Genomic DNA, 67,030 nt, shown 5'->3' with positions numbered 1-67,030 from the left:
GATATAGTCACAAAATAATTTCAAGGAGACAACAAGGCCAACCGTTTGAACATGTGACAACCATACAGGTATTACATAATCCCCAATGAAGATTGAAACTAAATAATTATGAAACAAGGGTCACTTAAAATCATTTAACTAACCCAATGCCCCTGCTCCTCTGTGCACAAACTCAGACAGACCCCATGGGAAAATAGATATGTCGACCACAAAAAAGAAGATTGAGAAATACATTTTTGTCATCCGTTTGTTTGTTTTCAGAAGAGAATGGAAATCGCACTCACCAGCATTTTATTTTTAACGCTGAAAAATCCATCTTTATCAGCCAACACGGTTGGATTTGATGCTCCAACAGCCATAATAGCCCCCTGAACATTGTTTCCAATTTTTTAGCATATCTCTAAAAAAATCAGGAGGGAGTTCCCCAACTAACAGAAATAAAAAGCCTATCCATCACCACTCACGTGGCCTGGAGGAAGGATGGCATCAAATCTGTCTACTCCAAACATTCCTAAATCGGATACAGTGAAAGTACCTGCGTACATACAGAGTTAGAATTATTGCTCCAAAAAGATTTTTAACCCGGGTTCAAGCCCTTGATAGGGTAAGGAGAGACACAGACACGGAGAAATAACTCATATAATAAAAACCTGAATTATACTCGCGGGGCTGAAGTTGTTTTGCTCGGGCCTTCTCCACCAACTCTTTCCATTTTTTAGATAACAAGTACAGATCCAACTAAAACAACAAAGCATTTTACCCGTTTGAACTGAAAATAGTCATGTGCCAGAAACCGATACAAAATCAATCATCCATGAATAAAAAGAAAATCATAATATCATATTATGCATTTAATAATCAGACTAACTTATCAGCGTCCTGAAGAAGAGGGGTTATTAACCCACCATTGATTGCGACTGCCACTGCAATGTTAATGTTACTGTTGAACGTAAAGCTCTTGCCATCTTTACAGCTTGCGTTGACAACTGGATGCTGAGCAAGTGCCATCGCTGCAGCTTTTGCAAACAATGCAGTCATTGTCACTCCCTTGGGTTTAACCTGAAAATAACCATAAACTCACACATTTCAAATCATCAATAGCCAAATTCAGTAAAGTTATCGTTCCAGACAAAATTAACAAAATCATTTTACCTTGTCGTGAAATGCATCAAGAGCATCAGTTACCACTGGATAACCAACCCTAAAAGCCGCAATGGAAAGACTCTCCACCATATTTTTTGAAACAGCCTTTGACATTAATCAAGTTGAAGGATACTGGAGCCAGGAAATTCTTAGGTATTTGACCATTCCTCCTTCAAATTATCTGGCAAATGCCCAGCATCCATTCAATGGCTCGAGAGGGGAAGGAAATGATAATGATACTAGTAGGATGAGGAATGATGCTAGTAGGATGAGGCCTAAGAAGATGCTTCGCCGATCAAAAGACAATGATGGTGTTTGCACTGGCAGCAAAGAATTGTTGACCTTAAGGTATATAAACATGCAAAGCTTTCATACTAGTAGGGTTGCTGGCAAAACTGGATATGCCTTTTTGTCCACAGCAGAGGTTATGCAAAATCCTCCTCAAAGTCTACATGTTAGTTCTGAAGTTGAAGTGCTATCTCAGGACAGTGGGATTAGAGGTTGTTGGTTCAGAGCTTCAATAATTAAGAAGCACAAAGATAAGGTGAAGGTGAGATATCAAGATATTAGCGATGCAGCTAATGAAGCCCAGAAATTAGAGTTATGCATTCTTTGTCTATGTTTGCAACATTTTTGCTTTCCATTATTGAAAATGAGGGGATTGGAAGAATTCATACACTTGTAGTTATGATCTTTTAAGTTCATATTTTTACAAGTCAAGTCCTACATATGGTTTTAAACTTTTATGTTGTAGGAATGGGTTTTGGTTTCTAGGGTCGCTGCTCCTGACCAATTGGCCATCCGGATTAGTGGAAGGACTGTTGTCCGGCCCACTCCCCAGTTCAATAAAGGCCAAATGGCATCAGTTGCTGATGTTGGGACTGCTGTAGATGCTTGGTGGAACGATGCTTGGTGGGAAGGCATTGTTGTCCATAAAGAAACTGAAGATAGAATTCATGTTTTTTTCCCAGGTTTGAAAATTCTTTCCTTGAAATTAAATTGTGAAACTGTGTTAAGTCCTGTGTCATAGCAATATTTTGTTGTAAACTTTGACTTTTCAACTTCAATGTCTTTACTTATTTTTATTTTTCAGGTGAAAGGAGGGAATCAGTTTTTTGCTGTTCTGACCTGAGACTGTCCCTAGAATGGTTGGGAAATAGGTGGAAACATATCAAGGAAAGGCCAGATATTCTGTCACACTTATCATCCTGCTTGGCAAGAAAGCAACTAACTTTCGTATCTGATGAGAGCAAATTGGCCCAAGTTGCCATTCCTGGTTCCAGGCATTCAGGAAAGGCCAACCCTGAATGTGGCGATTATCCTTCGGAAAGTAGACTTGATATGAGAAAAGAGTTGAAGGTGCTTCCAGATCTTTCGAAGGATAATTTGCTTGCCCAATTGAGGTGGAGCTCAGTAAAGAAGAGAAGACGTGGTAATGGGAGTTCTGGCCATAAGATGCATCACAATAATAATGGTGGTCTATGGTTATCAGAAGTTGTTGCATCCAATGCAGGTGAAAGATTTCTGATTCCAACTTCCTTGAAAGTTGATCACGAGAACTGCAAGTACATGGGCGATTCTCTGTTTACTTGTGCTGTTGTGCAGCCAACAAGCTTGGTTATGTCTAGATGATCGATTCTTTGTTATTAGGACATCTCAAGCAGATGTTATGTTTCAGTCTTTTGCAGAGTTATATGTCTAGATAATAGGGTTTTATGCTTATGATAGATTTCCAATGTTGATGACCTTGAAAGTGGATTAAGAGAGCTGCTATACATCTGGGGTTTTTCTCTGTTGAGAGCCTCTAAACAATCCTGGTTATAAATCTATAGGATAGGCTTCGTATTGTTGGGATGTAGAAGAGTTGACATCCATCTCTGGAAGTGGAACATATTTCCATGGTGCTTCCTTCTTGAGAAGAGATGGCATGCAAGCTCATCTTCACCGGAGCTTTGTATTTGTATCTAACAGTATCCGCTGGGACCGTGAATATCAGGCAGCAATTTTGAATGACCTTACAGGGTTATAACCCCTGCATGCAATTGTACCTTTCAAAGACTTGCATGATGATTTCTGCTTTTGATCTGTAATCTGTATATTATCTCTGGTAATAAAATTATCCCATTTCACCTTTTCTTCATGCTAAAGTTTTTTAGACTTTGATCAATTTCCAGTTTTATGCATGGTTCAAGTTGAATGGATTGCTTGTGCTGCCTCTTCAGAATTTGTAAGAGCACCAGTTCCCTTTCGCGTGATCATAGGCAATCTGTTGTTTAATGATATCCTCCGTATTAGGTTTGATCTCTCTGTTAATTTCATCATCAATACTTTTTGATGGGGCAACATCTGTTAAAGAGTGCAAGGCTGCAAGCTGTTAAGCCCAGAGGCGGTAAATTCTGGGCAATTGGAGTGTATTTGCTTGGTAGATCTATGGAAAACCACAAGCCACTTGCTTGATTTGGCCAATCCAGTTATTCAGCATCAAAGTTGCCGAACAATCGAATCAAGTCGGTAAAAACTTTCAGATGTTTAGCCGTTAAATGTTCGATTGTTTGGGTTAAGAACATAAACTTCAGTGGCTTTACAACCGGAGCAGTGACAGGCTCGAGCAGGAGACCCATCGAACCTTATATTAGGTCTCACTCTGTCTAAAAACTCAGCTTCTAATGGCTCGCTGCAGCTTGCCAAGTTCTTCATTGACACAACTCTTTAACTGAGCTTGATAAAAGATTATAGTACTAATGCAGGTGTTTGGTCTCATAAGCAAGCTACAAAGAATAATTCAAGAGGAGAAAGTTTAGAAACAGTGTTTTGTGTGGGCCTGCCTCAGTGAATGAAGCATCTTTGTCAACTAAGCCCTCAAGGCCCCCCTTTACTTCACTAGGCTTTGCCATCTGTTCCATCTTCATTCCTTGTTCTCCGACAATTGAAGCATCTTACAAGTCGAGCTCGCTCTATCAGTACAGCAGAAGCTGTTACTAGATCTTTTTAAGATCATTTTCTTTCACCATCTTTCTTTCTTTCTCGGTGCAATATGGGATTGAATTTGTTACCTTACTTTCCTATATGAGTATCTTTGCTGCACGGCCTCAGAAGGAGATGCCCGGAATTGGAGTCAAGAAGTCAAATAACATGCTATATTCTGGAACTAGCCTTGCCTCTGTTGAATCCTTAACGTTGCCTCTTGTTTGTAGTCTCTCTCTCTCTCTCCACTTTCATATGCTGATCTTATATTTTTTTACTTATTCTATTTACAATCAAACACTTATGCAAGTTCTTATGATTTGTGGTGGGTGGCTATTGAAGGTTCTGGAAATTGATCTTTCAGCAGATATTCGATGTGCAGAATGTCAAAGGAGACTGGCTGACATCATGTCAAGAACGAACGGTAAGTAAGATTTCTTGAAACTTGGCCATTGAGATGTTGAGCACCCAAAGAAATGTAACAAATTCTTAGGGATCTTCCTGCCTGCTACATAATTGCTTTGGATGTCCTTGCTTCTTTGGGAGCGCTTTCAAGGAATTTTCTTGGAGTTACAGCGATGGCTGAAATGTTCGGACATTGATATTGCTTTGTAAAAGTTGCTTCCGAATATATTGTAATCAGATAGATAATTGGGCCTCTCTAGCTGCAATGCATGAGTTCCATCCAATGTTCATTGACTTAAAATGTTCATAAAAGCTGGTACAAAATTGTCGAGGAATTAAAACATGAAACATCATCTTTTGAAAGGGCACAAAAAAATTTTCCTGCCACTGTCAAGAAATAAATATCTTTCTTGTTAATCCAGCACCTGTTGCTTTGTGAGGTGGAACATCAAACTCTGTTCATAATTTTGATACAGCAATGGTCAAATTATCAATTAAAACATACACTTTCACTTATCTTGTTACCACATTTAATTTTAGGTTTTTGATGACCGTGATTGTTGGAATATCCAACTAGGGTATCTTCCCTGCATATTTTTTGTCTCCTTTTGCAGTGATGGGTCCCTTCCCTGCATATTGTTTGTCTCCTTTTGCAGTGATGGGTCCCTATCCATTTGTGCTCCAATTTACTGGGTCATTTGCCCGTTGGAGTTTGCCATTTGCCCGTTGGAATACAATGACAATGTCTTCTTATTCTCTATAAGCACAATAGGCATCTTTACTTCACTCTTTAATTTTTTATGCAGAGACAGAATCTGTATTGATCAACGCATTGGAAAAGAAGGTAACTCTCACTTGTAGGTATCCTGGTATGATAGTATCCACAGGACAAGTCGCCGCTGTGTACAGAAATCCTCTAGGCAAAATGGCAACGATCAAGCGAATTTTTCGTTCTTACTCCCGTTGATGACATGTAAATGTTTCGACAGTGCACGCAATTCTGTCATCAAAAGATCGTGACCGCGTGAATTAGCCATGTATATAATTGCAATATTTAGTTGAGAAACTGAAATAGAATATCAGATACTTCGTACAAGCACGCTTGAAGCTGTAAGGGAAACAGATAGGAAAGGCAGATCATTTTGAAGAACATTAAAATTCTGAGTTTTCGTTAGATATGTGCAGAGCTTGATTCCCAATTTGAAGGAAAAGAGTACTTTTCTAGGAGAGAGTTAAACAATTAGTTAGTGCTTTTCTAGGAGGGAGTTGAACAATTAGTTAACGTGAATGTATAATCTTCTATTGTCACCTTCCCTATCTTCAGGGAAGTGAAGTCAGGGCAGGCTAACTTGAAGGTGGCTTAAATTTTGCGTAACATGAACCTTTGCAAACAAGAAAGAGATGCTTCGTATATTGTTTCATGGAGTCAAACGAAGCATGGGACGAGAGGGAAAGATACGATTCCTCTTGTACTTGTGAGGTAGATAAACAAAGCACAAAAGTAAAGTTAGGGATAACAAGCCAGGCGTGCCAAACAAAACCCCCTTTCTCAGCTCAGGTAGATTCAGATTCCAAAATGAACGCAAATAATTCCCAGCAGACAATCCAAAAGCCGAAATAACTGGTGGTCTTTTATTCTTCAAATTCTCAAAATCAAACATTCCTTGTTTTCTCTGGATGTTCCAAGCCATCAGATCAACCCATCATTGATTTCGTACCATGTCTTTTAGCAGCTACGTACCTGCAAAGGTAAATTGCAAACAGCGTCTTCAAAAGGATTCGTGTTCGTGTTTTCTTTTCCTTTTCAAACTGATTGAAAATTAAATAGGCCTCTTCTTTTGACGTATGATTGTAGACTTGCTGCATGGTGCTAAGAATCAACCTTGATTGTAATGCTTGTTGCAAAAAAGCTAGGAGGATCATTCTCAACATGAAAGGTAAAACAGTCATTTAATTTAGTAGTCATTGCATAACAAAATAACCTGTTCTTTTCTTTTTCCTTTATACATATTGAAGAGGTAGAGACACACATGATCGAAAAGCAGCAATGCAGGATTAGTGTGTGTGGAATATTTCGACCATCTGATGTGGCCATAAAGCTAAGGAAAAAGATGAACCGTAGAGTTGAAATATTGGAAATTCAGGAATTCGGCGGCGGCAATGAGCAGGAAGAACCGTCGTCAAACGTGGATTGCTAACATATGCTCCTACTCCTTGTGATGTTGCCATACAAAATTCCCCGTGCCATCATAATACGCATGACCAAACCACACGTCTTGACACTTGGCATCTGGAGTGTTATCATTAAAGCATAACCAGCGTAGATACTGCTGAAATAGAAAGGAAACTCAAAATTCAAGCATGGGTAGATTGAAGGAAAAAGGAGTATGTTTGTGTAGAGATGTAAAAATGTAATTCACACAATTTTTAGTATGTACTTAGAAAAAGCATGGGTAGCGGAAACTGCAAAACACTTCATTTGTATTTATTTAGTAAAAAACAGAAATTAATCGCCTTCTAGTTCATGTGGGACTGTGCTGCCTCCATTCAAATGGCATGTGTTGGGATTTACATTTTCATAGTGACGAGGTGGACTAGCCCCTGCAGACATGTAGGCTTCCCCTCAGAGCTTATTTGGATTGATCTTTAGTGGAAGTTGAGCTTCAAATGCTGATGATCCTGCAAGGCAAGTCCAGTTTAAAAGTTACGATTCTTCTTCGATAATTAAGTTAGTGACAAAAACGATAATGAACAGTCTGAAAAGGTTGCATACGCGTTGCAAAGTGTGCGCAGAAAAAGAGGAAGAAAAGGTTGGTAAAGATGAAATAGATTGAAATCCTTTATCTAGGGTTCATGGATGTATAAAGAGCCATGAACTTTACCAGCTTGTATGAAGCGTCGGTAAAATGTTCCATCTCCTTGCTCTCTACAGTTAGAAATCATCATTTGAAACGATAGTTAGCCCACGTAAATTGGTGGATCACTGTTTGAGATTAAAGACTGGGGTCGTGGAGATTTTTCACCTCATAAAATCAAATCTTGACTTCATTCAATGAATGCCACATGCTTCAGAAACGTGCATGTATTTAATTCATGTAAATCTTTCTTTATATGTGACGAGATTCCTTGGCCGGCTAGGACCTAACTGGGTCTCCGTCGCTTACCCGGAGCTGGAGGACATTTACCTAGCCAGAGTTTTTTTCTCCAGCAGCGTCAATTAAGATTCCCTGTCTACTGGATTTGGAAACGAGGTTAAAATTAGAAGAAGAAGAAAAATAAATTTTATTTTTATATATTTTTAGATGGTTTTAACTTGTTAATATTAAAAGTAATTTTTTTAAAATAAAAAATATTTTTAAAAATAATTATTATTATATTATCAAATATCCTTGTAATCAATTTCAGATGTCGAGATGCCAACTATAAACCATTTGATAACTAATTTTTAAAAATGGATCGAATTAATTTTTTTAATCTTAAAAAATGCAATTGTTTTAGAAAATCAAAACTTCAATACATATCAATTAAAATTCTTTTAAAGTACTTCTACAGGGAGATATTTTGATGATATAGTTTTTTAAAAACCCCTATTAAAACTAATCAATTTATGTCAATTATGATTAACATGTGAGATTTGTGATATAGTTTTTTTCAAAGCGTATTTGGTAATGCAATGTATATCGATTGAAATTTTATTAAAATTATTATTTTTATAATTTTTTATATTAATACATCAAAACTAATAGAAAAGCATGGAAACATCTGATGGTAGATTTTATTTTCAAAGTATTTTTATTTGGAAATATATTAAAATAATATTTTTTTATTTTTTAGATTTATTTTAAATATTAATATATCAAAAATATTTTGAAATATCAAAAAATTATTTTTACAACATAATAATTTAAAACTTATTTTTTTAATAAAAAACAAGTTGAGTTACGTTAGCAAGACCTATCACTTGTATTGAATTTCCTTCAGGTGGTCTGTCCTTAGGGTGTGTGGATCCCATTATGATACACGTGTACCCCTATCATGCCGTTTAGATAATAAAACTGATTTTTTTATGAAAAATATCACAACTGTTAAAAAGTAACAAAATAACATACTTGAAAATCTATCCGTGAAAAGAACACAGTTTGATAAAATATGCTGGTCTCCCACAGGTGACTTGAGATCTGCATGCCTCACACGAGCCGCCATATAATGTCTAATTTTTATTTTTTAATATAAATATTTGACTAGTTTTAATGTATTTTAATTAATTTTATAAATTTTTATTAATTCTGAAATTTATAAAATAATATTTAGAGAACAAATTTAGTAATTAAATTATACCTCTCAAAATTATCTAATATTTATTTGTTTATGACACAAGTAACGCTCGTACTAATAAATAAGAATGATGTAATGTGGAGAGGTATTTAAAAATATAATTATGATTGTTTTTTAAAAAATTAATGTTGATATTAGCCAATTAAAATTATCATAAAATATTAATAAATATTAATTTAAAAAATAAATAAATAATTCTATTTTTTTAAAAAAGCACTTACAAAGCCTCAAAACAAGGTGCTGGACAATACGCGGTAGCGGCTTCGAAGCTCATCTTTCTTTCATTTTCTTTTTTATCTTCCCTCTCCTGCTTGGGCTACTGTGTCAGCCCATTTATTTTCCTTTCTTGTTTACCGATAGATCTTTCTCCAATTCTTTCGGCTGTTAGATCTAATTACCAGCCTCCTCGTTGAATCTTTTTGCTTCTTCCTTGGCTGTGGGGTTTATCTAATATATATTTTTTGACCATTCAAAGATCTTCATTACTCTGGGAGGAGAATCACATTTGCAGAGTGCTTCTTGTTAAAATTGAATTGGACATGCATGGGAGACATGCCCCTCCTTCGAAGTGGATTAGACAAATGACACACGCTTGTCTTTACAAATTATACTATTTTCTAAAATAAATTCGGTTAAATTCTCTAGCCACTGTTCTATTTTTCAAAAACTCTAAAAAAATATTATCCTGCTGGGCACTTGGTATATATGGGTGGGAATTTATATAATATGCACGCTTGCTTTTATGTATGTGTTTTAAAAATTGTGTCACATAATGCTTTTTAAAATATATTTTTTATTTAAAAATACATTGAAATTATTTTTTTATTTTTTACATTAACACATCAAAACCATGAAAAAAATTAAAAAAAATTAATTTAATATTTTTTCATCCCAGATATATTTTTTAAAAACAATTCTAAACACACTCTCAAACACCATTGTAATTTACTAGACATATGCATATCACATTAAAAAAAAAAAACCTGTGTTTTCTGAAAAATCCAGTAATGCTTAATTGGTTATGCTCTAGCAATACTCTCCACAAATTGTCCATTCACATCTCACAGATTTTTGTAGATTGCTGTTTTGATTTCAATATTCTGGGCTATGAAATAATGCGAACTCGGTTTTACTCTCATAAAGAAAATCGGGATAGACGTAAAAAATCTTTTAGGTTAGTGTCGGTTTTACCTCCACATAAATTTTTGTACCAGTATTATCTCAGAAATAACTTTGATTTCTCAACTGGAACATCATGTTAGAATTTTATTAGTCAAAAATGTTATTTTTTTAATAAAATAAGGTTGTTTATTGCAAAAAAAATAATAATATTTGAATAGATCTACAACCAGATATGAATGGAAAAATTAATTGGAAATTTTGAAATTTAAGACACAGATTTAATACAAATTTTACTTGGATTCAAAATTAACACTACACAGTGTAGACATATAAACATAAAACACGTAAATAGATAAATAAATAAAAGACGATGACTACTTTGTTTCATTTATGTGCTAATTAAACTATTTTATCATAGTCGACGTCGTAGTTATTAACTGTAATAACAGTAAAGTTAAATCAGAAAAGTATTGTAATTTTTTTAATAAAATATTGTGATGTTTTTTTACATTATTTTTTTAATTTTTTGTTGTTTTTTTTTCAGAATTATATTTGTTGATTTTATTTTTTTATATTGATTTGGTTGAGAATTTAATTTTATAATTTTTTTAAAAATTATCTTTATTGATTTTTTTAATATTAAGATTGTTGAAAATTTAGTTTTATATTTTATTTACAAGTAAAACTAAATTATATAGGTTGCTATATTGTTTTCTCGTGTATTTGTTTTGTTGTTATTTTTTTTAGAATCATTTCTATCAATTTTATTAGAAAAAATACTTTAACTTTTATCACAAAACACTATGAAATGTAGAGTGCTACATTATTTCCTGACACAAGTTTTTTTTGTTATGGTTTTTTTAAAAATTATTATTTTTTATTTTATTCTTTTAGTATTACAATTACACGTAAAGCTAAATTATATAGGAGAAATACTATAGCTTTCATTACAAAAATATTGTTGATTGTTATAATATTTTTTCATGTGTTTTTTTTTATATAATTTTTTAAAATTGTTTGTCTTTACTATTTTTTTTTAATATTAAATTAATTTTAAAAAAACTTTATATATTTTTCTTTTTATTAACATGCATACTAAATAATATGAAAAAAATATTATTATTTTTGTCATAAAACATAATGAATTGCTAGATTTTACTATACTTAATCTCTAAATTTTTAATAGTTAATATAATTTTTTTTCTTGTAAAATACTAACTTTATTACACCTTTAATTTCTATTATTTATCTATCATTAGTATATAATTATAGCATCTTTAAATATATTTGCTACATAATTAGCATACAATCTAGTATATGAAAATAAGTTAAGTGGGTTAGTTGGAGCATGGGGACATGTGCTTATTTTGTTATTAGTGTAAGAATATTGAAGTACATGTATGTTATGTTGGGAATTAATTTTTTTTTAAAAAATAAATTTTATAAAAATAAATTATTTTTAATATTTGTTGGTGCAATGAAAAATAAATTAGAAAATACTTTTATGTGTTTGATTATGTTATAAAAAATAATTTATTTTTAAATTTATTAAAATAACGAAGAATTTGTTGGGAATTAATTTTTTTTAAAAAATAAATTTTATAAAAATAAATTATTTTTAATATTTGTTGGTGCAATGAAAAATAAATTAGAAAATACTTTTATGTGTTTGATTATGTTATAAAAAATAATTTATTTTTAAATTTATTAAAATAACGAAGAACAATTTTACAGATTAAAAAGTTAAATGATAATGAAATTAAAAAAAATATAATTTTATAAATTATCTCAAATAAAATAAATAATAATCAAAATAATAGAGATCAAATCTAACAAATAAAAAAACTATAAGATAAAAAAAATAAAATAATAATAATTATCATTTTATTAATTATTTCAAATAAAGTAAGTAATAGTTAAAATAATGAGGATCAAATTTGATAAATAAAAAATTTCAATTAAAAAGTAACAAGAAAAAAACAAATAACAACTATAAAAATGAGTACCAAAGTTAATATAAAAATCAAATTATAAGGGATAAAATTAAAAAATATTCAAAACAAAATATATATAATAATTAAAAGTTTAAAGATCAAATTTCATATAATTAACAAATAATATGATATTTTTATTTCTTTTTTATATTTCTTGAAAAATATTTTTCATCCAAAATAAAAGGAAAATACTTTCTTGAAAAGCAACTTAAATTTTTTCTTAACTGAAAAATATTTTTTTATTAATTAATTTTTATAATAACAAATAAATATAAAAAAATTTTAATTTTGTTTTTTAAAATCACTTTTTATTAAACAAACACCCCCATGATATTGTTCCATAATATTGTTTAGGAGTTAGTTGCATGGAAAATTTTCAAATTTTCTAAATTTTAAATTAATAGTTTAATATTCTACTACTAAAAACAAAAGAAAAAAATATCATTTAAATATATTTTAAAATAAAAATTACTTAGAAAACCAAAAAGTTTTTGTTTTTTAAAAATATATTTTTTAAAAATTTAAATTTTTTTATTTTAAATTAATAGTTTTTATAATTTTAAATTTTTTAATATACTTATAGTAAAAATAAAAAAAATATTATTATAACAATTTAATTTAATTTCTTTTTTAAAAACAACAAACACACTCCCAAATCCATTTTTAATCGCAGAACAGCCACCACCAGACGATCTAGTAGGCACGCGCGCGAGTCATCGTTCCAAATCTTGGAAAGGATAGTCAGCCAGCGCAACACGACGACCTCTCCTCACCTTCAAATTACTTACGTAATCAATTCACTGTATTTCCAAAATCACCCTCTTTCCATCTTAGAGAGAGAAAAATCCCTAATATAAAAAAAAATCCTTAACCCTAGATTTGCTTCCCCGTCACTATTACCAAACAATGGCGAGTGACTCCGATGCCTCACGTCGCAAGCACCGAGGATCTTCCTCCGATGACGAGGTGGAGAAGTCCTCGAAGCGCCAGAAACATCGTCACCATCACCACCGACATCACCGCCATCGTAGCAAGAAGCATGGAGGGGATACCAAGCAAGGTGGTGAAGAAATCGCTCCTCCTACCCTTCCTCCTCCGGTTCCAGTTGCGCATAGTAATAGAGCTGATAACGATGACGTAGAGGAAGGGGAAATTCTCGAGGAGGAAGGTTTCGGTGGTCTCGACATCAAGGCCAATGAATTACGTGAGGAAAGAACTGATTCTCAAAATCTGGTGTGTTCTGTTTGCCCTCTTTTATCCCTTTTTTTAACGCAAACTGTTACTTTTTTTTGCCTTGTTTTGCTTCTTGTTTGGTCGCTGAGAAATTTAATAAAACGTAGAATCTTGAATCTCAATTCTTTTTGTATACTGCTTTTCAGAGCAACAAAATCTCATAAATTGCTTACTCTTGGGACTATCCTTTAAAAGAGTACCGTGAAAGGTGATTTTTAGTTTGAGAATCTGAGTGTCTGAATGGAAATGTTTTCTCTATGATTTTCTCCTTTGGTTACCAACTTCCCTAAGCGGCCAAACGGATGCTTTTTTGATTTTTGGAACATGTGATGAATTTTTGGCTGGTGAGAGTTTTATCGAGTATGTTCCACACACCTGTGTAAGAACCTGCTTGCACCTACAAACACGAACATGTGTGAATTGCAAAAAGAAAGACGTTTCCTCTAGGCCTTTCAATGGAGAACTGATGGCTTTATATTCATTCGTAAGAAGCTGTTATTCTGAATATTTCTGTTTTTTTCCCCTGCGTACTCACACGTATTTCTTCCTTTGATAATCATCCACACTGTTTGTCATGTTTCAAAGTTTGTCACTTATTTTTCTTATATATTTTATAGCAGGGATTTGACAAGAAAGACAATGGTTTCGTGAGTAATCAACTAGCAGTTGATAAGTTTGACAATGATGTCAGCTTTCAAAGAGATTCTAAGGCTGAGCTTCAAGATGAGTTAGTTTCTAAAATTGACTCAGAGGATCTTATCAAAGGTAGTTTGGGTCACAAAAACCATACAGATGACAAGAAGAGGCACGGGGAATCTAGATACCCTTCAAAAGGAAGCAAACGAAAGAATAACCGGGATATTGACCCAACTGAGGGTGATGATAGCAAATTAAGGGATTGGAAGCAGTCACCATCATCTGAAAGCAGCGAGGACAAGCATAAGAGGGCATGCTCACCATCACATGATAAGTATCATGATGAGATTCATGCTAGAAGTAGATCAATGTCACGAGATATAGTTAGGGAGAGATCTCGTTCCCGTAGTGTAATCGAAGATGAGGCTCTTTTGAGAAGAAAAAGACACCATGGCAGGATTGACAATGACTCTTATGATGAAAGAATGTCTAGATACAGCAGGAATTTGCGGCACAACATTGGAGATTCAGTGAGAAATGTGGATAGGGAATGGAGTGTTAGTTACAGCAAGTCCTTTGATGGAGAAGAATGGCATCACAATAAGGATGCACAGGACAGAGAGAGGAGCAGGGAGAGGGAGAGGGAACGGAGAAGAGAGAAGGAACAAGAGAGAAGCAGGGAGAGAGAGGTTGACAGGGATAGGAGAAGGGAGATGGAAAATGAGAGGAGCAAGGAAAGCGATTGGAGAAGGGAGAAGGAACAGGATAGGGAGCTAGATGGGGAAAGGAGGAGGGAGAAAGGACAGGAGAGGAGTAGGGACAGGGTGGAGGAGATAGATAGAAAAAAACGGATGGAAACAGATATGACCAAACACAAAAATATGCAAAGGGCTAGCAACAGAGATAGAGATAAGGAGAGAGAAAGGGAGAATGGTAGAGATAGGTACAGAGAAAGGGATAGAGCTAGGGACCATGACAGTGGAAAAGAATGGGAAAGGGAGAGAAGAAATGACAGGGATAGGGAGAAATCTAGAGTTATTAAGAGCAATTCAGACAAATTTTATAATTCCAACAGTAATTTGTTAGGACAGGGAAGAGACAATCTAAACAGGTATTCTTTATTGATAAAATTGAAACGCTTATTTTAATTGAAAACAGCTTTTTTACTTCAAGAAAATTTATATCCGCAGAGCACCTTTTTGACCCAACTTTATGTTTTATATTTTCCTTCAGAGATGACGATGATCAAGATGATTTTGAAGAAAGGATTGCACTGAAATTAGCTGAACAGGAAGAGGACAATCTTGATAAAATAAAGGAGGAGAGTAGAAAGCGAAGAGACGCCATTCTTGAAAAATATAGAAATCAGCAGTTGCAGCAGCTGAAAGAGTCTGGATCAGAAGATGCAGGCAAAAGTACTTTTCCATTCCTACAGCTTCACTTTTACACTGTACTGTGATATTTACTCTTAAGCTCAGGATCAACATCCAACTGTTTGGTTTGTTGTGTCATAGATGAACATGATTTTCAAGTTGTACATGCTTGCCTGACGAGTCTCATTTATATTTGACAACTTGCTTATTTAAGTTTCATGCTGTTTTCAAGAAACATGATTCGGAATTGCTGTTTTATTTGATGTCCAAGTTCCATTAGTACCTGCAATTTTAACAACATAAACAAGAAGAATGTTGTTTTATATGGTGTGTTAATACTCATCCAAGGGCTAGAAAAGTCTTGTTTTTGTTGCCAAATGCTTAAGTTCTTAGTTTGAGTTACATTTAGGCATTTTGCTGCCATCTCACAAGTTGGAATGGTGGATGGATGATTCCTGTGTTAGTTGAAAATCCTAAAAGCAAAATCTGCTCCCATTGTTGATTCATACAATAGATATTGAGCAGGGTTAGGTACTGATGGATGTTTACACCAACTATTTTTATCTGTTTTCTCTGTATTATTATGTGTTGCTCATGCTAATTTCTTCTCACAAGAAGATTGTTTTGTGTGGAGCAGACAAGGAGCCTATAGAAGGTTCTGGCCAATCAGCAGCTGCTGACAATGTTGCTCCAGAAACTCTTGATGGTAGGACCGATGGTGCTGATGTTTATGTTATCGAGACATCATTTTCTGTGGGGAAATCACCATTACAAAATGGAATACAAGCTTCCAAGAGGACTTCAGGAACTGCAGGGCTTGGAGAGGGCTCGCCAAAGGTCTGTCCATTTGTTCCCTAATGTCATATGTTTCTACTTGGTTAGTCAAGCTTAATAATCATATAGGTGGGAGCTGTATTCACATTTTCTACTGAATCCACAATGGAGTTCACCATTGATTCGCTTTGCTAATGTTTTTTTTTGGTTACTATTATGCGCAGAGTGAGAGATCAGATGAAAAATTACGTGATGATATTTTTGGAGAGACTCCTGTTGGAGTTTGTAAATCAGTAAGATCATCAGTTTGTGCATCTTGTTTATCTGTCATTTGTGTTGTCAAACTTTCTCTGATAGACGTGTAATGCAGTTCTTTAAAATGATCACGAGCAATTATGCTAACAATTTGTGCTTTGAATGTGTTGCAGGGTAAAGGAGATGAAAAATATTGTGATGATATTTTTGGAGAGACTCCTGTTGGAGTTCGTAAAACGGTAAGATCTACAGTTTTGTGCATCTTGTTTATCTGTCTTTTGTGTTGTCATACTTGTTAGCTGCATAATGCTGTGCTTTAAACTATTCATGAGCAATTATGCTAAGGATTTGCGCTTTGAATGTGTTGCAGGGTAAAGGAGAGGGTTTGCCAATTGTGAGGAGTGGTCTTCATGACAACTGGGATGATCCTGTAGGATATTATAGTAAGTATTCTGAGATGTGATAATCTCCTCCATTGTCATTTCTGTTTTCCTTTCCCCCTAGTTTTTATCTTGAGCACTGCCTAAGACGTACTTCTTTTGCCTTTTGAATATAAGACCTATTATAGAAACATGTTTTTTTTTTTTTAATATATGGATGTTTTTGAACTTGACTCTTCATGGTGAAAGCTATTTTATTAATCCATTTTGAAAGTGTTTATTTTCCTTTCCCCCCAAGAACATGCGTTCTTGTTCTGGAGGATGAGACTTCACTTTACATAATTTCAGAGGCAATGATAGGAAGTATAAGCTTGTCTTCAATTTGTCGCAAGCATGTATTGATCTTGAAAATTTGTGAACGTGGTAGATCAATATGTTGTTTTTGCTCTTCAAATAGCTATTCTGATTTTTTATATTATTATTTTGGTATGTAGGCCACCGATTTGGAGAAGTACTTGATGGTCGATATGAGATTGTTGCTGCTCATGGAAAAGGTGTCTTTTCTACAGTAGTTCGTGCGAAGGATCTGAAGGCTGGCATTGATGAACCTGAAGAAGTGGCTATAAAAATTATACGCAACAATGAAACAATGTTAGTATTCATTTTTTTAATAATATTGTGCTCTCTTTTCTTATCCTTGTTCTTTTTGTCAACTTATTTTATTGGCCGCTGATTCTACATCTGTGGTGCAGGCGTAAGGCTGGTGATACAGAGGTTTCAATATTGAAGAAATTAGCAGGTCAAGATCCAGAAAACAAGCGTCATTGTGTTCGTTTTCTTTCAAGTTTCAAGTATAGAAATCATCTTTGTTTAGTTTTTGAATCTCTTCACATGAACCTGCGTGAGGTCTTAAAAAAGTTTGGTCGGGATATTGGCCTTAAACTAACTGCTGTTAGAGCATATGCGAAGCAGCTTTTTATTGCTCTGAAGCATCTAAGAAACTGTGGTGTTCTTCACAGTGATATAAAGCCTGATAATATGCTTGTAAGTTTCAGTGCCATAATTATGTTATGTTAGTTTAGTTAATTATCCATTGATTACCTGCTATTTAATTCACCTTTTCCTCCTCTCTTTTCCCACAGGTAAATGAGGCAAAAAATGTGCTGAAGCTTTGTGATTTTGGTAATGCGATGTTTTCTGGTAAAAATGAAATTACACCATACCTTGTAAGCCGGTTTTATCGTGCTCCTGAAATAAGTAAGTTCCATTGTTGAACAACTATTTTGGGTACTCTTGTTAAATAAATTATTACTGACACGCTTTCTCCAGAAAGACAAATTGATATTGACACACTTTTTCCAGAAAAAAGAAGCTGATATTTCATAATATTTATAACAGTAAAATTGTTTCCAAATAGGGAAAAAGTAATTATGCACTTCTGTTGCAGTTCTTGGTTTGCCGTATGATCATCCGATGGATATGTGGTCTGTTGGTTGCTGCTTGTATGAACTTTATTCTGGAAAAGTACTTTTTCCAGGTTCTACAAACAATGACATGCTACGACTTCACATGGAATTGAAGGGCCCTTTCCCAAAGAAGATGCTTAAGAAGGTAAAATCACCTGCACCCCACCCGATAATCATTGTTGATGGTTCTCCATGGTGGTTTGCAACTCTGTTCCTGAATTTGCCTCTCCTTCTTTATCTGATTTGACTTCTACATGCAGGGTGCATTTGTTGACCAGCATTTTGATAATGATTTGAATTTTCATGCTACAGAGGAAGATCCTGTTACTAAAAAGGTATTTTGTATGCGTAGGTCCCATTCACAGACTTGTTTGTAATATTTGTACCTTGTGGTGGTCCAATTTCAAATTGATTGATTTGATTTTTTTCTTTTTCTGCAGATTATGAAAAAGGTTATTGTGAACATAAAGGCGAAGGATGTTGGCTCTATTATTTCTGGCTCTCCTGGTGAGGATCCAAAGATGCTAGCAAACTTTAAAGATCTTCTTGAAAAAATCTTTGTGTTGGATCCTGAGAAGAGGATGACTGTTTATCAAGCACTAGCTCACCCATTCATCACGGGCAAGTGAACCATGTTGCTGCTTTTCTGACTCCAGACATGCTGTTGCACTAGAATTTGTACATTATGACCTAACCCATTCAGATATCTAATCATTGCACATTATCTTTATATTCTGTCTTCTGGCCTCTGAGCTTTGGGCAGTTTTTCGCATGGCTGAAGTCAAAACTGGTGATATGTGGTCAGCAGTACTCTTTACAGGCGGTTCATTCAGTGGAATGTACTGGTTCTATTGTAAGACAACTTGCCAAAGGCGTTTTTTCTCCTCTTGTAATCATTTTTAATTGGGCCATTGTGAAATTTCATCAAATTTGCACTTATTTCTCTGCTACAATTTTTTTTTTTTTGTACTTTGGACATGGTTGCTGCAATTGGATTTGTGGGATACATAATAAGGAAAGAAGTATTCTGGAACCCACGAGTTAGTAATTGTATATGTTCTTTGAGACCCATTGCTGGAGCAGGCAGGAAGAATCTCGTTTTCTGCTGTTTTAACCTGTATTTTCTACTCATATAGTTGTATATAGTGCTGAATATCAAAACGTTTGTCATTCTAAGTGCTGCAATTATGTTACTTTAATATTTGCAGTCTATATTTTCTCTTACCCTTTTATTTGATTATTCTGGTCCTTGAGTGTCTAATTAAATTTTTCATCCAGGATAATCTTCCCCTGGTTTGAGGCATCCTTCCAGTGCTTAGATGCTTAAAAGGCACCCAGGAGAAGGTACCTTGGTTTGTTTATTAGGAGCTCATTTAATAACCCGTCGAAAGTGCTGGAAATGTTACTCTTCTTTTCCTGTCATGAGCTTGAACTAGAATTCCTAGGGTTGCATATATTTCTTTTTATGATAGTTTTTTTGTGTCTCTTCTGTTTGTTTGGATCTTGATGGTGCTTTCAAAGAACACGTCTGCTGTTTAATACGGTTCTTGCATTTCAGTGTTGCTACATCTGGCACCCTTTTTTGTTTTGCAATGTGCATTTGTGTTTCAGACATTTCAGGACTGCTTGAGCAGTCAATGTTTATATTTTTTATGTGGTCATTATCAATGGTTGTAGTTATTATTTTGTTTACCTTTACTATCTATATGCACTAACATAGTGCATGCATCTGATCCATGGCCTGTCATTCTGGAGGCACTTGCTCCTGAGATTTGCTGCTACAAACTTGAAGTGATAGTGCATTTTAGTAAGTAATTCAGGTTTTAGATTTGGCATTTCTCTCCTTAAATAGGCTTACTGGGAAGGTGTTGTATTTCCATTGGAAATGCTAATGTATCAATATTGTTTCCTTTCTTTTTTCCAGGGCATTGTGCCATCCATTTGAAGCTCCGGTAAGTGTCTGAAAACTAACTGGTTATTTTGAGCTTTGTGTACTTTTTAATAACATGAAATGTTTAATTTTAGGTTTTCTTGAATTTTGGTATCTGATTTTGCCATAGTTTGTTACAGATACTTCATAAGAACCATGCATTGCCTTCCACATGTAGTCAGTGTTCCTCATACAAAAGCTTTATCTATAGCTTGGATACAAAACACAGGATGTGACAAAATACTATTGTGAAGCATAAGCTTGAGTCAAAATTGCATCTGGATAAGATATAGAAACATGTTTGAAGTATAAAATCTAGTTGAACTTGCTCATACGTTCTGCCCTAACAAATATTAAATTATACTTTTAATTAAGCTCAATGAACATTTTTCAAAGATATGATATGTGTTAATCCTGAATTCATTTGTTTGAAACCCTTGTGTCTTGGATTTGGGTGATCACTGGAACCCATGAGTTAGTATCTGGTCAAATTTGTTGTTTGGGATGATTTGTTAAAGCATCGGTCAAACTTATGTGGCATTGGACCTGAATATTTTTCTCATTATGCCTCGACCTTGACTGCTTGCTATGGATTGGATTAAGTTGAATTAATAGTCTTTCATAGCCTACTCTAGCATCATGTTTCAATATTTACTATTACAACAATATAAATGACAAGCAAGAGTGTTCTGTGTTTGGTCATGTGGTGAAGTAAGGAGGTTGTTTGGAGAAGTTTTGCACAAACTACCAGCCTTAAAGTATATTGATCTTTAATCTTGTAAGAATTGTGCACGAAAGATCCTATGGTATTCCAAGTTCCAAGGCTTCCCTTCTACCCACATGATAGCTGACCTTAACAACCTGAGCTCTGTATTTGCCACTGTCAGTTTCCCAGTTGGATATGGGTGCAAGCACTGTTCTAGGTTTGGGTGTAGAAGGGATAGACAGGGAAGAAGGGGAAAAGAGAAGATATGATAAAGAGATAAAAACATGGATTTGAATATTGTTGATAACAAAAAGGATGATGCTGCTATTCTTCCCTGTGTTTCAATCACATTAAATAATTTCTGTTTCCTTTTCAATTATACAGAGAAATGAGAGTCCTTTCATATGAACTTTTTGGTGAATTAAAATTGTTCTCTGATAATTCCCAGTCATTGTATTCTGGCAAGTGGAATGACAGGACACAAAATATGATTTAATAAAAGGCAACTTGGATTGTTCTATTAAAACATCAGGGTCTGTTATTGATAGTTATGTACAGTGGGACTAAAAATGCACAAGATGGAACTAGAGGGGTTCATTGTGTTTAATTTTTTGCGCCAGGCTTGGTTTTCCATTCAAGGCAAAGTTGAGGGACATGTATGGGGCCAAGCTTGTTAAAGTAAATATTCTCTATATTTAGTGTAACTATCCTGATAAAAAAAGGTGTGCGCGACATGCATTTCTGGTTTGATGTCAGCTGCTATATAGGCTGGTGGTTTTTGACAGAAGTATTAGAAAGATATACACTTCTTATCATATCTGTCTGTCCATGTGAATTGAATGCAAATATTGCCATGCTTCATTCAGTGCAACCTGTAATTAGCCTTATGGTTCGAGTTATTTCTTATTTTTCTGATTTGATTTAGACCCTAATGTAAAGAAATTGCTTGTGGTTTATATGTTTGGATCTGAAACTTTTGTTTTGAGTGAAGGAAAATTCCTTCTAAGTACAACTAGTTTACTGCACTTTTATGCATATAGGTCGTTGGAGAAACAAAACATAGCTAAGAAGAGAAAATAACTTGACATACAGATATGCTATATTTTAACAGATTTGGTGTAAATTCGAAATGAAGAACTTGTTCTTCCACATCCCCTGATAATTACTCTACAGGAGCTTTCATAATGAAACTAAATTTGTTGGTGAACAGGAAATGTGATTTCTTTTGAGATTATTTTCACAAATGTTTGTTGTTATGCAAAGTAAATCAGCTTTTTCCCTCATTGTATTTTTTCCAGAATACTGGGATTTCATTTTTCTTTAATTTTTATAAGTTGCATAGTTAGTGCTTGTGTTGTATGATTTCCCTGCAAAAATGTTAATGCGAAGTTGTTCTCTCCATTCCACTGTCAAATTGGTTTCATTGATGATTTGCTGAATTCACGAGTGTAATTATCCAAATGCTGGATTGATGATTATTGTGCTTCAATTGCAATTTGATTGTTCCCTGTCAAATCACTGTTTGAAAAAAGATTGATTAGCCTATATTAGAATTATTTATAATGGGTTGGCACCGAGTTTTGTGGTGCTCGTTTTGGTTGGGCATGTTGGTTCTGAATGTTCTTGTTGGACATTTGTATGTTAGATTTAGTTCTTGCTGCTTCTTTTGAGGGTTGAAAGTAGCATTTGTTTTCTGCTTTCTACATGTAGCATTGGGTGATTTAAGGAATAATTCCAAGTTCAAACTCAAACTCAAAATCAGAAGATAAGAGGGCGTTGTCGAGTCATTTTATTAGACTAGTAAAACAGGAGGGGACAAAAAGAATTAGTAAGCAACCTTCTACATGGTTTTAGATTTGAATTAAGTTTGATTTCGCATCTCTTCATTTCTCTTCATCTTTTACCATTGCTGACTTCCTATTTTGGCTCTTAAAATGATATGCTAATCCATTTGTGTGTGTAGTTTATTGCTTCTCACACTGCTTTTGAATTGTGTTTGACTTAACTGGCAATTACTGTGAGTTCTATATATATTTTTTGGAATGCAGTGGAAGGTAAAATGATATAATCTAAGGAAAAATGAGGTTTGAAAATCTTCCACTGTTTTGCTAACGTGTCCTAGTTTTGGCTTGCCTTTTTATTAGTTGCCGAAAATGGAATGCTTTTGAATTCAGAAGTTCTTTTCCATAGGTTAGAAAAGGATGACATCGCAAAGAGAAAAGACCGAGCAGGTTTAGATTTTAACAAACTTGTTCTAGCGATCATGTGATCCAAAACCTGTTAGTTGTTATCCCCTTTCTTTTCTATTCTTTTTTTTTTTTTGGTTCGGAGGTGGGGATGGCTGGAGTGGAAAAAGGTTTTCTTGCCTTGTCTTGGGAACATTATGTATGCAGGAGGTGTGTGGATGTATGTTCTATGATGCTTTTGATATCAGTTTGTTTGAGTGCTGTTTTGGTTCAGTGTTATGAAATTATATGTGATAGTATCATCACAGCAATTATTCTTCTATCAGGCACCATGTTTCGGTTTATGCAGTGTTATTTCATGATACACATCAAAATTCGTTTCTGTTTGTTGAAAATTTCTTGTAGACCAATTATTTGGCTATCGAGTAATCTGGGATTTTCCCTGAAAGTGTTTTCTGTTTTTTTTTCAATAGTTTGGTAGATGGTCCTGGAAAATGTGGCGGTAATCCTTTTTTTATTTGAATTATATCAATTGCCATTTTTGGCCATTTTTTGTTGCATGTAAAACACAGAGGGGTGTGATCAATGTGATCTATACTACTTATGTCTCAGTTTTTAATTTATGAGTCTTCTGATTCCATTGACGTCTCCTTTCATTCAATGCACACTTATTCACGTGAGCTCAATGGCGCTGTGGAGTTTTGTTAATTATTCAATTCTTTGGTTCAGCGATTCTTAGGTACAAGTGGAAATTGAACAATATTACCTCCTTTAGCTTTTATGGCCTTGCTTAACTTGCTATGATTAAGACTTGCTTTTATTGACCTAAAAAAAGGTCTTGCCAGTAGGTGGTGGTGTTCAGACAATTTATTCCTTGTAATCATCCTACCAGTGTTTGGTAGAAATGCTACTGACAGTTATCTTTCAACTGGTTGAGCGAGGTTCTTTTGATGTTGTTTTATCCTGAACTGATTGGTATTGCTTTTAATGATGAGTTGTTGAACTATAAAAATAAGGCGCAAAGAAAATTTGGAATTTGCTTGTATTTCGATGTTTTATTGGAAGGAACATTAGAATTGCTAATGACATTTACCGGTAAGCTATTTATGCCTAAAATGCTTTCAGCTCGAAGGTCAAGCATGGTTTGGAAAATATAGGATTTGAAGTTAATAGGAATGATATTTTGAGATTCACAATTTTTTATGCATTGATAAATTGCCCATTTTGGTCACTCCAACTTGCATTTAAAATTTTCTTAGCTAAGAGGTATTTTCAATCGGGAAATGGAAATAATCGTTGTAATATGTGGGTGTGCTTGAGAGGTGAGAGTTGATGTTAGAGAAATGCTTCGATTGTTAAGTATGAAGGCCTGGATTTGTCGGGGTTCTTGGTGGCTTTAGTAGAGGACCGGATTGAATAGCAATGCGTAGAATGGTGTAACCGGTTTTACTGAAGCTGGCTATCTGTCACAAGTTGACAATCGAGGGTGGGACTTGGGCCGCTTTGGCTTAAATCTTCGTTTTCTTGGAAAAAATATTTGTGGTTGATTATACGCAGTAAACTATAATATAGTATGAAAATAAAAACAAGCTCACTATGCGTTGTTCCTTCTATTTTTTCCTTTTTGTTCAAACTTGGAAAAATGAATCAGAGGTTTCATCAGAACCAACAAATTAGGTCCATGGGAGCAAGCCGAGGGTCATAAACGTTGTCTAAAAAATAGAACAATGAGGTGTTATCGTTACGTTACAATATACGTGAATGCAAAACATTAAAATATGTTTTATTTGATATTTTATCGGATGATATCATAGTATTTTGTGTCCCATGTTCATGCAAGACATATTTTAAACTAATAATAAACTCTAAATTTGTATTGCTTGCATCTATATAAAAATGAGTTGACTATTTCAATGTTTGATCACACCGTGATTTTTTATTGTATTTTTTCCCATCGTGTTCATACAACGTTCAACTAGTTGCATATTCTTTCCCCGCCATGAAGCGTGTGAAAGAACTCCTCTGTTTTTAAAGCAACACTGGCTATGAATTAACTATTTTGCATCATTTTATTTGTTGATTTTTCTCTCTCGTTTCTTTGATGCAATTAATGAAAATACATATGCTTACAACCCAGCTTCGCCTTTATCTATTCGTTGCACAAACGTTGTATGATTAAGTACAATTATTTATGTTTATACCACTAACTTCACACGTTTTATATGAATAGGGGCTCTTAAAACATCTCGAAGGATAGTATTGTCCTTCGAAACACACAGTGTAGCTATCCATTTTATATTTTTGAAAAGCTATTGTTTGATCCACAGCATTCATGTAAATTACTAGTTTATTGTTTTCATGTCGAGCATTGATGATTCGTTTTGACTAGCTAACTATAAGATTCTCGTGTGTACAGAAAAAATATCACTTGACTTGAACTTGATTTTGCACAATATTAGAACTCAAGGGATTATAATTGACAATTGGGAAAAAATAAAATCAATCTCTTGGAAAAAGAAAACAAAAGGATGTGGAATTTATAGAGATGAGAGATAAAAAAAAAGATAAGAAAAACATTAAAATATGATTTTGCGCATTACCAGGCTACTTTTGTACATTACGAGATACAACTGGTGTTTATAAATAAACAAGCTTGCAATGAAATTATTGGCACCCCAAATCTATATCTCCAATGGAACTGGTATATGTTACGATAATAACTATCAACTTGCAAGTTTTCAGTAATATCAGACTATTACTCCCTGCTATATTTTTGTAATTATTCTATAACCACCATCATTATCATTATCATCCTGCTTCTCGTTATTTTTGTTATTATTATAATATCATATCGCTAGGCAACAACTATTCTTTATTAGCACATCATATACTTATACTCGGTATGGGTCCATCATTATCTCTTTGCCAACGTAACAATTCATAATATTACTAAATTGACCATCATATTTTATACTTCTTCCAACGATGAAAACTACATAAATTATTTGCTCATGAAACATGCTCCACCTACAATGTGACAATATTTTGATGAATAATGAGTTCTTATACATTAGTTTTGAATTAGCATCATTGAGGCGAGAGCTCGCCGGTCATGACAAGAAGAAGAAGAAGAAGAGACCTCGTCGCCATTTTCACTCAAAGTTTTGTGTCTGATCATTATATTATTATAATTATAGAAAACATTAAAATATTTAATCTGGAAATATTGTTTATATGAACAGTTAACCATCTTAAATATATATTTTTATTGGGTTCTTTTCTTTTCATTTGTATCATTCTTTTGTTTACCAGGTATTTTTTGCTTTCCAATTAACATTTGTGGTTAAGTTTTGCAAATGGATGCCTATTAAACCACGAAATGGTTTTTGGATTATTAACAATTTTGACCATTTTTTTTCCAACTCCCCTCCTGTTTTGCCAAGTTTTTTTGCTTTTCATTTAACAATTATATTTTAGTTTTGTAAGATTGATATCTGGTAAATTTTAAAATGATATTTGGAATCATAAACATGCAAGAAAGAAAAAAATAATAAAAATACAATAAAAAACATAATTTATTGTGGATTGCAAATAATTATTATGAAAAATAATAATAAAAATAATAAAAATGCAATAAAAAATTAATTTATTGTGGATTGCAAATAATTATTTATAATTTTTTTATTTTCACTGGGTGTTTTTATTCATAATTTAATATTTTCATAGATGTGAGATCATGTTTAAAGTTTTATTTTGATTAATTTTATATAAAACTCTCATAATATTAAGTTTCTATGATGAATTAACATTTGATTTGACATAATAAAATTTAGTTTTATTCATTCAAACCACATAAAATTTTAAAATAAATATTTAAGTTTTTTTTCAAGAAATAATATATTTAAATAACCTTTCTGACTCAATATTTAATTTAAATTAATAAATTTATTAATATGTATAATTTTTAATTTATTTTTATAAATAATCTGCGAGCGGGGCAGCATGCGTTACCTCGTCCCCTGAAATCACAAGCAAAGTCAAAATCCTTGGCTGCTGATACATAAATAAACACCAAAGGAGTACAAAACAGGCACCTTCCTTGATCCGTGCATCGTTTGGAAAGGTGGACGCCCCCTGTAATCTCTACTGGGTAGTTTAATATGAAATCGATGGGTATTGAAATGATTTGAAACGAATTAAATATATTTTAAATTTAATAGATAATATATAGGATATAAATATTGTTAAATCTAACTTAAACTCCAAAGAGCTTAAACTAAAATATATATATTTATATTATATAAATATAGTTATAAAATATTTATATTTCAAACATAATATAATATATACATACCTTGTCATCAATATGAATGATATATATATATATATATATATATATATATATATATATATTATTTTACTTTTTATTGATGAATAAATAATATAAAATAATAAATACCAATTTTATAAATATCTACATGTTTTGCCTAATATATAATTATTAGGATATAAATATCAAAAAATTCAATTCATGTATATATTTTATATTTGATTAGAATTTTAAGAAATTCTAAATTAGTTTTTTATATGTATTTTTAGATGATCGTGACATATTAATATTAAAAATAACTTTTAAAAAAAATATTATTTTAAACTATTTGTTTTTTCACTGGCAAACACCCCTTAGACAACCTGCTCATACTTTCACGTGACCAGGCTCCTTAGCCAACACCTGGCTCATACTTTCACGTGACCACACCACCATCGCCTCTTCATTGCTCTTTTCATCACTTCGCAGCTATCCTCTCTTTTCCCCAGCTTTATCTCTCGCTGTTCTCAGGTATCGTCTTTTGTTTTTCCTTTTTCTTCCTCTTGTGATTGCTTCTGAATACTTCTTTTGTTTAACTTGTATCAACCATCGATTCGATAATCGAGTTATCGATCATTTAAGTGACTGTTTATTACACGATTTTGACTAAAGCCTCTATAAATTTATTGCCTTCTTTTTTTTTAGGCGTCTGCTTCAGACAAATTTCAGATGGCTTCATCGACTTTAATTTGCGAAACCCAGCCATGGAAGGACTTGAAGGTAAAGTGCTTATTACTTTCTGTATGATATAAAAGCTACTTATAAAGGCATTATTAATAAATCGGGCTTTTTTTTGGCAGTCTCATGTTGAGGACATTAAGAAGACTCATTTACGCGAGTTGTTGAGTGACACTGACCGATGCAAGTCAATGGTGGTGTAAGTTTGTTTAATGTTCTCTCTGTTTCGATTTTTTTATCTTACTGTATTGTTGTGGATTGGGTTTGTAATGTGTGTGTGCAATTTCGATAGTGATTTTGATGGAATAACGCTTGACTACTCACGCCAACGAGCCACCCCTGGTACCATGGATAAACTCTATAATCTGGCAGAGGTAAATTTTGAGTGGTTCTTTTTTTGTTTTGGAATTTCTGCTGCCAGCGGACGGCAGCCTCTCAAACCACCATGTGTGGGACGTAATAATTGCTCCATCAACTTTTTCTTCCCACTCTCTGCACCCCAGTAATGTTAGTTTGAAAGGATTCTTTGCAATGTAACTATCTAATGCAAGTCACTTTCCATTACACAGGGAGCTCATCTCAAGGAAAAGATTGATCGCATGTTCAATGGGGAGCATGTGAGTCACATTTTATTTTTGTAATCTTACTCATGCGTAAGCTTATGTGAAATTGGTGTGCTGTACTTTTTTCTGTCAAGAAATTCGCTGTCCTTTATGAATTCCTGTTCTATGATCTTGCGTTTTGTCTTTATAATGCCTTATTTAAAGACCCCTTTTGTTAGAGCAGAGGGTGTCCAACACTCATGATTTTACTTATTAACACTCATATCACTGATGTTTGATAAGTTTTGTATTTTTATTTGTGTATTTTTGACAATATGGTTGTATGAACATGCTGTCTGATGTTAGTGTGGATCTGTTCAGATAAACAGCACTGAGAATAGGTCAGTGCTTCATGTAGCTCTTCGTGCTCCAAGGGATGCAGTTATGCAAAGTGATGGCAAGAATGTTGTACCAGATGTCTGGAATGTTCTGGACAAGATCAAGGATTTCTCTGAGATGGTCCGCAATGGCTCTTGGGTAATCTTCAGTTCCTTTCTGAATTTCAGTTGATATACATGATGCTGAAGCTGTCCAATAATGAATTGAATGTTGGTAGGTTGGAGCCACAGGAAAAGCACTCACTGATGTTATTTCAGTCGGCATTGGTGGCAGTTTCCTGGGTCCTCTTTTTGTGCATACCGCTCTTCAAGCAGGTTATCTGATGCTTTATTTACTAAAGCTGCACCATTCTGTTTTTTTATATTATTCTCATTGCATCATGGTTGTGTTTTCTTAATAAAACCTGTTGACCTTGATTGATGGCAAAATCCTGCTTAAATTTTATTGTTTACTGATTGCAATTTACAGATCCAGAGGCCAGCAAATGCGCTAGAGGACGCCAATTACGATTGTAAGCATTTACTGTAACTTCAAACTTCATTATTTTCCGTGCTAGTGTTATACAATCTTCTCATCCTAAACCTACAGATATAGGCTTCAATGTTCAAATTGTTTTAGCAATGGTCCGCTTGCTTTCAACAATGATTATTGAGCTTGTGCAATAAATTTTAGAGCTCATTGCTTCTAACCTTAATCAATAGAAGAGGGGAACAATCCCACGAGATACTATCTAAAATCTCGACCATTTCATGTGTGACATTATATTTAGGATTCAGAGAAATTATGTTTCATCAGGTATTGTGTATTGCTGGGGATGAAGCTGCCAAGAGCTAGCAATATGCCTTTTCTTTTCCTTTCCTTTTGATTTGAGAGGAGGGGGAAAAGGGAACATTCAGAGGCTATATGTATCCTAAAAGTGACATTATTGATCATAGCGCATATCAGGGGAACAGTGCATCATTTAACTGGCCTCCCCTGAGTTGCACTACACATTATGAGATCCTCTCAGAAGTGATGTAAACACACAGATGACGTGCTTAATGTGCAGACAACTAGTTGTAGGTGCATTCATGGTTTAAGGGATCATCATATATGATTTTTATGATTATGTCTATGTTTACAAGGCAATTGTATCATTAGATTGTTTTACGATGCAAAATGATGCTCTTGTTTTTTTGGCATTTGCCAGTCTTGCAAATGTAGATCCAATTGATGTTGCTAGAAATATTGCAGGCCTCAAACCTGAAACTACTCTCGGTAAATAATAGTTGTTCATCATTCATGTCACCATTTACCATTTTGTTGTATACCTTTTACTTAAGCACCTTCTCTTACTTCAAATTCTAAATCCTTTTTTTTTTTTGTAATTACATGCAGTTGTTGTGGTTTCAAAAACTTTTACCACAGCTGAAACTATGCTGAATGCTCGAACACTAAGGGCATGGATTTCAAAAGAACTCGGGTCAGTGCAAAAATCTTCTTATCTCATTATTCTATAAGCATGCAGTATTGGGTGACAGCAGGAATTAAGTTAAGATCATTTTGGCAATAAAGAAAAGCGGAGGATTGATTTCAGAGTTAGAAAAGCATGCTTGCTAGGATTGAGAGAGTACTGCTTTAAATAGTTTGCATAAATGCTCCATGTCTGTCTTGTATTTTTTAAACTGCATTTATAAGTCTTGTAATTGCTCCATATCTCTCTCTGACTATAACTTGGGACCCTTCTGCAACTTATTTTCAGACAATCTGCAGTTGCCAAGCATATGGTTGCAGTTAGCACTAATCTTGCGGTAAAGTGACTTTATGTTGTTTGCACTCTCACATTCTTTAGATTTTAGGATGATTGAAGTTCTATGGTATTTTAAAAAATCATTTTCACCTCCCCTTTATATCATTTTCTATAAATGGCTCTTCTTTCTTCTTCTGTCTTTTAGAGATGCCCTTTTTTGGTATTTGGCTACCTTTTTACTCCTTTTTTCTTCTTTCTAATGCAGCTTGTGGAAAAATTTGGCATTGATCCTAATAATGCTTTTGCATTCTGGGACTGGGTTGGTGGAAGATATAGTGGTAGGTTTTATCTCTTTTTATGGACAGAATTATGGTGAACTTCATGCAGAATGCTAATTGTGTCATTGCTTGCAGTCTGTAGTGCTGTTGGCGTGTTACCGTTGTCTCTCCAATATGGTTTCACAGTTGTTGATAAGTATGGTAACTTCTGATTGTTTTAATTCACGCATTAGATTTTTCCTTCACCATTATTTTAGGGTCTGCAAGAAACAATGTCAAAAGTGCCAAGGATTCTCAATCTGTGGCTTACAAAGATGGATACTTAATGTACACTTATCACTTTTTTGTCCTCCATAGTTTCCTACGCATCTCCTAGTTACTTGCCTAGTCTTTTTTGCTATTTTGTTAGGATTTGTTATGTAGATAAAAACTTCTACTTTTCTACTCAAGGTTCTTGAAAGGAGCATCAAGCATTGATCAGCATTTCTATTCTGCACCATTTGAGAAAAATCTACCTGTAAGTGCTCCAACGTCATGAAATTCTATCAAATCTATGATTTTTTTATCCCAAAAATATAGTTTATGATTTCTACTAGTGTTACTTAATTGCTGTTAACATGGGTAGGCTCTGGATTAAACAGTTGGTATGATATATGATTACAGTCTTTGAGGTTCTCTTAGATTTGAAGCAGTTAGTATGGTGCTATATGTCATTTGCCTTGCTACTATCTATTTGGGAGATTATCTGGACAGGCACGAGTCCTATGTGATGAGATTCTAAAGACATGTTGATAACGTTCTGACTTTCTCCTTCAGGTACTTTTGGGTATGTTGAGCGTGTGGAATGTTTCATTTTTTGGATATCCTGCAAGAGTGAGTGTTTCTTCACTAGATCTATTTGAGTTACCACTCATTTAGAATTCCTAACTTTACCAGTGGTCCTATAACTTTTTCAACTACTCCTTTAGGCCATCTTACCTTATTCTCAAGCCCTGGAGAAATTTGCACCGCACATCCAGCAGGCAAACCTACTTAAGCTCAAACTTTCCTTTCCCTTTTAGTAGTAAATATGTAAAAAGAGAGAAAATCTGCTTATTAAAGTATTCAAGGCTTGTTTATTTTACTTAAATCTAGGTCAGCATGGAAAGTAATGGCAAGGGGGTATCTATTGATGGTAAACCACTTCCCTTTGAAACTGGTGAAATTGATTTTGGTGAACCAGGAGCATATGGTCAGCGTAGCTTTTATCAACTAATTCACCAGGTAATTTTCTTTTTGCTCTATACATTTGGTAGAAGTAAAATTAAGTAAAGGGATAACTGCGTTGATTTTCTTAAATTCAAATAATTTCCTAGTTCTATGAATTTATTCTTTTGAAGAAATCCCTTTATAACGTTGCTTCTGTGGGATAAGCTGTTTCTGGGTGCATTTATTTCTAATCTTGATATCTTTACGCAAGGTTTTGCTTCTTTTTCCTTAACATGCCCTTTCATGGTAAACTAGACATCTCGATGCTCAAGTATATGCACCTCAACAGCCTGTCTTTTTAAATGGAGCATGAAATTTAGTTCTGCATTTTGGATGGTTTCTAATTGAACAGTGGCATGCTTTTTTTTTCAATGTGTGTGGCACCAACTTCATTTCCCATTTGCTGCATATTTTTTAACTCCTCATCTTAAAATTTTCAGGGACGCGTGATTCCCTGTGACTTTATTGGTGTCATGAAGAGCCAGCAACCAGTATACCTAGAAGGTATTTTGTCAAGATTAAGATTTACAAGGTCAACTTTTTAAGATTTGAATTTTTAGTTATGCTTGATCTGATTTCAAATCAATTTGTTCACAGGAGAGGTTGCAAATAACCATGATGAACTCATGTCCAACTTTTTCGCCCAGCCAGATGCCCTTGCATACGGGAAGGTAGGTTTAAGCATTTATACATCTACTAAAAGGACAAGAAAAAAGATACAAGAAACTATATTTGCCTGTTATAAGGGCCAAGGTATATTACTGCTGTATCTGATTCATAGTGCAGGGGTTGTCTGCAGTGATGTTTAATTATTAATTTATTTATAATTTTTTTCAGACACCAGAAGAGTTGCAAAAAGAGAATGTTCCACAGCATCTCGTACCTCACAAGGTGAATCCTCAGACTTACTACAGCATAGCTTTATCAATTGGCAATTACCACCAGATGATTAATCTTAAGCATTGGTTTGTCTTGCCCAGACCTTCTCTGGCAATAGGCCTTCTCTCAGCCTTCTGCTCTCATCATTGGATGCTTACAAAATTGGACAGGTTTGTGGCTTCTGCTTTTTAATGAGGTAGTTGTGCTAATAGAGTTTTTGAATCCATTACAATTTAGAAATCATATGTTTGAGTTTGATGCTTTGGTTAGTGATTCTACTTCTTGTGGGAATTCTGCTAGCTACATGTCCTATTTTTTGGAATCCAGAAAAGATTTCCCATGATATAGCAACAGCAGCGACATGTAATCCATTATTGGGAATGTCTGTAACTGAATGTCGTGAAAAAAGTCATGTCCTGCACCCCCACCTAGCTTTAAGGTTGACCACTCTTCCAGTGCTTATGCTTACTTGAACCTGGAATCCCTTGCTATCCACATTCCATTCGATGTACTCAATTCAGGTTGCCCTTTCATAAAATGCATTTGTCGGTGATTGTGTCTGTTCTTTCATTCCTTTGTGTATATAAAGTCCCTGTGGTCTAATAGCTGAAAATCTGTCCTTTTCAGTTGTTGGCGATCTATGAACACAGAGTTGCTGTGCAAGGCTTTATATGGGGCATCAATTCTTTTGACCAGTGGGGAGTTGAGTTAGGAAAGGTATGAATTACCTCAGGAACTAGTTGTTTGATCCTTGCCAAACAAACATGTTGTCCAAGAGTTATGCTCTCTTCTGAACTAAATGTTACCTTTCCTGTTCTTGCTTTTGTGATTTTCCTTCTGGTATTCCTTGGTCCAAATGTCTCTTTCATTTTCTTAACAGTCGTTGGCAACTCAAGTTAGAAAGCAACTTCATGCATCTCGAGTGAAGGGAGAACCGGTTGACGGTTTTAATTTCAGCACTACAACAATGCTATCAAAATTTCTGAAGGTATGTGGAAATACTATAGCTGACAGCAGAAACATGTTACTTTAGGAACAAACTGCTGTAAAAAAAATTCACTGTAGCCAAATCGTTATTCTATCTGAACAGTTGTAGCAAGTTAAAGAAACATAAAATTAACCCTAATTATGGTAATGCCACTGAAATTGAGTTTTACTTGCAGGAAAGTTCGGAAGTTCCAGCCAATCCACCAACTATTCTTCCTCGGATATAACTTTGTTCCGTGACCTGGAGGTTTCAGCTTTGTTATACAACTTCTTGGAATCCTAAAGATGACATATGCAGAGGCACTTTTCGCTATTTTCTGAAATTTTCCTTTTGTTAAAAGGTTTCTTTCCAATACTAACAAGGCAATAATGATACCTGCAGTTATACTAGCCAGGTTCTCTCATGACTCATATGGAGGCCGAAAAATGAAATTTTTGTCCCTGAATTTTCTTATTCTAATGCTGCAAGTGTCATATTGTAAATAAACAATAACGTGGTAACAGAGAGCTCAAACGCATCAATGAGGTTAGCAGGAGCGTGAAAACCAACTGATACATTCTTGAACCCACATCCAAAATTCAAAGAAAGAGGAGAAAAGGATGAGTTGCTTCGAATTCCATTAATTGCTCGGGATTAATAATTTTTCTACGATTCAATTCCTTTTTTACACTGGTAAGCTACTTTATTTAATCAAATCAAATTTTGTTTAACCTACCCTTCGGTTCTTATTCGTGCATACAATATTGATTAAAAAAAAAAGAGATTTCAAGAATCAAACTCCTAACCACTTAAACAGAAAAAAATCATCATTTCAAAATTTTCTAGATTTATGCCAAGTTCTCTCTAATAGTCTAGTGTCGATTCCACCAAAATCTTGGGAGTATTGGGCCTGTTGGGAGCCACAGTTTATTGGTTGCGTTCGGTCTGCATATGTTTATACGATACATATTTGATTTATCATGTCCTTACAATATGTTTGTTGTTTCTTTGAGTTAAGAACTTGGTTAGCACGTGTAAATATTGTTCTTTCACACTTCTTCCTCTCCATTCTATTTCCTTTCTCTTTTTGGGATTTTTTTAATGACTCGATCAACCAAAAAAATTACAAAGAAGCATAGATAGAGAAAAGAATTTCGAGAATTAACATATTTTTGTCGGTTATGAAAGTAGAACAAGTTAAAATAATAAAAAAAAAAATAAATTAAACGGTTATACTGTCTGCACCGGTGCAACCCATAAAACAAGATTTAAATTTTAGAGAGTTACGCTGATCCCATTAGCGCAACAAAAATAAGAATTACGTTGATCCCATTAGCGCAACAAGAAAATCCCGAGGGTCATTCAAAGTGGCCTGAAGGTGAATTCAAGACATGGATATTCCACAGCACGTGCCACAGAAGGACCTGGTGTTCAAAATTCACAGCGCTTAAACATAGAGAAGGGGCTTATCTCTGTCAGCCCCAGACGAGTTCGAGGATTCTAAGAATCATGATTCATGAGCATATCGCATCTGTCGTTAAGCTTTTTCAGTTCCTCTAATGGGAAGGCTTGATTATAGGTTACATCTGTTCATTCTTCACAGTAAATTTTGGGGACTCTTTGGCTGCGTGTGCGTTTGTATATTTACTGAATTCTGTTAAAAACAGAGGAACCTTTTGTGTATGTTTGTATTGAAGAGGATTCTTAACATGAAATGTGAAGAGTGCAAACCATCCTCTGTGGAAAACCAAGGTCTCCCTGGAACCAGATGGGCACCTTATTACCAATTTAACAAAAAAAAAAAAAAGAAAAAAGCATGAAGACCTTCAGAACTCCAGAAGAGTGTGCTGCCTAGAAGCACTGGAGGCAAATGCCTCAGCAGCCTTGTGCTCATCAATGCCGAGACAAAATCGATCATTCATCATTTGTGCAAACACACACCAATGGGAAAACATCAGTAATTCATTCAGTTATGTAAAGGCAGTCACACTCATGGCAAGCTGAGATCGCTTTGTAAAAGATGTTGCGCCATTTGAGAAACATATCTAATGGATTCCCAAAAACTATTTAAACGAGAACTGGAAATCCTTTCCTATGAATAGGTCCTCCATGTAAATTGCATTAATTCATATATAAAAACACTTAAACTGGAATACCATGCACCTTTTTGAAACAGCGGGCCAACATGCAATTGGTCAGAAGCGACAAATCTACTTCTTACAAGATAACAGGATCTACAAATTTTATAACCGGCCAACCCCTTAAGAAAGAAAATACCAACAACTTGTGCCTAATGCTTCATCAAATATGCAGTTCCTCCTATAAAGTTACTGGTCTCTGGTTCGCTTCTTGCCATGTTGCAGCAGGCCACTGAAAGACTGCAAGCTCACACCAACATCTTCGTCATATTCAAGTCCAAGTTCTTCCTGCAGATACATAAATATATTTATTAAACCAAATTCCTGCAAAACCAAATTGCAAATTGCTGGCAATACATGAAACATATAAGTATGACCTTAAATTCTTTTAGATCCTTGGGTAAGTTCTCAGTTATAGCATCCCACACATCCTTGAACATCCTTTTCCGCTTTCTCCACTGACTTAATTTCTCTGAATACATTTCTGCAATTCCCTTCCGCTCTTCTGGCCTGACCAAGGTAACTCCTTCGCGCAATTTTACCAATTTGTCTTCCATTTCTTTAACCTGATACAGAATTCAAAAATCCTTAGCTCAGTCCATTCTTCTTCTTGGAAACAACTTCAAAGGACTCCACTAAACAATCACTTCAAAAACACGCGCCCATGCACAATTTACCTCCTTCTGCAGCTTGGCTTCTTTATGACGTATCTGTTCCAGCGTCAGGTTCGACTGCAAGTTTTTAATTTCTGCAATAGTGTACATCAACCCTCCCAATAGATTACTAACTTTCCTTAATAGTTCACAAAGAAGCTGAGACCCATGTTAGCTTCGGGTAAATCATATCATATTGAACAGTTGAGATATATCAAAATAGTAGTTGTTGTCACACGGAAATTCATCAGATCCAACCATGAAATATTCAATATTCAATTTTATTTAACAAAAACTATAAGCACACTTGTTGGGTTGTGTATAGAACATACCTCCCTCAACCTCACTAATTGCTCTCTTCTGCTCATCCAGCTGTTGCTGCACTTGTGCATTTTCTTCTTTCATCTGATTAAGCTCTTCGCTGTTGGGAATATCAAACTGGTCTTGCCGGGCAAGGTATATCTTCTGCTTACCATACTCCTTAAACGAAATCTTCCCGTTATCCGCAAGATTATCCAGTGCTTTCTGTATCCCTGCCTTCTTTAGGTTAAACTTTTGCAATGAATCAGCCACGTTTTGAGAGTTCAATGGCCTATTTTGCTACACAAAGTGAATTTTCAGATTATAAAACTAAATTAAATTTGAAGTCAGATTTCTTCTAATTTACCCTTGTAATTGTTATTTTCTGAAATAAATAAATAAATCAAATTAAGAACACAAGTTAAAATGTCACTTTGTTTTCTCTGCAATAGCAGCAACCGAACAAATTGAAATCTCTGCAGAGAGAAAGGGTTATTTACCTCATTCACGAAGTTCAGCACGATAGCTGCCAGTTCAACAACAAAGCGAGAGAGAGAAGAGAGATTTAAGCATTAATCAGATATAATAATGATGGTTGAGAAGCGATTAAGGACGAAGGACGATGCAAGTTGAAATTCACTATGAAGACTCCAGAATATACGTATCTGCTTTTAATATTCAGAGGAGATTTACCTTCGGCGCTATCGGATTTCGGGGCCATTTTCGATCGGAAAATGAGAGAAAATGCGCGGGAGACGTGTTTCTGAAAGAAACCACCCAAAAGAAAAAAGTAGTGTTGTGTTTGGCTCGGTGAGGAGGAAATCGAATAACTTTCTGGATACAAAGAAAATTTGGCTTCCTATTATTTTAAGAGAACATCAGTTCATACGCCACCGTATGCTGCACTCTTTTAATTTTTCTATAATATGATTTCGTTTTTATTTGTAGTTATTATTTTAATTTTCTGCGAGAAAAGGACATCTACTAAGGTGTATACCCCCATTTCAACAGAGTTCTCAATAATTTATATTTTTTATTTTAAATTATTATTTTTTATTTTAATATATTAATATTAAAAATAATTTTTTTTAAAATAATTATTATCACTGTGTAAAAACACAGCTCAGGAGAAAGCATATCATTCTGGTTTTTTTATTTTAATGTTTCAAGTTTTTTTCATTAAAAATATTATAATTTAAGTTAAATTATTAATCCTCACATCAAATTGGATCTTGAGCTACATCGGCTTTAAATTATACCTTATAGCCATATATACTATAAATATTGAAATGATAAAAAAATTCCGCTGTTAAAAGGTTCGTACTTCCCTGGAGTTCAAAATTGAGCCAACCAATTGCTTCATTACCCGTTACCTTAGCAATCATGGTCAATAGTCATGGTTAATATTTTTTTTTTTATATAGATTAACATGGGTGTCCGGACCAGCTTGCGCGCACCACGACTAATCCCACGGGTCCTGAAGTTAACGACCATGTAAGCCTCTAGTGGCCATTTTACTAACAACCAAGGATTCGAATCTGAGACCACAGAGGGAGCAAACTCCTTGATTTCAAGTCCTTATCATTTGACCACCACCAAGATGGTTGTCATGGTTAATATTATTAACCCCGATTCCATCTCTTGGATCAATCCAGTAATTTATTGCTACATGTCCAAACATTAGACTTGTTTTTTTTATACATAAGAAATAATACGAATCTGATGTTCTAATAAAAGGATGCAAATTTTATAGTGAGGTTCAGGTGGGGTCATGGAGGAGATGGAGAGACAAGGGTGGAGGGGGGAAGGGGTGTGGAGATTATTTTATATCTATACGATTTTTCATCTTCTAGTTAAACCGGTTTAGTTTAATTTGGTTCAATTAGTTTCAGAAACTTTACACCAAAACCAAACTAAATCAATTTTTTTTCCAGGTTTTTCCGGTTTTTTTTTATTCCATTTTTTCCGAACTAATCAGCTTTTTATTTTATTTTTTTCGTCCGCAAACAATGGCAACACCAGTAGCTGTAGCGCTGCTCCGCGGCAACCAAAACACAGTTGGTTTCAAAGAGAGCACCTTCAACCTCTCCCCATCACAAATAGAAAGAAATAAGAGCTTTTAATTCCAAAATCCAATGCCCTGCAACAACAACGCTTCTGTTCTCCACAATTTCCAATTTCCTTTGCCAAGCAAACCACCCATCGTCCCAAACGCCAAAACCGTCTCCTTCGCCTTAGAGAGAAACGATAACGTACGGAAAGTGGTTCAGATTATTCCGTGGGTTGTTGAAGGAGTTTACATTTTGTTGCTCTTTCTGCTTCCTTATGCCTCTGTGAGTAAACTCATCCTCCTCTTCCTCTTCCTCTCCCTCTTCTTCTCCTTCTTTAAAATTACGTCCCTTGTAATAAAAAAAGTGCAATTTGTGAAATCATATACTCCAGTGTGTTTGATTAATATAGGGAGATTTTGTGCTATCAGTTCAGAGACTGTATATTCTCTCATTGGACTTTCTCTCAATTTCTTCTTCATCTTGCCTTTTATCGATTCTGATATGTCCTTTTGGAACTCACTTCTGATCGCTAGTAAAATGAATAAGTACTTGTTGAGTATATTTTAAGCTTGATGGTTTCGGCAATGGACTTTCTGGCTAGTGGTCGGCATAAGTTATGTTGACGCCCCAGTTCTTCACCCGGTAAGAATGGTTGGCACTCGGTTCTGTACCCTTTTTACAGTCTAATGTTGGCGTCGGTGATTTTTCTTTCTTTTACCCGATGTCTGAAGGATTATTCAACTCTTTTATTGGGTGGATTTTCATGCTCGCTCCTTCGCTGTTCACCGATTGCAAGAGGGATAGGTACTGATGTTAACTGGGTGTTGTATGGGGCTTCCAGATGTTCCTTACAAACAGTATCCTTCCTTCCTTGCACACTCTTGTTTCCTTTTCCATTCCCTTTAAAACACCACTCCAAGATTACAAGATCTTTTAGGATGATCACTCGATTCGGCTGGATGGCTTTTAATAGCTATTGGCGGGGCTGCATGCCTGATATCAGTATTATGGGCTCTTTTCGGTCGAATGGATGGTGATTTTGGGAGCGCAACAGACAGATGGGGTTTTTTGGTTTGTTATTTAATCAGAGAGGTTGTTTATAGTTTCATTTGGGATATATATCTCTACATAATTTTCCAGCCGTGGCTGGGGTAGCTGAATATTTGCAAAATGCTCAGAAAAGCAAGGTTGATGTGGTGAGATATCTTGGATTTGTTCCAGTGGTGGGCTTGTTTGCTTATCTTCTCTGTTTGAATCTTGACGAGGAACTGTGGCCAAATGTAGTTCTTTGCTAGATTTGAGTTAGAGTCAACTTTACAGGTTTCAAACTAGTTTAAAGGCGTGTCTTTTTTTCTTTCAGCATCTGAAATTTAAGGGAACTTTGTATCCCTATTTAGTGTACAGTAAATATACTAGTGAATACGTGTGATTATTACAACGAAGCTCAATAGTGAGTTGGAGATGCTTTGCCTGTATATTGCTCCTTCTTTTGTTGAAATGGTCAAATCCAGAAACAATACGTGAAAGAACTTTGTTATATTGTACGAGAGGAAGCTATGTATGATCACCCCTTTCGTTTTCTTTTCATTTTTTGTTCAATGATGAGTGTTATGTTTTCAAGTTATATGAGCAGAAGTCAAATGTGATCGCTCCTTTGTTACATTGTGTTATCTTTTCCTCTCTTTTTTGGATGTTTTTACAGCTGAAACAAAGTTACAATTGGTGTCATGCTCAGCTTCAGAGAAATTATCTCAGCTTTTCATTTCATGTCATGTTATAGATTCCCGTGTGTGCGCTTCCGCTGCTCAAGGGAATTTGTTAGTATTGAGTGTTGAGCGATGATAATTCTATGGAATTTAGTTGGAGCATATACATCAATTTGCGGAAGATCGGATGCTTTGGAACGAACAAAACTGGGTGTCATGAGACAACCCTCCCCCGACGACACTGTTCAGTTCCGGAGACAGGAATTCAAAGTCGTGAGTTCAGATCGGGCTGCAGTTTTTCCAAAAGCATTTCATTTAGCTGAATCTCTTTCCAAGCCCAGGTCTTTCAAATTAGGTACCATTCCTTTAGTTCCACTTAAGCTGCAGGCAGCTAGATTTCACAATTTCTCTTGGTCACATTCAGTAATACAATGATGTAGAGTTCACCATGAAGATTAAAGATCTTGGCTGCAAATTCATTTATATTTCAAGACGAAGCATCAGTAATGTTTTGCGATGTTATAAATACAAGTCCCTAGCTCAAATAGAGTCAACAATTTCTACCAATGCAGACCTCCTTGCATTTGCATGGAGCTTAGAGAAGAGAGTTTCCTAATAGCAGCACTCCTATCAGAAAGTCTCTCCCAATCAGCTAGCAGCAGAGACAACTAGACTTTCTGCTAATATTGTACTGCAGCCCAAGTGGAACGAGGCGGTAAACGTACACCTATTACCAAACATTTGCAAATAATTTTTAAACATTTGCAATCCGACATAATTCAACTTCAACTGGGAAAATACCATAACAAACCATAAAACGTCAATACAGTTAGCACGAACATATCTCAACTTTCAATCATACCAGAAAGAAAGATCCAAAAGGATGTAAACGAGCTACAACCTAAACACAACAGCAAACTGCAAAACAAACCCCAATTCCGCACTCCAAAAAAATGTGACCATCAATTTCATTGTGCGGTAAGATTACCACCACTTTGCTGCCACAAATTGATGATATCCGTGGCCTGATTGAGAAGTATGATCATCTTCTTCTGGGATATCCACGGCTTACTCTCTAGAGTAGCTTTAAGCTCTTCCCATGCATCCTTCCTAGGCCAAAAAAAGTAAGGACTCAATGGGACAGTGCCATGTCCAGGTATCACCTGATCAAGAGCCAGCCCGATGTTCTTCTCCATCCATACAAACTTCAGCACTAGTCTTGGCTTTTCCACTTGCTTCACCACCAACTCTGCTTTCTGAAAAAAATAAAGAAAATCACCTAACGGAAACAGTATAAAACACATATAAACACTCATTAATAGTTAAAGAAAGAGAAGAATCTGGACCTCGGTTTCTTGGATGGGGACGGATTCTTCTGCTGCATTGGATGGTGGAGCATCAGCGGGTGTTTCAGCTGCGAGAGCTTCTGGGACTGCAAAAGTTATGTATCTTTGGTTTCTTGAAACGTGTCTCCTTTTCCGGTCAGAAAATGTTGAATAGCGTATCGGATTGGGTTTGGGATTGACAGAGATTGTGGCTTTGAATGTTTTGCAACTAGGGGTTTGGCAAGGCAGTGAATAGTAAGTGAACACGTTATTTACACCAGATTGAAATGCCATGGATAACATCGTCTTTGTGTTTTAGAGAGATAAACCGTCTGTAGAAGGAGAGAGAAAGACAAGAGACTGGTTATGTCCTGACCAAAACCATGGCGGTCTTTCTCTCCACCAGACGAGAACCACCTGGGTTAGGATAAGGCATTTGGGATTTTAGTTCAGGCTTCAGAGTCAGATGGGATAAAGTTTGGTGTACAGAAGAATGGGTTGGGCTTATGGACTTGTCTTCAATTACTAACACGTCTATAGAAGTTGGCCCATATAACATGAGAGCCCAGATATGGAACCAGCAACTTCAAGCTATCACTGTATACCAGATTTGAAAAAAAAAAAACAAAAAACAGATGAATATATAAAATCCAAAACTTCGAAAAAAATGAATGTACAGGGCTGAATTTGGACGTAATTTATGAGAGTGGAAACCTGTATATATATATACTCCCGTAATTCATATTTTAGTTCCTGCTTGGATTTTGGATTTTGCACACCTCGGCTAGCAACAATATAACATTCGAATTTTCTTTTTATGATGATTTAATTTCATCTGCACGATCTCGACTGGTACAGACATAGTTGTATATTGATGTAACTAAGTTATTTTCAGTTGAAAATTAATAAATTTTAAAAAGCAGTGCATTGTGTTTTTAAAATGATTAAAATAATTGTAATGATTATTTTTTAAAATATTTTTTATTTTAAAATTTATTTTTAACATTAACACATCAAAACAATCTATAACTATTAAAAAAATAAAAAAATTTAACAACAAGTTGAAACTTTGTCTCGAACATTTAATATGTGTTTGTATTGTCTCGAACAAATTCCCTTGAGCAGGGTGGAATCAGTTCTCATAACTTCAATTTCTAAGGTAAAGATTAAATGAACTCACAGGAGAAACAGGTCCTCGCAAGAGGTAAAGGCAAGGCAGATCTTAGCCAAAGTTTCCCCGTGATTGGATTTTACCCTTTTCCGTGCTTGCAACGAGACTGGACTGTGGTAGCTTGTGCTAAAGGAACAGGATAGGAAGAATAGGATGTCAAGTTAGAGAAAGTTGGGGACAACCTTGCACAATTTTATATTTTACGGATTGATTTAAGAATGGCTACTAGGCTCGGGATTGATCTATAACTATCTATTTTTGCATGGGATTTGGAGTTTAAATTTTTTTTTCACTTTACCTCAATTATTTTAAAAAATATACTTTTATATCCTAAACTAATTGAAATTTCCAAAACAGAGAAAATGATTAAATTACCTTAATTTATCAAAAATTCTTTTTCTTCAAGCACGATCTCTTTTCTTTTTTAATCATGATCAAAACATGGCCTAGTTTAATCAAAATTAAAAAAAAAACCATGATTCCTTTTCTCTTTATTCTACTATCAACCAAATATACTAGTAATAAATACAAGATTATAAATGTGCAATGGATATACCACATCTAAAAGATTAATATTTTGTTTAAATCATGAGTTAACTTGTAAAATTATATGATTTATAAGATGATTTTATATATAAATATTTATTTATTATATAAAATTATTTGAAAACTCAAAACTAATAAAATCAAATTAGAATTGATTAACATCAAGTAAACTCATGATTTTACTTTTGTTTTTATATTTTCATGTAAAATATAAATACTGCCTCGTTTTTAAAACAAAAGAAACAAACCCTATCTCTTTAAAACTTGCACTTGCAGCCCCTCGTCTATCTCTTCTTGAGTTTTTATTTTTTACTGGAATTGTGCCTCTTGTAGCTGTAATTTTTCCTTTTCTTTTCAGAAGTTCATGTATACGTTCTGATTAGACACTTAGGCTTAATCACTTCAATGTAAGTCATACCTTTAGAGACTGGCTTCAAGTGTGAGTGAAGGCTTGGATTTTTGCTTCTGATTGCTGGTTGATCGAAATACTGGAACTGAAATATATGAATCAGATGACATAATTAAGAATCCGGTATGAAAATACAACATTGATATCATGTATTAACTGGTATTATCATAGCTATTAGCTATCTTAAATTATCAGTCATTACTTGCTAATATCAACTACTCGCATTTTTATATTTAGCTGCGAAACATTTTGAGTATAAAAAAATAAAATAAATTATTTAAATTAAAAAAATTAACTAATTATTTAACATTATAACTTTATTTTTAAATATCTTGGTTTTGGAACTCCTCGCTAATACTTTCAGCTTATGCATGTTTCTCGAAGTTTTGTTTAGCATAACACAACATGATTAATTTTGGATTGAATTTTGAATGAGATGAATAAGATTGAAGACTAATTTCGTTGTAAGGCCATCAACTACAATTTTTAAGTTTTTATTATTCCATTTCTGCAATTAACCCTCAGTATGTTTCGGAAATCTGAGTTGCATCCTTTTGTCATTAATTTTATTTGCCGTGAGTGTTGCTCGACGCATATGATTATTGTCCATTTTGTTTATTCTTGTTTATAAATATTCACGCCTTCAATCTAATCGTGTTGTGTATGGGTTTTGTAGCAATGTTTATGTTTTTTTTTTTAATATGGAAATTTAATAAGAAATCATATCAATCTTCTAGAAATTCAAGAAAAAATGATGAGGGTGGTTGTTGTTATTATTATTGTTGGTTGTTGTTATTATTATTATTATTATTATTATTATGATACCCTGACTACATTTAATAAAACATAATGATAATTTTATAAATAATTTAATTTTTTTTGAAGTATTATTTTTTTAAAATAAAAAAAAAAGTAAAAAAAAAGTAAACTCGATAATATTCAATATAATTATCCTTTTTTCTTTTTACTATTTATTAGCAGGCAGCATTTACCCTCCCGCCCGCCAACTTGATAAAGTAGACAATTTATACACGTTAGGATATTGCGGATCAACTCTCGGTTTTAGAATCTATAAAGTCCATCCATCCTTTAAAAAATAAAAAACCAGAGGGAAGAAAAGAAAGGAAAGGGGCTATCCTTGTTTTCAGCCGTTGCTTGGATGATCCGTGCACTCTTGATCTTGCCAAGATCCTGTCAAATGAGAGATGGTCCTTATCGGGGAATTATGACAGACGTCAAACCTCAACCGCACAATATTCAAGATAGAGATTAAAATTTGCTCCAATGATATGCTTTCTGTCAATTTTATTTATTTATTTAATGATATTCCATTTGTCTTTAAGTCATCATCATCGATGCTTTAACTTTTATTTTATACCAATCAAATATATAAACTTTATTTTTTTTATTTTGATATACCAACAATTTTTATTGTTTTAATCAAGTAATTTAGTCAATTTTTTATTTTCTAACGTGTGCTTTTTGTTAATAATGTTTTTTTTTTATCAAAAATAAGATTTTTCAAAAAAAATAAATTTTTTAAACTAAATTAGTGTTCTTAAGAAAATTACTGGATGGAATTATAACAGAGAGACCATACAAAATTATTTGAATAAAACAACCAGTTCCATTTAAAAAAGGATAGAGGTTAGAGGTGTCACGTGAAGATAATAAATATTTTGACTATAATAACAATAATTAATTATAAAGTACTTTTAAATATTTATATAAATAACTTAAACATCGATAAAAATAATTGATGTGTCAGCAGGGTCTCATCGCTGCTCTATTGATCCTTTGAATTTTGTTCCATACACGTCTCATTGTCATTTCTTTTGTTTTTTTTTTTCCCTGACTAAGAAATGGCTGCCAAAATCGGATCTCTCAGGCACAGCTTTGAAGAAAGGAGCAAGGAGAGGTTGATTTCTAGAAAAGAATATCCCGACTTTGGCCTGAACCGCTCTGAGAATGATGAAGAAGCTGGCAAACGCCGGTGCTTTGCATCACTATCTGATAGGATCGTCAGCTTTTGGAATGGTGTAAGAAATTCTGCCATTGAATTATATGAGATGGGCCAAGCAGATCCCCGAAAATATTTTTTCGCTGTCAAGATGGGCCTGTCTCTAGCTCTTGTTTCCCTAGTGATATTCTTGAAAGAGCCTCTCAAGGACGTTAGCCAGTACTCAATCTGGGCAATTCTGACAGTTGTCGTCGTTTTTGAATTCAGTGTAGGTCTGTCATTTTCTTTTTGACGTGGTTTATATTTTTAAGATATTGAGGTGGTTTTGATTGTGATTTCTTCTTTTCCAGGAGCAACGCTTAGCAAAGGATTCAATCGTGCTTTAGGGACATTTTCTGCTGGTGCTCTGGCTATTGGCATTGCAGAGCTCTCTTTGCATGCTGGAGCTTTGGGAGAAGTTCTTCTCGTAGTCAGTATTTTCATCGCAGGTTAAAGCTTTAGACCTATATTGGAAAAGAAATTTCACCTTATAAGGACTTATTTCCCATCACATTTAATCCCTTAATTTCTTGGATCATTGTTCTTGTATCTGTGATGTTCAGGATTTTTTGCAAGCTATATAAAACTTTACCCCCCCATGAAGCCTTATGAATACGGATTCAGGGTATTCTTGTTGACATACTGCATAGTAACGATGTCTGAGAGCTCATCGTCATTTTTCCACACAGCTGTTTATAGACTGTTGCTCATTGCTGTTGGGGCTGCGATATGTTTGGCTGTAAATATTTGTATATTTCCCATATGGGCAGGGGAGGATCTTCACAAATTAGTGGTGAAAAACTTCAACGGTGTTGCTAATTCTTTGGAAGGTTGGATCAAGCTTGGATATATATTTTTCTTCCTGCTGTTTAGTTTGATTCTTCAATATTTTTGCAAATAATTTTCTTTTAAGAGAGAGTTTAACCTTCTTCAGGTTGTGTAAATGGATATTTGCAATGTGTGGAATATGAGAGGATCCCTTCAAAGATTTTAACATACGAAGCTTCTGATGACCCATTGTATAGTGGCTATAGATCTGCTGTGCAATCTACCAGCCAAGAGGAATCTCTAGTATATATGTTCACATCACAATCATACATTCCTGTTCTTCCAGAAGATCACAGAGTGAAGGAATTACTGATTTCAATTTTCTCCTGTTTTTCTCCAGTTGAGCTTTGCAATTTGGGAGCCTCCTCATGGTCCTTATAGATCCTTCAACTATCCTTGGAAAAACTACGTAAAATTAAGCGGAGCATTGAGGCACTGTGCATTTATGGTCATGGCAATTCATGGATCCATACTTTCTGAAATTCAGGTAAACAATACTTTCTGAAATTCAGGTAAACAATGTTGCTGCTGCTGTTGTTATAAGTATTTGGCATTTTCTCAATGTCATGCAACCAAGAACTCTGTTACGTTTTCATGTTTGTGTTGTGAATGATGCGGGTTGAGATTTGGGAGACTGCTGATGTGAGTCAAGAAACTGATAAATATTTCTGCGTTCTCAGTTTTTCATATTAATCCTCTTATTCTTATAAATTCTGTACCTCATAATGTTAAAATATTATGAGAAGGAAATAGCTGATAAGTGATAACACTGCTAGACGATCTGTCTGATTCGGTGAAAATTTGTTGAAATTGCCACAATACAAGTTTATAATTAGCAACTCGTGCTGTTTATAGATAAATACACATTGAGTTTAGCCCTTGACCAAGTTTCCATGGAATATCATTGGTTGCTTTGCATCCTTTTCTTTCTGGAGAGAAGAGGGCTAAACACTAGTCATTGATTGTATATGCTGGATAGTGCGGGCATGCCAACCATTTGCTTTAACTGCATTCATTCAATGCATAAATATAGGAACAATTTCCAGACATTTAAGATTTTTACTTGAAATCTTTTCAAGTTCATTATAAGGCAACTAGTTTTCGACTATCACCAAAAAAAAAAGAAAGGCAACTAGTATTCAGTTTTGTTGATGTTTTCTTGTCTTGATGCTTTATGCGACCAAGGATCTTTAGCTTGCATGCTGCAGATTGGATGAGAGTTTTCATGTTCTCTTACGCTAGTCAGTTATACCAGATTCTGTAAATTTGATTATGTAGGCACCGCCTGAAAAGAGACAAGTTTTCAGTAGTGAGCTTCAAAGAGTTGGCAATGAAGGAGCGAAAGTGTTACGTGAACTTGGAAAAAAAGTAGAAAAGATGGAGAAGTTGGGTCCCGGAGTAGACGTGCTGCTAGAAGTGCACGACGCAGCAGAAGAGCTGCAAATGAAGATAGATCAAAATTCCTACCTACTGGTCAATTCAGAAAGCTGGGCAGCTGGAAGACCGGCCAAGGAATTTGAAGATCCGCAGAACCTCATGGAAGACGAAAATAAACTAATTAGCTCCCTTAGCGAAACATGGGATGTTAAGAATCAAAATATAAACACCAGTCCTTCCATGCCAGAATTGAAAGCCTCGGATAGCGTGTTCAATCAGCCAGTATCGTGGCCCTGTCTCTCATTTACAGGTGGTTCCATGATCGTTGAACCAGAATCGAAAGTATACGAGAGTGCCAGCTCCTTGTCCTTGGCAACATTCGCATCATTGCTGATAGAGTTTGTAGCAAGGCTACAAAATCTTGCGGATGAATTTCAAGAGCTTAGCAAGAAAGCAAATTTCAAGGAACCCAGATACGGATTGGTGGAAAAAATGGCAGTTGGAGTTTAATTTGGCCCAGGTTGAGAATCTGCTTTCAGTTTTAGAAGCAAGTATACTGAAAAATTGGTTGAAGATCATTGTTCTTCTCGTTCTATAACCGGGAAATTCCTTGGTGGTGCCTTTAATATGTTATGGTTTTAAATTTAAAATCCTAGTACTCATAAACATGTATCAAGACACCAATGTCAAAATCATGAATACATTGATCACAATTGATTTCTTGATTACTTTTTACTAACTTGGCCCCACTATAAATATTGAAAACTCTCTGATTCACTACAAAATTCAACCCTTTATCTGTTGTATCTTCTTAAAAAAAAAAAAACGAGTCCACATTTCTCACAACTATTTCTCCAACCATTTTTTTTCCCTTGAAAACCACGATCTATTCATCTCTTTTTCTCAAAACCTTTCTATTAATTTTATTTCTGATATAAAAAATATAATATATTTGAATTATAAGTCTGATAATTTGATTCTAAATATTAGTAATATAGTTGTTCATTTATATAATATATATTTTTTGCACATAAGAATAATAAAAGGGTTATTTTAAAACTTTTTCAAGTTATGAAAAGATACTATAAACAATTAATAAAAAATATTAATTACATATTATATTGAGTTTAATTTTCTGATCAATGAAAAGAGAATGTTGAAGCTTATTTTTTTATTTCATTTAAAATATTCTTTTTATGGTTAATTTTATTAATAAATGTTTGAATTATAAATTTCACCTGGAAGTATATAGTGATCGATCAAGATGGAAAAAAAAAAACCAAGTCCTTCCACTAGCCAGGCGGCAAACACAATAGAAAGATAGGATGGTTTTAATACTTGGTTGGGTTAGGACCTAATCATACAACCATAACATTCTAGAACCTAGATACAAAGTGGCGTTTATGTGCTACGTGTCATGAATGTGTTTTGCGTGTCCTTTTCTTTCGTAAAAAAATGTTTAAGTACCAAGGTCGGAAAGCTTCTCTAGACTGGAGTCTCCAACTTTGATGAGAAATGGAGCCCCCTTTGAATTTTTTATTGATTTTTGTTCTGACGTATGAAATAACACAAAATCTCGCATCATAATTATGAAGGAATAAATTATTGTGGTGGCTGATGATGCATCTCCACATTTTTGTATATTGTGGGTCTAAGTGCTATTATTTTAATTGACGGGTACAAGTAACACAATGAATCTTGTTAATGAAGAAATATCTATTGAAAAAAATATAAAAAAAACTATAGTATCATATAACCAATTAAAAATTTTATTTTATAATTGATATAAAATAATAATATCATTATAACATTTTAAAAAAAGGATTTAACTAATATTTATATAGGTAACACTGATAATAATACATGTTTATATTAACATATGATAAATCTTAAAAAAAATATTATCTTGGTTAATAAGGTAGAATCACGTAATATTTTATTTTTTAAAAAGAAAAAAAAACTATTTTATTATATAAATTATCTTATAGTTGATATGAGATAGTAATATCATGTTGCTAATTCTCATTTTTGTAAAGCAAACGAAAAAAAAAAGTATCATACAAGAAGATGAATAGTAGTATAAAATCACCATCTTGTTGTATTATTGTGCATTTTGAGCGAAGCTTAATGCGAGCACACGAAATCATAAATTTAGGGAATATAAATCATAAATTTAAGGAATATCTAATGGTGTCCGGGTTATTTTTAGGATTTATTTTAAAAAACAAGAAAAATATAATTATAAGTGAGAAATCTTAGATGAATATTTTTTTATCATTTTTTATGGATAATTTTTTTTATTTTTTCTCTCCTTATTGTATATATTCTTTTTAAATAGATCGTTTTCAAAATGAATTATAGAGAATAACTAACAAGATTACACTTGTACTTATTAACTATCATGGAGGCAGATAAATAGGCATTGATCTATCTGTGCTCAAGAGGGAATTAATTCACGACTAATAGAATAATGAATTATGACATTTTCTGAGACCATAATGACAGATTGCATAATAGACACCCCTGCAAGCTACAACCTAAACTGATGTATCTGTGCTTGTATATTTGACCAAGTCTAGATCATCCGAGCTTAAACCTTAATGTGTTATGATAATGGAAGAATTAAACAGTGGGGAAAATACACAGTGATAAGCTCTCGACGGCCAAAGCTGCATTTTCCTTACAGAAAAGCACAGGGAAAATCCTTGGTGACAGAAGTCTGTTATGAAATCTCCAGTTTGCTCAAGATCCTGAGCTGAAGCATTAACTAGGTGACTTCATTAGCCAGAATTTCGAAGCCCGTTAATTGCCAACACTTGCCGAGCTGGGTCCCCTGGCCCAGGTTTCTTGCATGTTGATCTTTCTCGCATCAATTTCAATTTCCAGCTATCCCTGTCAAAACACGAGAACCTTGTGACTTACGAAATGAAGCTTACGAGGAAAAGGAGAAAAAAATCAGCTCAATATCCGGCAATACTTGGAGATGCGGGCGGTCTTAATTCTTGTTTGTCATCAGCCATCATTGGCACTAATCACGCTAATCAATAATTGCTACCACTAATTATCGGTAACTACAAAGATAAAAATTTAAGATTAAAAAGTTTATTATTTTTGTAATTTCAGTTTTAAATTTTTAATTATTTATATGATAATTATTAAAAATTTACAGATGGTAGCTAAACGATAAAAACTTAAGATTAACAGGTTTATTTCTTTTGTAATCTTAGTTTTAAATTTTTGGTTGTTTATATAATAATCACTAAAAATTTACATGATTATTAATTTCAGAGTTTGTAAGATTAGTTGTGATTTACACAAACTAGATTGAATATCTATATAAATCTAAAATAAATAATAATAATTGCTACCATTAACAATCTTTTTAGCATCTTTCGCTTTTTAGCATTTTTCATGTTGTTTGTTTTTGAAATAATTACATGTATTAAACCAAGAGTTTAAAATTCATGTTGAAAGATATCACGTTTAAATTCAAGAAGATATGATTTTATAATAGAAAACAGTTGCATCTCAATGCATGAGCTGTAGCTTAAATCTCATCAAATTTCTTTATAAATTAGAAAAATATATCAAAATTATGTGATAAGTTTATATTACATGTACAATAATATATTTTTTTAATGTAGAATGACAGGCTTGTACTGTGCTTGCAAGAGGGGGAGAAAACAATAATAAATTCTTTAATATCTCGCCATAAATTCTTTAATATCTCGCCAGCCTGAAAGGAGAATAAGAGACCAGGCCCATGTTATAAGGATCAAATAATATACATACAAAATTGGGCCTGACCTTAAGATCGCTTCAGATACACAATAGCAATAAAAAAATAAAAAATACAGTACAAAAACAAAAAAAAAAAGCAAAGAAATATAGTACAAAAATCAAATAAAAAGAGATTCATAAATTCTCTCTATCCCTCTCTAAGCTTCGGCAACTAATCAGAGGCACCGGCGGGAACGCATTTCAGATCGGTAAGAGCACACAACACTTCTATCAAATTTATTTATTTATTTATTTTTAAAAGAACTGCCATAAACCATAACAAATTAAATTCTTTTTCCACGGTTTCATTCTTGCTTTTATAAGTTGAAAAAATTAGGTTGTTTCCTTTTTAGGTAATCTAATCTAATCTAATCTCATAACAAATTGACTTTCTTTTCACTAATTATTAATGTGTTCATGAATCGTTAGATTTGAATTCTAGGGTTCGTTACAGATCTTGGATACAATGTCTACGGTGGAAGAACGGCTCTATCCAATAGCCGTTTTAATAGACGAGTTAAAGAATGATGACATTCAGCTAAGGTTAAACTCAATCCGTAGACTCTCGACCATAGCACGTGCTCTCGGGGAGGAACGAACGCGGAAGGAGTTAATTCCATTTCTGAGTGAAAACAATGATGATGATGATGAGGTACTCCTTGCGATGGCGGAGGAATTGGGTGTGTTTATTCCGTTTGTTGGGGGAGTTGACTATGCTCATGTTTTGCTACCACCTCTGGAGACTCTTTGCACTGTCGAGGAAACCTGTGTGAGAGATAAAGCTGTGGAGTCGTTATGTAGGATTGGATCTCAGATGAGGGAGACCGACTTAGTTGAATGGTTCATTCCTCTTGTCAAGGTGAGAGAACGTTTACATATATCTGAGTTACTAGATAATGCTAATTCCTTATAATTTAAATGAAGATTTAGCTGCACCTACCTGCCTGGAATCATGATTTTTCATTTATGTACTGTTTGAGGAGACTTATTATGTTCTTCAATGTCTTGAAAAATGCTGTTGTTCTTTGCTAGATTGTTATGTAATTAATTTGGTTGCTTATGCCTGTTCTATTTATTTAACTTCTGCTAAAAATATGCATGAACTCTGTATATGCAAGATTTATTCCTTACTGAATTAGAGATATATGGTTCATGTGTGAGATGTTATGGCCTTCTATTTCTCTTATTTGTGTTTGTATATATGTCTGGGAAAGGGAGATATTTTGCATGTTTTTCAAACCTGAGTAGTGAAACATGTCACACTTTTGGTTGTGTCATATTTGTGTTAGCTACTAATTTACTTTATTCTCTGCACCTGCTTAAATTTTGTCTTCAGAGACTAGCAGCTGGAGAATGGTTTACAGCTCGAGTTTCTGCTTGTGGGCTATTTCATATTGCCTACCCTAGTGCCCCAGACACGTTGAAGACAGAATTGCGGTCAATATACAGCCAGCTGTGTCAAGACGACATGCCCATGGTTAGGAGGTCTGCTGCCTCTAATTTGGGGAAATTTGCTGCCACTGTTGAACCTGCACATTTGAAGACTGACATCATGTCAATTTTTGAGGACCTTACCCAAGATGGTAATTGAACTTTTAATATATAGAAGAAGTGTGCTTTTATTTAGTTATTTTGAAAATGGAATGAGGTTAAGATAACTACTATTACATGTTTGATTGCACATGTAACGCATAAATTTTTGACTTGAAACTGTGGAATGGTCAACAATGCATGAGAAATGAATTTGATATCACAAATTATACGTTTATAATGTAATATTCTTATATATGCAATACCTTAATTTGTAGTTGTTTGAATTTGCATTTTTAGTTTGATATGTTTGGAATTTTTCACACGTGTTTTTTCTATACCTCAGATCAAGATTCTGTTCGTCTATTGGCTGTTGAGGGTTGTGCTGCTCTTGGGAAATTATTGGAGCCTCAGAATTGCGTTGCACATATTCTTCCTGTTATTGTTAATTTCTCTCAGGTACTAATGAAGTTTGTAAATCCAACAGAAGTAACAATTTACTTTATGATTTGTTGTGTTCTGAGTATTTTGCTGGCACTATCTTGGTATTTCGTTGTTGTTTGGTCTAGACCCATTAACGCTTAACTAGAGTTAAATTAGATTGTTATAGAACATCCATTTCAGTAATCAATATTAAATAAAGATATTTTCTTCTTTTGGTTTTATTAAATTATGGATATATTTTCTTCTTTTGGTTTTATTAAATTATGGATAAGGTGATTTAAACAGAGTTACAGGATAATGCTACCTCCCTGGAATTGTGATCCGGATCACATGTCCTGATTCATGGTAAATTTGCATTCCAGCCCAATATGGCAAGCTTACTTCCCCGATTCTTTGTTTTAGGGAAAGGGGAAAATGTAATGGCATCTTTCTATGCATTTCTTTCCCCTTGCTTTTTTAACAGGCACCACGCTTGTTCTATTGTCCTAGGCATTATGCTTGGGAAATAATTATAGATAAACCTGGTGACTTACCTTGTCACTGATTCAACCCTTATGAACAGCCCAAATAAGCAGAAACACACAACATCACACTCATCCTTCATACCACAAATTAACATGTGTACCATGTCTCCAAAGTCGCAGCACAACCCAGAACACTCCACATTCTTGGTAAAACTGATTTAGACCTATCGGCCTGGATATAAGCTTGCAGAAATTGACAACTTGGAAGATAATGTATAATTTTATACTGGATCATGTCTAATGTTTTGAAAGCTTTAAGAGTGTCTGGATAAAATTTTGTTACCAATATGATACCGCAGGTGAAGAAAAATTATTTATGGTGCTTGGTGGCATCAGTAATATGATATTTGTTTGCTGATTCTGCAAGCTTTTAGCTTTTTTCTTTCGATTTGTTTCATATTTAAATCAAGTGTTATTGCCTCCGAGCAGGACAAGTCTTGGCGTGTACGCTACATGGTTGCAAATCAATTATATGAACTTTGTGAGGCTGTGGGACCTGAGCCTACCAGGTGTATATCTAACTTGAAACTGCTGGGTTAAATGCATATGTACTTTTTCTTGTTTTAAGTTCCAATCCAATTCTGTGTTTGATAGTGATCTGTTGATGGATTCTGTCATATTGTAATCAAGATTTTTTATTTATGGTAATTGTTTCTAAGGATGGACTTGGTCCCTGCATATGTGCGGTTACTTCGTGATAATGAGGCTGAAGTACGTATAGCTGCTGCTGGAAAAGTAACTAAATTCTGCCGCATTTTAAGTCCAGAACTTGCTATTCAACATATTCTCCCCTGTGTGAAGGTGCATATCCATTTCAAACTTTAAAATTCTTCAGTTGACTGTATTGTTTCTTGTTAGAGCATGAATTGATTTTTGCCTGATCTTTTTTTTTTTTTTTTAATTCTAGTGTTCTCACTTATTTTTTTCAGGAACTGTCATCAGATTCTTCCCAGCATGTCCGCTCTGCTTTGGCTTCAGTTATAATGGGAATGGCTCCTGTCTTGGGGAAGGTGAGAATGTACAGTATGGGTTGTCTAAGACTTTGTTATTGTTCACTCAATGCTTGCACAGTAAGATGTGCTATTCATTTAATTGCTCCTTTCCTGACCTGACTTTGAACTATATAAAGCTTTCAAACCACATGTACTTCAATTTTTGAATGATATTTGCAAATTTCTGATATATAGAGAGATAAATACCTTCTGGGGCCAAGTTTGTTAGCTTTAGCCCATATATTTTACATGTTCTTGTAGATGCCATATTATTGGCCATTACCTGTCATCATTTCAACATTCTCGTTTCTGTAAGTATATATGGTTCATTAGCTGCCTGGTTTTCTCTTTCATTAAGAAGTGCTTCTTTTTTTTTTCCATGATGTTGTCAAATATCATTGGTTATTTTATCTATGTCACTGTTCTTCCTGTTTCAATTCCTAGTGCATGAATTGAATTGCTGGAAATGGATTTCTAAACTTTATTTTGTTTGTCAATGCAGGATGCCACAATCGAACAGCTTCTTCCAATTTTTCTATCTCTCTTGAAGGATGAATTTCCTGATGTGCGTCTGAACATAATCAGCAAGCTTGATCAAGTGAATCAGGTTTGCAATAACTTGAGACAACTCAAGAGGTTTCATTCTTCTGTATCCTGGGAGCCAGCTCAAACATCTCTCCATTTTGGTTTATTAGTCTAATATATTGCAATTTTTACCAAGCAAATGAGTACTGTGATAACATTCCTAAAAATACGCCTCACAATAATTATTCATTTGGAGATTTTGTCTGATAGAAATTACTTGGGCGCACTAATATAAACAAGTAGGCTAATGCTAAAATCATTGTCACAACACATGATGTAGTTTGACCTTTCTTTTGATTTTGTGGGGTCTTAGAGATGTTACTCTGCATGCTCTTAGCACATCATAAAAATGCACCTGAAATGCAATATTTTCCTTCTTGCCTATGATATCATGGGAATAAACATTACTGCAGGTTATTGGAATCGATCTACTGTCCCAATCACTATTGCCAGCAATTGTTGAGCTCGCAGAGGATAGACATTGGAGGGTTCGGCTTGCAATTATAGAGTACATACCTTTATTGGCAAGTCAACTGGGTGTTGGGTTCTTTGATGATAAACTTGGTGCTCTTTGCATGCAGTGGTTGCAGGATAAGGTTTGTATTTCCACATCATGTATGCCAGCAGTTAAAAGCTCACTTTTGCTTCTGTATCGCACCTGAAAATTTTTGAATCTTGGTTTTTCTCTGTTTGCTTGTTTGATGTGTCTCTGTTCAATGATTAAAATTTCTCTGGTAGATTAAGATTTTCAGTCTTCATTTATGAAGATACAGAAAAGATTAGGGCGTCATAGGACTTGAAAATACAAGTCTTTATGAGGATTTCTGCTCGTCTTGGAATTGGAGTTCAAACCTTTAAATGAAATTCATTCAAGTAGCATGCTAGCCTTTGTATACTACTGGCTTTGCTGTTTTTTCTAGTGTTATTTTATTAAGTTTTTACTTGTAAAAATAATGGAAAAGTTAGCTTTGAATTTCTATATAATACTTTACTAACTTTTGGAACTGAGCTCCTTTCAGCCAATCACGTTGTCATGAAGATTAACTGGTTTATTTTGAACCATCTTGTCTGGGTGTTTTCTTCAGGTCTACTCAATTCGTGATGCTGCTGCAAACAATTTGAAGCGCCTCGCTGAAGAATTCGGTCCTGAGTGGGCGGTGCAACACATAATTCCACAGGTTTGTGTTGCACTGGTTTGTTTGAATTTCACCACTGTCTAATAATTCTGACTTTTCGTTGCTATTAATTTCCCAATGGTGGGGTTGGATGTGTTGACTAGAACACAGTAGTTTAGGATCAATAGGAAATTATGTCTTCTTAACTATTAGAAAGAAATCCCTGGATTGATGGTTTGGCCTCTTTCAATAGTTGATTGTTTTTTCTGCTTCAATTTGACAAGCCAACTATGTAGCCTCCCACCCTGTTCCTGGATTGATTGTTGTTTCATATTTCTTTCACATTTTATATCTGTTCCTATCTTCTAAAGAACTGGATATTGAAATGTCACATTTTATTGCAGGTTTTGGAGATGAGCACCAATCCCCATTATTTGTATCGGATGACAATTCTACGTGCTGTCTCGTTGCTTGCTCCTGTGATGGGTTCGGAAATTACATGTTCCAAACTGTTGCCAGTGGTCATCAATGCATCAAAAGACAGGTATTGGATGCGTGGATTGTCAATCTGGTTTTTAAAATTGTTTAATTCTAGCCTGGTAGTTTCTGAATGCTGGATTTGATTTCACTAAGCAGGGTACCCAACATCAAGTTCAATGCGGCGAAGGTGCTGCAATCACTCATTCCCATAGTTGATCAGTCTGTAAGTAGCTCTCGTTCTTAGCAAAGACTAAACTTTGTTGTTTTTTTACCTTTTTTCCTGCTTGTCATCTTATTGAAGTATTGTTTATTTTGTTCACGGGTGCCTTTTCACTTCCTTAACCTCATTGGGCCGTAAATTATGTCCGCAGGTTGCAGAGAAGACTATCCGTCCCTGTTTGGTTGAGCTAAGTGAGGATCCAGATGTTGATGTCCGTTATTTTGCCAACCAAGCTCTCCAGACTATTGACAGCGTCATGATGTCTACCTAGACAGGCTCCCTTTTAATATTGGAATCTCGTTGTGAGCCCATGTACTGAAGACCCTCTGTTGAAGTTGCCATAATTTCGGGTCATCAACCCCTTTAATATTGGAATCTCGTAGTGAGCCGTGTTGTACTGAAGACCTACTGTTGAAGTTGCCATAATTTCTGGTAATCAAACCAGTTTCATCTTTGCCGACATTTTGAGTGGTAGGCAATTGTATCACTGTGAGATGTGACCGCCATGTAAAAATCCGTTTTTCTGGATCCTGAACGAATGCGCGCTCTCATTTTTCCTCATGATAAACGCTGTTTTTGCTTTGTTTGTTTGTATCTCTTGTCTTCCAATAGGACTTTCTTCGTATCCTTTTTTCATTAGAAAGATAATTTCAACAAACTACTGCCGTTTAAGTAGTGGAGAATTGGCGTTTATCCTATACAGTGAACTGAATATAGGACGTGATCTTAAACCATTCAAGCTTCAAGTAGCTGTCGCACTTGCACAGAGCACACAAGGGGTTTCCCTAGAAGACTCAAGTGAGTTCAACTTCATGGTCTCTTTATGTTCCTTATACTTGTTCTTTTTTTTTTTGTATGAAATCAGTTGTTTCTACTGTCGCCAAAGCAACCAAGGAACAGTTGGCTGTTCGGCGCTGTTGCTGGCTTGTTGGCGTGGATATATTGTAAGTTGGGAAAAAAGAAAAAGTCTTCTGCTTTTTATATGATCCGTATTGATCAATAAATGCACACCCATTAGTTCCCATGAACTGAATTATGAGTGTCCTGAATCAACTGAATTAAAGGAATCAGTTTCAGTGGAAAAAAAAAATGCGAGTTTTCATTTGGTAGAAACAAAAACGTGTTTTTTGCTTCAACTTCCAATAGAGAAGGGAGCATGAATTTGTTTTCACTGGAATTATTTACTTTCTGTGATGGTAAAATTAATGTCATCGTTTTTATCTATGGACTGAATGGTAAATCATGTAGCTTATGGGCAATTTGTAGCGCGTGCGGAGATGTCGCGTTAAATTTAGAAACCTGAGCTGGAAATTGCACCCACCACCACGTGAAATTAAACTTTGTTTTGTTTGGCGTTTGAAAGTCAGTTGGTGAAGTATCCGTTTCCCTTCTTAACTATAAAGGATAAACTACCTTTGAAATTGCAGTGCTCTTGTCGAGATTTGAAAAATTATAATTTATATTTTAAGTTAAAACAAATGTTTTAATTGGATGAAAAAACTGAACGATATAATAAATCAAAAACTGAAACAAAAAAATCAGAAGTTTTATGTCAAAATGCAATTTCCTTCTTTTCAATTATCATTTTCTCTCTTTTCATAACAATTTGAACCCAAATCAAGAACAAAATCTAGTGTTTTTAATTGATTCTTCTCTTCTTGCCTGGTTGAAATCTCTCTTTTCTTGAAAAACAATTTGATGGAAAACCCCAAATTGAAACTCAGAAGAATCCTAAATTTTTCAATCATCCACTTGATTCTTCATAAATCCACATAATTAAAATCTCTAAATGTTGGATTGAAATCGAAGCACCACCACTGATCTGATGACATCAATGATGCTGGAGTTTTCAAGAGAATGCCAAGTCTGAGGAGAAGAAAGTGAAGCAAGAGAAGCCTTATGAAACCATCAATTTGCTTTCCTTAGCTGTCCTAGTTGTTTTTGCTCATCTTCTAATTTCACAGTTCATAAGCAAAAAGTATTCTACATCATCTAAAGTGTTGGAGAATGTTGTATTACATGTTTATCAAAAAAACAAGAACATGTATAAATTAGGAATGTATTTCTTTGAGGGGGGAGAGTACATGTAGAGTAAGCTAGTAATCTTGATTTGGGATTTCTAAATATATATATGATTTAATAATCAGACTTTATTAAAGAAAAATAAGTGTTAGTGTGGTAGAGACCATAGTGCCACAAGAGAGTTCTAGCGTACACAATTGAAGAAGGTGAGGATGTGGGTTTATGGTTGGAGATGGTAGCTGCTGGTCATTTTGAACATAATTCCCCATCAATTAGTAAAGGATGACAAAAAGCTCATAGATCAGATAATTGTCCTGAACTGCCTTTCTTCATCCCTTGCCTAGGATCCCTGACCTTCTAAGAAGACTTTCTTACGAGCATTAAAATCATGTCATCATGTACTCCATGGACATTCATCCTCGTCAGCCTTGAAGTAGAGTTAATTTCATCTTCATTAAAGGATCTTTAACCTCATCATCTCCAAGTTGTAAAATACGTTCAATTCCTATTTTTTACTAAATGGTTTTAGAAACTTAGACAAATGCATTTATCAATTAAAAATATGTATTTTTTTAATTGTATGTTTACTTTTTCTCTAGATTTCTAGAAAGTAAGAGAAATTCTAAAAATATTTTTTTTTATCCACTCTAAACTTAAAAAACGGGATTTACGTGTTTTGATTTACTTAAAAATTTAATTCAATTTCTTTATTATTTAAAAGCAAGCCAAAAGAAATCCAATTATCTATTTTGAAACAATCATGTCTGGTAAACATGTTTTTCTAATCTTTTATGAAGGTAATGCTAAAGTAAATAAGAGGTGGAAGCTGGAAAAAATAATATTTTCTAAAGCAAACATAACCTTAATCTCTTGGTTGTTTATAATATTATATTTGGTTGTATATGATACTTTTAATAAACCCTTATATAAATGCTCGACAAGCCATAAATGTTTTTTTTTTAAATAAAATGGAGGAATGAGATATTTAATTTTTGAAATTCATAAGAAGTAATTAATTAATGTAATTAAATTACAATGACACAATTATAATTAACTATGCTCTTGATTATAACTATACTAGACTGGGGAATGATAATCTCGGTATGCTAAGACTGACTACAAACAAATCCAGACCATTGAAGTAAAAAGGTGTTGAAAATGCTAGCACAAACAGATATGTTACAAGTTCGATGGAAACTTTTTGTGATGGGAAGGCCGCTACGTATTACAAAAGTGTGAGTCAGCAGATGTGGGGGTTGAGGCATTGTTTCTTCGACCGGTGGCTCGCCTCCAATTGAAAAACCTCAGCTACCACGTACACCGACAAACGTTCAAGGTAATTCGTGTCTCAGCTGGCCATTTTTTCCTATAAATAGAACCTACAAATTTGACAAGAAATCATGAGCTTCTTACAATTCCATCTTAACCCTTAGGAAGTTCATCTTGTACATTGTCTTATGGAAATGGCCGAACTCGAAGAAGATGATAAAGGAACCAGCCTGCACTCTATGAATGAGGTACGTACTCACTCCCCATGAAAATTTCGATTTTTGTAGCAGTTACCCATGGAGCTAGGGCAACTCATGAACAAGTACGAGTATTAATTTGAAACGAAGCCAAATAATTACATACCCTGATACATTGTTGTTGTTACTGTTGTTTTATGACTGATAAACCGGAAAAACAAAAAAGAAGCATAGTGTATATATATACCCGTAATTAAGTCGAATTATGTACATATAGTTATGTTCTTACCGATGATTTTGTTTTAATTAACTTCTTTTGACTATGGTTTGTAAGGCTTAACAACAACTAGTGATAAAGGTCAATTGCTTAAAAATCACCGAATCGGTGAAAGTTTTGGTCACGAATAATAATCAGTACTCTCTTATTTCGTTTTCTGTTATGCAACACGTCCAGTTGTACTTGATTAATACTGGTAGAACTGATACATACCATGCATGCACAAGAAAATGAGAAATACTGCGCTAAGCACTATATCTGGAAAACCTTTTCCAATGTATCAAAATAAAACGACAAGGTTTTAATTCATCTTCCACCTCAACTTCACTTGTAATGAACGGTGTGCATGGATCATGACTATATCTTTTAGACTTGGTCTAGTGGTTGTGCATGTACTCAATATATAATTCTTCTTCTTCTTCTTTTATAAAGCATGTTTTAATCTGATAGATTACGTTTCTTTTTCTGTTATGTAGTTGGAGGTATCGCGTTATATATTTTAAGATCATTTGAACCTCTCCGATGAATAATAATAATAAAAAAAAAACTATATATACGCATCCTTCCATTATATGGCCTTTTTCAATGTACATTGTTTCATATAAATTCCCTATATATTCCTTGATTTATCAGGAAAGAGTCTCTCTTTTCTATTTTCTTCATGTCATCCTTAAATTCAATGTTGCGTAGACCATATATATATATATATATATATATTCTTACGAATGCCGTCTATATATTTGCAGGAAAGAACCAAATAGGTTCCCTTTTGGAATCTTCATTTGAGCAAGATTTATAACTCTATTATTTTACTGAGGACGCCATGGTCGAGCACTGAAAAGAAGCCTCGACCTCGGAACTTCATGGGAGGCTGTTTCATGAGTCCTTGGATTCCTTTATTAACTACAAGTTGATTGATTGTGTTTTCTCTACTGTCCATTTAGGAAGAAGAAGAAGAAAAGGGACAACTTAGTTACTGCTTCATTTCAATTTCCCAACTTTGTCACAAAACTGCCTTGAGGATAAAATGTTGAGCTGCTAGGCTGAAAACGCTAGTAGAAAGGGTTAATTGCAATTTCCCACTAATTAATCTGGCAATGTACTCTGTAAAATAGCTAGTGTGCTAAGAAATGTCAATAAAGAGATCTTCTTCCACATATATCTGCTACACTCGAGTAATTGCTGGCAACAAATGTTATAATTGCATCTATCGATCCAGGGATGCACCTCATGTTAGGAGATCCAAACATTTAAACACACACAAATTTACGTGGTTCGGCAACTTGCCTACTCCATGGAGCTACTGGTTTATATTAATCAAGCTCAAAAGCAATACAAACAACAAAACAAGGAGGAGGAGAAAATTTCTCTACTCAACTCAACTCTCACCCTTAGCTCTCTCTCTGTGTTTCTCTCTATTTCGTGGTGATCATCAGCTATCAATGACACTCTCTATTTATAGCTGATGTGGGAGACAAGCTTCTTCTTTAGTCAACAATGGTGGACAACAATTTCTTTGGTTAGGCACCCACCATACAACCACCATTGACTTTAGCCATGTCTAACATGGCTGCCACCAACCATGTTGTGTCCACACCCAACAATCTCCCACTTGGACACAAATGACGCTAGATCTGTCTTTTAATCTTTAAGACCAACTGAAGCTTTACACAGCTTCAGTTTATCAAGAGTGACTCCTTTGGTTAACATGTCAGCTGGATTCTTGCTTCCACAGATCTTTTCAAGTAATAGTTGTTCATCGTCGAGCAATTGTCGGATGAAGTGATATTTGATCTGTATGTGCTTTGTTCTGGAGTGAAATGCTGGATTCTTGGCAAGGAAGATTGCACTCTGACTGTCACTATACAAAGTACCCTTTCCATGCATCTTGCCCAATTCTTGCAGGAAACTCTGTAGCCATACTATCTCTTTTGCGGACTCTAAAACTGCAACATATTCAGCTTCTATCGTTGAAAGAGCAACTATCTTTTGCAAGGTAGAACTCCAAGAAACAGCAGTGCCTCCTAGAGTGTATATATAACCTGTAGTACTCTTTCTGCTATCAACATCTCCTGCTAGATCAGCATCTACAAAGCCTTCAAGTTTCAAACCGCCAGCTGTGAAAGTAAGACATGTCTCCGATGAGCCTTTTAAGTACCTCATGATCCATTTCACTGCCTCTCAATGCTGCTTTCCAGGATTGCTCATATATCGACTTACAACTCCCACTGCATGGGCAATGTCTGGTCTAGTACAGACCATGACATACATCAAAGAGCCGATAGCTGAGGCGTATGGAATCTGATCCATGTATCCACGTTCTAGCTCAGTTTTTGGTGACTGGTCTTTACTGAGCTTGAAGTGATTCCCCAGAGGTGTACATACTGGCTTAGCATTATCCATACTGAACCTGCTGAGAACCTTCTTGACATACTCTGTCTGTGAAAGCTTTAGCATGCCTTTGTCTTTGTCTCTGATGATTCTCATGCCAAGTATTTGTTTAGCAGCTCCCAGATCCTTCATTTCAAACTTTTTTGACAACTGTTGCTTTAGCTTGTCAATCTCTTCCATGCTGGATCCTGCAATTAACATATCATCCACATATAACAGTAAAATGATATAGGAGTTGTCAAAATGTTTGACATAGCAACAGTGATCAGCCTGACATTTTGTGTATCCCGTACTACACATGAAGTTGTCAAACTTCTTGTACCACTGTCTTGGAGCTTGCTTCAAACCATATAGGCTCTTCTTTAGTTTGCAAACTTGACTCTCCTTTCCTGGTATTGCAAACCCCTCTGGTTGTTGCATGTAAATGTCTTCCTCCAATTCTCCATGAAGAAATGCTGTTTTTACATCTAATTGTTCAAGATGTAAATTTTCTGCAGCTACTATCCCCAGAACAACTCTGATTGTTGTAAGCTTCATAACTGGAGAAAATATCTCAGAATAGTCGATCCCCTTCTTTTGCTGAAACCCTTTTACAACAAGTCTTGCTTTGAACCGTTTGCTTCCGTCATGCTCGATCTTTACTCTGTAAACCCACTTGTTTTGCAAGGCCTTCTTTCCTTCAGGCAGTTTGGTTAACTCCCAAGTCTTGTTCTTCAATAATGACTCCATCTCGTCCTTCATGGCTAACTCCCACTTGCTCGAGTTTCCATCTTGTAAGGATTCTTCATAAGTTAATGGTTCACCACCATCTGTCAGCAAGATATAATTCAGTAGAAGTGTGAACCGTTGTGGAGGCTTTATAGTCCTTGAAGACCTGCGAACAGCTGGTTCACTTGTCTCTGCACTATCTTGTGTAGAAGTGGTGGGTACTGAAGTGTTTGAACTGTCTTGTATGAACTCTTGAGTGGTAACATCAGGAAGCCCTTCTAATTGTATGAATTTAGATTTCTGTGGACTCGTATCTGAATCAGTTATCTCTAGTTTTGTACTTGATTTGTCTTTGTACAAAACTTTCTCGTTGAAGATCACGTTCCTGCTTCTGATAATCTTCCTGTTCTGATCATCCCAAAAATGAAATCCAAATTCTTCATCTCCATAGCCAATAAAGAAACATTTCTTTGATTTGGCATCCAGCTTGTTGCGAGCATCAGAGTCTACATGCACATAGAAAACACATCCAAAGACTTTTAGGTGAGAAAGTTATACTTCTTTTCCTCTCCAAACTTCCTCGGGCAGTCTGAACTCCAAAGGTACTGATGGTCCATGGTTGATCAAGTAAACTGCAGTATGAACTGCATCAGCCCAGAATGTTTGAGGTAACCCAGAATGTAACCTCATACTTCTAGCTCGTTCATTGATGGTCCTGTTCATTCGTTCAGCAATGCCATTCTGTTGTGGTGTGCCTGGAACTGTCTTTTCCATTCTGATACCGTTGACAACGCAATACTCCTTGAAACCTCCATCAATGTATTCTCCTCCATTATCAGATCGTAAGCATTTCAACTTCAAACCTGATTCAATTTCAACCATAGCCTTCCATTTCTTGAATGTGTCAAACACATCAGATTTATTTTTTAGAAAGTAGACCCATACCTTTCTGCTGAAGTCGTCAATAAAAGTCGCATAGTACCGAGAACCTCCAAGAGATGCTACTGGAGCTGGTCCCCATAAATCTGTGTGCACCAGTTCTAGCTTTCTTGGTCTTAAGGTCCTGCCAACCTTTAAGAAACTGAGCTTCTTCTGTTTTCCGAGAACACAGCTTTCACAAATGTCTAGATCAACATTTTTTAACTCTGGCAGCTTTCCCTTTGACTGAAGTATCTTCATCCCCTTTTGACTCATATGGCCGAGTCTGCAATGCCATAGTTGTGCCTGATTTTCTGCTTCAGTAGAGGCAATTATATCTGTTGATCTTGTGGTCATATACAGGGTGCCGATTTTCTTTCCACGAACCAAAACCATTGCTCCCTTTGATACCTTCCACATTCCTCCACAAAAAAGGATTGAATGACCACTATCATCAAGTTGTCCAACCGAGATCAGCTTCTTCTTTAGTCCAGGAACATGCCTTACATTTTGCAAGTTCCATATAGATCCATTCATTGTCTTGATTTGCACATCTCCTATACCCACAATATCCAATGGTTGTCCATCGGCCAGATAGACTACCCCGTGATCTCCAGCAATATAGTTTTGCATCATTTCATGGTGTGATGTACAGTGAAATGAAGCTCCAGAATCAAGAACCCAATCATCAATAGGACTATGTACAGCAAGAATCAAAGCATCTTGTACCTCGTCTGTAGTGGCGTTTGCAGAATCAACTTCAGGTTTCTTCGGTTTTGTACAACTCCTCATGAAATGACCAGGTTTGCCACAATTCCAACATTCAACCTGCTTCCTGGGTCCAAACTTGCTTTTACTTCTGTACCTGGATTTTGATCTGCCTCTGGATAAGCCTCTGTCCTGTCTCCTTCCTCGAGTGTTGATGTTGAGAGCTGAACCTGAACTTGAGCTTTCACCCGAGTCTTTCCTTCGTACTTCTTCAACTAAAATCAGATCTCGGATGTGATCATATTTTAATTTGGATTTTCCAGCTGAGTTGCTTACGGCTGTTCTCATACCTTCCCAACTGCTTGGAAGTGAAGCT

At 34.8% G+C, this 67,030-nt stretch overlaps 10 protein-coding genes and 2 long non-coding RNA genes across 22 annotated transcripts in view; 9 read left to right on the top strand and 3 right to left on the bottom strand.

Moving 5' to 3' along the window:
• LOC105123920 (dihydrolipoyllysine-residue acetyltransferase component 4 of pyruvate dehydrogenase complex, chloroplastic-like) overlaps window positions 1–1,262 on the bottom strand; it is a 2,315-nt gene extending 1,053 nt beyond the window's left edge. The window contains exons 1-5 of the mRNA XM_011023709.1: window positions 1,153–1,262; window positions 868–1,059; window positions 651–738; window positions 465–535; window positions 285–368 (exon numbers count right to left, since the gene is read on the bottom strand). Of these exons, the coding sequence (XP_011022011.1) occupies window positions 285–368; window positions 465–535; window positions 651–738; window positions 868–1,059; window positions 1,153–1,257 (540 nt within the window). The 5' untranslated portion in view covers window positions 1,258–1,262. The remainder of the gene's footprint in view (window positions 1–284; window positions 369–464; window positions 536–650; window positions 739–867; window positions 1,060–1,152) is intronic.
• Window positions 1,214–3,283, top strand: LOC105123928 (uncharacterized). Its single transcript, XM_011023720.1, has 4 exons — window positions 1,214–1,744; window positions 1,898–2,114; window positions 2,237–2,611; window positions 2,794–3,283. Exons 1-4 carry the CDS (start codon window positions 1,214–1,216, stop codon window positions 2,847–2,849), a joined length of 1,179 nt encoding a protein of 392 aa, XP_011022022.1. The 3' UTR covers window positions 2,850–3,283.
• Window positions 3,284–3,966: 683 nt separating this feature from the next.
• Window positions 3,967–5,755, top strand: LOC105123904 (uncharacterized). Its single transcript, XM_011023688.1, has 3 exons — window positions 3,967–4,329; window positions 4,450–4,531; window positions 5,319–5,755. The coding sequence occupies exons 1-3, from the start codon at window positions 4,210–4,212 to the stop codon at window positions 5,477–5,479; spliced, it is 363 nt and encodes a 120-aa protein (XP_011021990.1). The 5' UTR covers window positions 3,967–4,209; the 3' UTR covers window positions 5,480–5,755.
• An 18-nt stretch (window positions 5,756–5,773) lies between these two features.
• Window positions 5,774–7,035, top strand: LOC105123910 (uncharacterized). Its single transcript, XM_011023698.1, has 3 exons — window positions 5,774–6,261; window positions 6,368–6,449; window positions 6,529–7,035. Exons 1-3 carry the CDS (start codon window positions 6,232–6,234, stop codon window positions 6,708–6,710), a joined length of 294 nt encoding a protein of 97 aa, XP_011022000.1. The 5' UTR covers window positions 5,774–6,231; the 3' UTR covers window positions 6,711–7,035.
• Window positions 7,036–12,719: 5,684 nt separating this feature from the next.
• On the top strand, window positions 12,720–23,985 carry LOC105123866 (serine/threonine-protein kinase prpf4B-like). Of its 8 annotated transcripts, XR_841963.1 has the most exons (18): window positions 12,720–13,196; window positions 13,814–14,943; window positions 15,066–15,247; window positions 15,843–16,042; window positions 16,204–16,272; window positions 16,408–16,473; window positions 16,605–16,677; window positions 17,109–17,265; window positions 17,367–17,658; window positions 17,757–17,871; window positions 18,062–18,225; window positions 18,341–18,415; window positions 18,521–18,701; window positions 18,844–18,933; window positions 19,359–19,424; window positions 19,836–19,887; window positions 20,005–22,326; window positions 22,393–23,985. XR_841963.1 is itself a non-coding variant. In XM_011023662.1 (15 exons), the coding sequence occupies exons 1-15, from the start codon at window positions 13,159–13,161 to the stop codon at window positions 18,981–18,983; spliced, it is 3,072 nt and encodes a 1,023-aa protein (XP_011021964.1). In that variant the 5' UTR covers window positions 13,075–13,158; the 3' UTR covers window positions 18,984–19,250. The 8 variants fall into 8 exon arrangements, 5 of the variants coding, with proteins under 5 accessions (XP_011021941.1, XP_011021933.1, XP_011021977.1 ...); XR_841962.1 differs by having other exon boundaries at window positions 20,005–23,985; XR_841964.1 differs by having other exon boundaries at window positions 12,722–13,196; window positions 18,521–18,933; window positions 20,005–23,985.
• A 3,646-nt stretch (window positions 23,986–27,631) lies between these two features.
• On the top strand, window positions 27,632–34,471 carry LOC105123859 (Sugar isomerase (SIS) family protein). The gene is made up of 24 exons (XM_011023620.1): window positions 27,632–27,742; window positions 27,917–27,991; window positions 28,072–28,148; window positions 28,242–28,323; window positions 28,519–28,566; window positions 28,873–29,028; window positions 29,108–29,204; window positions 29,359–29,401; window positions 30,080–30,147; window positions 30,268–30,352; window positions 30,632–30,680; window positions 30,885–30,957; window positions 31,033–31,093; window positions 31,348–31,414; window positions 31,714–31,770; window positions 31,866–31,919; window positions 32,032–32,160; window positions 32,586–32,649; window positions 32,743–32,816; window positions 32,983–33,036; window positions 33,126–33,194; window positions 33,652–33,741; window positions 33,905–34,012; window positions 34,188–34,471. The coding sequence occupies exons 2-24, from the start codon at window positions 27,941–27,943 to the stop codon at window positions 34,236–34,238; spliced, it is 1,707 nt and encodes a 568-aa protein (XP_011021922.1). The 5' UTR covers window positions 27,632–27,742; window positions 27,917–27,940; the 3' UTR covers window positions 34,239–34,471.
• A 1,586-nt stretch (window positions 34,472–36,057) lies between these two features.
• AHP2 (Tat-binding protein 1(Tbp-1)-interacting protein (TBPIP)) lies at window positions 36,058–37,927 on the bottom strand. Its single transcript, XM_011023607.1, has 6 exons — window positions 37,776–37,927; window positions 37,583–37,608; window positions 37,115–37,382; window positions 36,807–36,877; window positions 36,507–36,695; window positions 36,058–36,417 (listed from the first exon to the last, which is right to left on the bottom strand). Exons 1-6 carry the CDS (start codon window positions 37,801–37,803, stop codon window positions 36,319–36,321), a joined length of 681 nt encoding a protein of 226 aa, XP_011021909.1. The 5' UTR covers window positions 37,804–37,927; the 3' UTR covers window positions 36,058–36,318.
• A 1,160-nt stretch (window positions 37,928–39,087) lies between these two features.
• On the top strand, window positions 39,088–41,001 carry LOC105123840 (uncharacterized). Its single transcript, XR_841957.1, has 2 exons — window positions 39,088–39,415; window positions 39,543–41,001. It is a non-coding gene; the product is annotated as an uncharacterized LOC105123840 (long non-coding RNA).
• A 586-nt stretch (window positions 41,002–41,587) lies between these two features.
• LOC105123846 (30S ribosomal protein 3-1, chloroplastic-like) lies at window positions 41,588–42,623 on the bottom strand. The gene is made up of 2 exons (XM_011023594.1): window positions 42,186–42,623; window positions 41,588–42,095 (listed from the first exon to the last, which is right to left on the bottom strand). Exons 1-2 carry the CDS (start codon window positions 42,465–42,467, stop codon window positions 41,808–41,810), a joined length of 570 nt encoding a protein of 189 aa, XP_011021896.1. The 5' UTR covers window positions 42,468–42,623; the 3' UTR covers window positions 41,588–41,807.
• Window positions 42,624–45,351: 2,728 nt separating this feature from the next.
• Window positions 45,352–49,219, top strand: LOC105123825 (aluminum activated malate transporter family protein). 2 transcript variants are annotated; one of them, XM_011023575.1, is made up of 7 exons: window positions 45,352–45,577; window positions 46,151–46,522; window positions 46,601–46,738; window positions 46,853–47,119; window positions 47,224–47,360; window positions 47,458–47,604; window positions 48,396–49,219. In XM_011023575.1, exons 2-7 carry the CDS (start codon window positions 46,153–46,155, stop codon window positions 49,002–49,004), a joined length of 1,668 nt encoding a protein of 555 aa, XP_011021877.1. In that variant the 5' UTR covers window positions 45,352–45,577; window positions 46,151–46,152; the 3' UTR covers window positions 49,005–49,219. The 2 variants fall into 2 exon arrangements, with proteins under 2 accessions (XP_011021877.1, XP_011021871.1); XM_011023569.1 differs by lacking the exon at window positions 45,352–45,577 and having other exon boundaries at window positions 46,045–46,522.
• A 3,140-nt stretch (window positions 49,220–52,359) lies between these two features.
• On the top strand, window positions 52,360–58,836 carry LOC105123807 (serine/threonine-protein phosphatase 2A 65 kDa regulatory subunit A beta isoform-like). Of its 3 annotated transcripts, none has more exons than XM_011023553.1 (13): window positions 52,360–52,483; window positions 52,729–53,133; window positions 53,611–53,857; window positions 54,151–54,263; window positions 55,202–55,281; window positions 55,432–55,573; window positions 55,702–55,782; window positions 56,267–56,371; window positions 56,763–56,945; window positions 57,435–57,527; window positions 57,869–58,008; window positions 58,101–58,167; window positions 58,316–58,836. In XM_011023553.1, exons 2-13 carry the CDS (start codon window positions 52,741–52,743, stop codon window positions 58,433–58,435), a joined length of 1,764 nt encoding a protein of 587 aa, XP_011021855.1. In that variant the 5' UTR covers window positions 52,360–52,483; window positions 52,729–52,740; the 3' UTR covers window positions 58,436–58,836. The 3 variants fall into 3 exon arrangements, with proteins under 3 accessions (XP_011021855.1, XP_011021865.1, XP_011021847.1); XM_011023563.1 differs by having other exon boundaries at window positions 52,717–53,133; XM_011023545.1 differs by having other exon boundaries at window positions 52,704–53,133.
• A 2,738-nt stretch (window positions 58,837–61,574) lies between these two features.
• Window positions 61,575–62,897, top strand: LOC105123800 (uncharacterized). Its single transcript, XR_841951.1, has 2 exons — window positions 61,575–61,703; window positions 62,676–62,897. It is a non-coding gene; the product is annotated as an uncharacterized LOC105123800 (long non-coding RNA).
• The last annotated feature ends 4,133 nt before the right edge of the window (window positions 62,898–67,030 follow it).

Source organism: Populus euphratica, unplaced genomic scaffold, assembly GCF_000495115.2.
Source record: "Populus euphratica unplaced genomic scaffold, PopEup_1.0 scaffold1.1, whole genome shotgun sequence".
NCBI lineage: Eukaryota > Viridiplantae > Streptophyta > Magnoliopsida > Malpighiales > Salicaceae > Populus > Populus euphratica.
This window is presented reverse-complemented; position numbering and strand designations above follow the sequence as displayed.

Excerpts from the sequence above, each read along its gene's own strand:
- LOC105123928 (XM_011023720.1), top strand. The coding sequence starts at position 1,214 with ATGGAAAGACTCTCCACCATATTTTTTGAAACAGCCTTTGACATTAAT. Across the intron at positions 2,115-2,236 it reads AATTCATGTTTTTTTCCCAG|GTGAAAGGAGGGAATCAGTT; the intron begins GTTTGAAAATTC and ends TTTATTTTTCAG. Across the intron at positions 2,612-2,793 it reads CCATAAGATGCATCACAATA|GACATCTCAAGCAGATGTTA; the intron begins ATAATGGTGGTC and ends CTTTGTTATTAG.
- LOC105123904 (XM_011023688.1), top strand. The coding sequence starts at position 4,210 with ATGAGTATCTTTGCTGCACGGCCTCAGAAGGAGATGCCCGGAATTGGA. Across the intron at positions 4,330-4,449 it reads AATCCTTAACGTTGCCTCTT|GTTCTGGAAATTGATCTTTC; the intron begins GTTTGTAGTCTC and ends TGGCTATTGAAG. Across the intron at positions 4,532-5,318 it reads CATCATGTCAAGAACGAACG|AGACAGAATCTGTATTGATC; the intron begins GTAAGTAAGATT and ends TTTTTTATGCAG.
- LOC105123910 (XM_011023698.1), top strand. The coding sequence starts at position 6,232 with ATGTCTTTTAGCAGCTACGTACCTGCAAAG. Across the intron at positions 6,262-6,367 it reads GCAGCTACGTACCTGCAAAG|ACTTGCTGCATGGTGCTAAG; the intron begins GTAAATTGCAAA and ends GTATGATTGTAG. Across the intron at positions 6,450-6,528 it reads GATCATTCTCAACATGAAAG|AGGTAGAGACACACATGATC; the intron begins GTAAAACAGTCA and ends TACATATTGAAG.
- LOC105123866 (XM_011023631.1), top strand. The coding sequence starts at position 12,870 with ATGGCGAGTGACTCCGATGCCTCACGTCGCAAGCACCGAGGATCTTCC. Across the intron at positions 18,226-18,340 it reads CAAAGAAGATGCTTAAGAAG|GGTGCATTTGTTGACCAGCA; the intron begins GTAAAATCACCT and ends TTCTACATGCAG. Across the intron at positions 18,702-18,843 it reads AGCTCACCCATTCATCACGG|TTTTTCGCATGGCTGAAGTC; the intron begins GCAAGTGAACCA and ends AGCTTTGGGCAG.
- LOC105123859 (XM_011023620.1), top strand. The coding sequence starts at position 27,941 with ATGGCTTCATCGACTTTAATTTGCGAAACCCAGCCATGGAAGGACTTG. Across the intron at positions 31,094-31,347 it reads GGTTTCACAGTTGTTGATAA|GTTCTTGAAAGGAGCATCAA; the intron begins GTATGGTAACTT and ends TTTCTACTCAAG. Across the intron at positions 32,650-32,742 it reads GCAACCAGTATACCTAGAAG|GAGAGGTTGCAAATAACCAT; the intron begins GTATTTTGTCAA and ends ATTTGTTCACAG.
- AHP2 (XM_011023607.1), bottom strand. The coding sequence starts at position 37,803 with ATGGCCCCGAAATCCGATAGCGCCGAAG. Across the intron at positions 37,383-37,582 it reads TGCTGAACTTCGTGAATGAG|CAAAATAGGCCATTGAACTC; the intron begins GTAAATAACCCT and ends CACTTTGTGTAG. Across the intron at positions 36,418-36,506 it reads AGGATCTAAAAGAATTTAAG|GAAGAACTTGGACTTGAATA; the intron begins GTCATACTTATA and ends ATGTATCTGCAG.
- LOC105123846 (XM_011023594.1), bottom strand. The coding sequence starts at position 42,467 with ATGTTATCCATGGCATTTCAATCTGGTGTAAATAACGTGTTCACTTAC. Across the intron at positions 42,096-42,185 it reads TCCCCATCCAAGAAACCGAG|AAAGCAGAGTTGGTGGTGAA; the intron begins GTCCAGATTCTT and ends TATTTTTTTCAG.
- LOC105123825 (XM_011023575.1), top strand. The coding sequence starts at position 46,153 with ATGGCTGCCAAAATCGGATCTCTCAGGCACAGCTTTGAAGAAAGGAGC. Across the intron at positions 47,120-47,223 it reads TGTTGCTAATTCTTTGGAAG|GTTGTGTAAATGGATATTTG; the intron begins GTTGGATCAAGC and ends AACCTTCTTCAG. Across the intron at positions 47,361-47,457 it reads CCAGCCAAGAGGAATCTCTA|TTGAGCTTTGCAATTTGGGA; the intron begins GTATATATGTTC and ends GTTTTTCTCCAG.
- LOC105123807 (XM_011023553.1), top strand. The coding sequence starts at position 52,741 with ATGTCTACGGTGGAAGAACGGCTCTATCCAATAGCCGTTTTAATAGAC. Across the intron at positions 53,858-54,150 it reads TGAGGACCTTACCCAAGATG|ATCAAGATTCTGTTCGTCTA; the intron begins GTAATTGAACTT and ends TCTATACCTCAG. Across the intron at positions 57,528-57,868 it reads TGCAACACATAATTCCACAG|GTTTTGGAGATGAGCACCAA; the intron begins GTTTGTGTTGCA and ends ATTTTATTGCAG.